At 41.7% G+C, this 72,089-nt stretch overlaps 1 protein-coding gene across 1 annotated transcript; it reads left to right on the top strand.

Annotated features, from left to right (window-relative positions):
- Window positions 1-10,795: 10,795 nt before the first annotated feature.
- CDH17 (cadherin 17) lies at window positions 10,796-33,112 on the top strand. Its single transcript, XM_041464518.1, has 17 exons — window positions 10,796-10,834; window positions 13,572-13,670; window positions 14,357-14,494; window positions 16,083-16,221; window positions 17,437-17,595; window positions 18,285-18,484; window positions 20,860-20,991; window positions 21,552-21,702; window positions 22,386-22,601; window positions 23,846-23,922; window positions 25,191-25,382; window positions 26,604-26,848; window positions 28,587-28,717; window positions 29,638-29,874; window positions 31,779-31,895; window positions 32,002-32,118; window positions 33,006-33,112. Exons 1-17 carry the CDS (start codon window positions 10,796-10,798, stop codon window positions 33,110-33,112), a joined length of 2,496 nt encoding a protein of 831 aa, XP_041320452.1.
- Window positions 33,113-72,089: the final 38,977 nt, after the last annotated feature.

The following is a 72,089-nucleotide window of genomic DNA, read 5'->3' on the forward strand; positions in this document are numbered from 1 at the left end:
GGAATGTAGCTAAACATATTTTGGGCAACAAAGGACAAAAACCTCTCCTGTTTTATTAAAGGAATGTGGACAGGTACCACAAAGAGCAATATCCCGTCCTCATCCCATCTCTCCTCTCTGTGATCTAGTTACAGTAGGTTGCATGAATACCAAAGACATTGGAAATTTATTGCTTCTCTTTCTGCATTAGCTGCTCATTGTCCTGTTTAACTTACCCGCAAGTCATTCATAAAAACTTGCTACCAGAACTACTGTTTCATGAACAGAAACTCAACTCAAAATCTGATAACAAGTTCTTCATGTTTTAGATTAGTTAGAGATAGGAGATAAGATCTCTGAAGTTCCAAATAGCTCAGTAATTCATTTGAAAAGTGCATAGGAAGTTCAGACAAAGTTATATTTTTATTTTCTAATCACACTGTGTTGAAACAGTCTTATTTTTGTCTGATAGATTCTACGAATTTATGAGTATGTGAGAAGGTTTCTGTTGCTCAAAAAACTCCCTCTAGTCTCCATAATTGCAATGAAACATTAAGGGTCACAGAGCCAAAGGTGAATAAAAATATATTAATTTGTTCATTCATTCATTCACATTGTTGTTCTTATTGAGATCTTTTTAAGACCACCTTCGTTCATTCGTTCATTCATTCATTCATTCATTCATTCACATTGTTGTTATTATTGAGATCTTTTTAAGACCACAGTGGTATTTTGGGGCCTGAATTACTGTTTTTGAATTCCTGGAATTGATGGCAGCACCACTTTTGTAGAAAGAAGGTGGTTTTCCTTATAGATCTTGGAGAATTTGATTAATCCAAGTCTACAAAATACTTGGAACTCCTATAATGCATTATATAAATTATTTATTAACCAGTAATTGATGCAACTTAGTCAATATCCCATGAACTGCTGTGTTCACTCAGCACTTAGACAAGATACATTAAGACCAAGAAGTTCAGGCAAAGTATTCTTCATCAGGCTGGTTTTGGTTTAATAGATGTGCTCCGAAGAGTGCTGGTCTCCCTTTGGACTGGGAGGAGAATCCGATCCACAGCACAGAGGCTGCTGGGGGCCAGGACTCTTGTTTGCTCAGCCCTGCCCTGCTGTACCTGTGCTGGTGATACAGCCTGGGCTGCACCTACAGGAAGGAAATGTAAGCCTGAGAGCAGACATGAGGCGCTGCCCTGAGCCGAGCCCAGCCAATCACCTCCTCTTGCTTGGAGTCGTGGGGAAAAGGAAATGGCTTTGTGCTTCTAAGTTAAACCTTTGACCTCGTGTTTGAGCTCCTCAAGAGGAAGTCTGTCCTGCTGTCTTTGAGCATGAAACTAACCCCTGAATACACAGCATTTAGTTTCAGCTTTGCTGGGCTTGGATCATTGAGGTCTAGGATGGATATTGGTGCCAGCAGCCAAGGCCAGCACCACAGCACTTCTTCTCATGGGCACTGTTAAAGGCACTGGTTCATTCTCTGGTTGCACTGACCTTGGGATGAAAAAAGGCAGAGATATTTCTGAACTGATGAATTTACCCTGCTGGCTGTCCTTATAACTTGAAAAGTAATGAGACAGATGCACACTTGAGGCTTTAAGATGGGAGATGGAGGAGGGCATTAAGTTTCCATAAATGTCAAGCAGAGGTGTATGTCCAGGGAGGCATTTCCATATAAGTCACAAGGGAGACAGAAAAAGAGCTAAAATTGTGCACTGTAATCTTTGGAAGTACAGAAGTGAACACGAAGTACATACACTTGATAGCCCAATACCACAGTTATTTAGTCACAGAAATGGAAGTCCCACAGAAAGTCCCTTGAGGTCCTAGCTTGTGTATGGTGTGCCAACAAAAGCTGGTCATCCATAGCTGGCAGAAGTTAAAATTATGCAGTATTTTTGACATTTTCTATTCTGAGCACAGGAATTAGTCCTTTAAATAGTGTTCATTGTAGGTGGTGGCAACACAAAATGTGCACCCTCCTCTCTTGCAGACCATAGGCCTCATCCTCTAATGGCTCACCCATATGACTAGGTCTTGATTACCAAAGTAGGTAATTGAAATAAGTGTGATTATTTATGCTTGGCTTGGCTTCTAATGAATGTAGAATTCCTTCCAATAGCTAAAGGTCAGTCTCAGCATCGATTCAGATTTATCAGGTGAGCTGTGTAATTTGACTCTGAAGTGAAATTGCCAAAACCCTAGAAGGTTGACTCCCATTTTGTCACTTCTTTGGAGGTTTGTAATTCTTTTAGTGGAGGGCACAGATGCAATCAGACCTCATGGTGCTGCTGAGATGAGTGGTAGCACAACTGATGTGTGGTAATTTTTCCAGCAGGAATCACATTTAAGGCCACCTGGAAGCTCCTCTGAAAAGAATGTGTGCTAAAATGAACCCCAAGTTTGATATTTGGACATAATGCACTTTCATTGCATGTTCAAATCAATGTGAATATTCAGTCCCTTTCTCTCTATTCCTACCCTTGTCAAAGGCTTCAAGGAAGCTAATTCAGTGTCAGAAATGCAGACATAATTTAAGGAAACATACTCTGGGAACTCAATTACCTGTAAGACTTCCTGATGAGCTGAAGTTTGCTGCTCTTCTTGCTATTATAGTTGCTGGTACAAGTATTGATAAGAAGACCTGTGCTCAAGGAAACTCTTGGTATCTTATCAGCTTTGATAGTTCCACCCTGTGATGTAAAGCAGTGTCAGTATGAATATTGTCTGCATGGGGAAGAGAAGAGCTGAAACCAAGAGGAAAATGAGACGTCTGACCTGTGCTCTTACCTGTGCTCAGGCTAAGAGTGTCTTTTTTTAACCTATCCCAGGACAACAAGCTGGTTAGCTATAAACTATAAACCTTGACCAGTTTTTCTTCACTGGTCAAGCTCTGCATTTTTCAGGCTTGTACTAGTATGGCAACAATAAATCCCTTTAGAGGAGTCATCGGAGTTGAGATGAGGGTGTTGCCGTGATATTCCTTCATGTTGCTGGTTTTACACAGTCACGGCAAAGGGAGAGTCAGGTAAGCCTGAGCAGCAGAAACTCATGTATTATATATTTTGAGCTGTGCAAATGAGTAAAAAAGACTATAGATGAGGAAAGACTTGCATCTTCTTTTTAGATTTTACACAGTGTTATATATTTTGAGCTGTGCAAATGTAGACATGTCTATATAGGTATTGAGTTATGGATGCAAGAGGTAAAAAAACTGTTTCTTCTGCATTTATGAGGAAAAAAATAATTTTGAAATATGCAGTTTATAAGTCTTAATGCATATGCCACCTTAAGACATCATGTTACAGGACACCAGCATCCTGAAAGAAAGGGAATATCTCCATGCTACAGTATGCAGCTCAAGTTTTAATCTTCTTTGGAGGTCTTGCATGTAGAGTAAACACAAGTAATCTCTAGAATATGCATTGTTTATTCCAGAAGAGCCACTTGGTTCCATTATGTCATTGCTTGCAAGAAGAAAAAAAAGAAAACTAAAATCTATCATCTTGACCTGTGCAAGTTTAATAGCTGAGGAGCCCAACAGCATTAGCTCAGCAGCTATCAGGGGGCCAGGGCCTGGCAGCAGCAAACTGGGGAACTTCTCAGTAGGCTTCTTGTGCCAGTGGTGCAGGAGGCAGGACAGTGAGGTCTGCCTGTGTGCAGCAGGAGAGGTGACACTGCCACGCCTGGGAGTGCCACATGTGTGGGGCACCTTCTGCAGGGGTGGGGCTGACCAAGCCCCTCAGGGAGATCCTCTGAGAGTGAAGGTGGGCATGTGCTGTTCATTAGTCAGATGTGCTGCTGATTCAGCTTCCTCCTGCTTCGAGAGCAGCCACACCTACCAACAAATGAAACCAGCCTGGGAGACATCTGTCAAGCTGAGAGGTGGTGTCACTGTCACTGCAAGCCAAGAAGGAGGTACCATGTGCTAAAGGGCTGCAGCGGGTGCTGGCTTGGCTGAGACACAGCAGGGGCTAGGAGAATACACCAGTAGAATGGATATGGAGTACTCTCAGGACAGCCAAACACAGAAGCTGGAGATACACAGCAGCATCAACAGGGAAGGACTGTGCCCCTCAGTGGGGTTAAAATTGTATGTGAACTTCCCTGAGAAAGAGCAGAGCCCATGTCTTCCAGCAGATGGGCAATCCATAATGACTGCTGCAGGGAAGGAAGCAAGCAGGAAATGTCTCTGCTTCTAAGACAGTGTGGGGGAACCTTTTCAGGTACCTCTCATGAGCTCCTGGTCATCTGTTTTCTGCTACCTCAGGCAGGAGGACTGATCCAACTGAGAATTAAGATTAGCAGGTCACAACTGAAGAGCATATTCTGGGGACAGGGATGATACAGGCAAGGTTTTCATCATCCAAGGCACAGCACACAGAGACCAGTCAAAGAGCCATATCTCCTGGACAGGAGAACAGGGCCACACAAATGGTGTAGCTTCGCTCACTCTGGCCAGCAAGCATTAGTACTGTGAGCTATTGGATACCTCTGCCTTCCCTCTTTTGTGAAGAACTTGCTAAACCGTCAGTGCCGTGCTTTGGTCCTATCCCAACACATGCCTACATGGTTTACCTCTCCCCCTTATGCCCTTTATCATGATGCCTCTTGTTTTGGATGATTGCTCACAAGAACATGTTCATCTGCTTTTCCTGGTTTGTGCTTTTTTGTCTAGGTACCCTCTCCTCAGCACAATTCTCACACCATTGTATAAAGACAATTTATCTCCATGTGAACTGGGGTATGAACAATAGAAAGGGCAACGCTACCAAAAGAAAGTGAGAGATGTCGAAGGAAGGTTTGAAGAATACTTTAAATGGAACAAGTATGTGGTCCATTAACACTTGAATATATTCTCAAGATCATGAGAACTACAGAGATTTGGCTGAATAATTTAAGATTGAATTGTTTGTGTAGAAGGGTGAAGTGTTTCAGAAAAAATTGTCAGGAAAATAGAACTGTCAGGAAAAAAGTGAAATGTTGATGGGGATGCATGTACTTATTTTGAAGTGCAGGGTACAAGAGATAGCAATGATATCAGTGTTGGAAATTATACCATTATGAGAATCCACAGTCCTCACAAAGGAAAAGAGGAGAAAATAGACAAATTACAGTGAACTTGGAAAAAGTAGACTTCTATAAAATAAGATTAGTGATAAGAAGAATTTCATAGGAAATAAACCAAAGAAAAGCATTAGCAGGAATTACTAGGTCTCTCTATAAATGAAGTGAATGACATATGCCCCAAAACAAAAGTAGTATTAGGAAGGTTAGTAAATACAAACTAAATCAGAGCTCATCAGTGTTCTCAGTCTCACAAAGAAGCTCAGACAGTTATGAGTAGGTTACACCACTAAACTGAGTATACAGAGTAGGCAAATACAGACAAAACCATAATTATGTCAGTGCAACTATCAGAGCAATGAAGATAACACGAAAATATGTTATAAGTGCATTGGTAAGAGGTAAATTGTTTGGGAGATACTTTCTGTAGGAACCTTTCCTCAGCAGCGTTGTGAAGTCTTGTCTGGGAGCATATGGGGGCACAGGTCATCAGCAAGGGTGGAGTGACTGAGCAATGTACAGAAGGCATCCTTGTGAATGAGCAGATGCTGAAAGTCCCACAGTGCATTAGCTATGGAAACTAAGACTGGTCATTATTTCCATTTTTTACAGTCAGGGAGGTTGCAGGTATAGGTGATTCTGCCACATGAGAAGGGAAGGAACTAGGTCAATAGAAACTTAAATTTGTTTTCAGCATTATTTTCTATGCTTCTTTTTCCTCCAGTGGTACTATCTCATGTTGACACACATTAATTATATTGTGAAACTATCATACCCCAATAGATCCATAAAAGAAATATTTTCTAAACAAACAGAAAGGGAAAGAAGCTGAGGTCAGGCAGGTCCAGCTAGTTTGGGAAGTGGAAGAGGTACATGGAGAGATATCAGCTAAAACCAAGAGTAAAAGTAAAAAGACAAAAAGAGAAAATGAAAAAGGAGTGAGGGAGAAATTACAAAGTTGATAAATGGGAAGGGTGAAAAGGATGTGACTAATGATATGAGAAGAGTTGTTTCTGGAAAAACTGACTCGTTGAACAATGATTCACACAATAAACACCTGGACGTTTGCCTTTTTTTCGTTGGATTTACTCAGAGAAACAGCTGGCTCAAGGACCCAGTCTCACTGCTGAGTTTCTTGTGATTTTATCTGTGGCACCATGTTATGACTGTTGTAAAGCCTTAAGTGCTTCTGGACTTTGTAATGCATTTGACATGGGAGACATTTTTTTTCTCCTGTGCAGTTTCAACCTGCAAGCAGTTGCTCTGTGCCTGGGAAACTTTTTCAGCCAGAGGAAAATACTGGGTATGACAGGCTCACCTCTGACTTTAAATAGTGGGGACATTCAATTAGGCATACTAGGTACCTTCCATCTGTGTATTTGTGCTTCAGGTAATACACTGCACTTCCTAGTAATTGAACTTCCAAGCAGAGACGCTAGCACTTGAAAGACAAATGCTTGACTTGTTTATAGGGATTGCACTTCTGACATCATGAGTTACTCTGCACTTGAGTTACTCTGCACTTGTCATGTGAAAGAGAACAAAAAATGTCATTGGGAATTTGTGGTTGTGAATTTGGTTCTGCCATGTGAAATCTTGCTATTTTAAAATTAGTACTTCTTGTTGAAAGTACTGCTCATTCATATCCAACTAGTACACAGTTAATCTGCATGTAGGTCACTTAAAATCAACATATTTCTGAGAAAGTTAATTTCCCTCTCCTTATTATATTTATTTAGAAATCAACAGCAACGAGTTTTAATGCTTTATTCAAAACTTGTTTTGAGCTGTGCTCTAAAGATAACTCACTGCTAGCAGACAGCTTTGAGAAAGTCTGAATCATTCTGAGTGCATGAGTGAATAGAGAACACTTGTGTTTTAAAGCATGCTGAAAGCATAGCCTAGAGGTTTTTTCCCTGGAGAAACAAACACTGATTTCGAGGGAAAAGGCCTGAAACACAAATAGAAGATCTAACTTTTCCCAGAACTGTACACCTTAGAGCTGCAATCAATTTTCAACAATTCTTTCTTTAGATACATAATTCAGAAAATAATGTACTGCACAAATAACTTAACAGTGTTCAAGAGCAATCTGACAGACTGAGGAAATTGAAAGCAGGAGTTTGAACCTGGATGAAAAGTAGCATTTCTCAAGACAATAAAATAAGCCTGTCCAAAACTTTTGCAATAAGCACTATATTAAAAAGTGAGATACAAAAAGCATAGCATTTTAAGAACAGCAATTAAAAAAAAAAACCAAAAAACTTAGGTTTTTTAAAAAAATATATTTTATTTATTATTTGTTTTACCATTGTCCTTTACAGCCCAATTGATTTCAGTTCCCTTTACTGCAGGTGTCGTAATGCAGAGACTAGTGGGGACTAGTTCCCTCGAAAGGCTGCAAACACAAAACAGACGTGAAAGATGGCACAAAAGGGAAAGGAATGATTGCATCCATTATGAGACAAGTATCTGGAAAAGGGCAGACAGACTGATTTGCCCAAATTTACTTAAACTTTTAGCAGAGCTCAGACAGAATTTAAACTTTCCAACATGAGGATTGATGAACTATTTTCTTAACTTGGCTAGGTCCTTCCCATGAAAGGATCTGCTGTGAAAACAAGCCACCTTTGTGTCCAAATTCTTGTCTTCTGAATGTGAATTGTTCCTGTGACTTAGCAAGCAGTAAACATGCTCTCCACCCAAGGCCCATGCCCCCTCCTCTCCACCTGCTCTCCTACAGAAAGGCTGTCTTTCCTCTGTGCCTCCAACTCATGCCCTGCATGTTCTTTTCTCCCAACTGAAAAAAAAATTAAATCAGAAAGAAAATCACAAAGTATGTAAAAATATGGAAGACTGTGAATTACCTTGGAGCTACCTTGCTTCCTTACTGGGCTGCTGTTTCATACCACACCTAGTCATTAGAATCAATAATTGTCCTGCAGTTAATGTTTGAGCTGCTGAATCTCTGAGGGCAAGTCTGAGGAACTATAAACTGGATAAGCACAGACAGACATCACCAACCTGTGCAAAGGTGATTCCCACAGCTGAAAGAAAGAAGCATTTTTAGAGCAAAATAAGCTTTTCATGTTACAGGTAAGGGATGATCTAACTGACATTTCACAAAAATATTTTAAAAGCTGAAGTGGGGGTTTTGCTAAAGGATTTTCAGACAGTGTTAGGAAATCAGCTGTCCCTGTAAAATGGATGACTGCTGTGCTAAGGCTTAGTCTGGTTTATATTTGATTTGGATCAATTTCCTCTGTTTTCTGTTTGCTGAATTTGAACATCTGAAATCAATCAACTAAGGAAAATAATATTTTTTTCCATGGAACCAAATACTTGTGATTGTTACTGATCTTTAATCTCTGGGAATATTCTTTGTTCTCTGAATGTTTATTATTGAAAGTCACTGGAATATTTGTATGATGGTTATCCTAGAGATTTCTCTTCAGTCATGGGAAGTGTGAGGGATTATTAGGGATATAGCACTGAGATGAAGCTAAGAAATGAAGGAGAAAATATGGCTCCAGTCCTCAACCCAGATCTCAAGCTGCTTTTAGTTAAGCTGATGCTATTCTCATCCTGAAACTGCCTGTTACTGAAAACTTTTATATGAATCTATATATACTGGAACTCTGTTCTGAGTGACAGAGGAGTATGGATTTTGGGGTTTCAGTCCTTGGCAGTGAGACGGCTCATGGGACTTGGTAACAGTTTCCACCCAAAAATAAATGTTCAAGGACTGATCAAAACTTGCAATAGGCACCATAAATGACACGACATAAGGAAACGATGTTTATGTTCAAAGAGAAGGGAACATCAAAGGCACATGGAAACTGTGAAATGGCTGAATTTCCACTGCTGCATTTGGTAGTCGGATCTGGACAGGAGAACCTGGCCATGACACAGCCACATTTAGCAATTAATTTGACAGCATTTTCTGTCCCCAAAAGTAAGGTGGGATGTTTCCCACGAAACTTTCTCCTCCCCTGGTAGGTTTTGCTCCTTCTTTTTTCCCTGAATCCAGACCATGGTACCCCAGACCATGCCATACAGTTTTTCCTCCCTTTTGATGGCCTCCCCCAGTACTTTTAGCTCCCTGGTGTTCCTCCATTGCTGGCTGGCAAAGGGGCACCTCCAGCCATACCTTCTCCAGAGCGGCATAAAAACCCGGCAGGGAGCCCCTGGGCACAGACTGCAGCCTTACAGAATGGAGAGGGTTGGCACTCTGTCCCACCTTCTGCCACAAATTAATAAGGAATTCGTTTTTTGGAGTTCCCACATGGCTACTAAGTGCAGCAGGAACAGCCAATATACTCAGAAGAGAGCGGCAGAGGGGAGGGGAGAGGTTGTACAGGCAGAGGAACTGAAAGAATTTTCATTGACTGTGTAACCGGAATATCAGCAACAGGTTTGGTTTGAAGTGTCCTTCCAGGAGGTTCAAAGCGTCTTCTCCTTCTCTCTGCCCTGCCTGTGCCACCTCCTCTGGCTCCAGGAGGTCTGTGAAGGACCCACTGAGGAGGCATCACAGCCAAGCATTTACAGGGGGCTCAATTTCAGCCCTTGTCTCCTGACAAATTTAATGATTTTTCTGATCACTTCTGGTTTCAAAAGCGCGTAGTATTATTTTCTTCCTGTACCCACACAGTTATCTCCAGCCCAAGGAAAGAGCCCAGTGTTTCAAAGGGTGTAATTGCACACACAGTATAACACAGATCAGAATGGGATTTGGAAGATAAACTCCTGTGGCATGTCCTAGAATGAGTGCTTGAGAGATCAGCAATGTGGGTAGTAGTTTCTGTATTTACAGGTCCCCTTTTTGTTCAGCCTTTGAGGAAAGAAAAGAAGCGGGGAGAAATGGCGTGATGGGAAGCACAAGCAGGAAGGCACCTGGAGGGAGCTGTGCCTCCACACTGTGCTCTCCCCATTGGGGACCTCCTTGGGACAGATCTGTGGAAGGATTCCTGCAGGTGTGAGCCATATAACATGAAGCACCACTGAAGATGGCAGCACAATATGCCAGCCTCACCTCCTTCTAGAACTGGCCCCATCCTCTTTGTAAACATCTGGAGGCAGTGAGGAAGTAGAATAGCATTTTGCAAAAGCCATCTAGTTTTCAGAAGGATGTAACATAAACTGTGGAAGTGTGTGCTCAACATTTCTTTGAAATTTGAGGCAGAGAACTCTCCTTGGACTTGGAAATTTTGTTTCCAGTAGCCATGTTGTTTTAGAGGGTGTGACGCCCTAGGCGTCCTTTGTCTCTGCAATCTGCAGGAAACAGTTGAAGTTTTGGAACCAGAAGACAGACACCTCAGGATAGTCTCTGCAAGACTTTTTGCCTGTGGTTATAGCATTTCTTGTGAACGGTTCATTGCTTTCAGTAAAGCAGAAATGAAAATGCCTTTGCAGTACGGAATTATTGTAAATGTGGTTGCACAGCTTTTCTGTGCCATGTTCAATCTTTGAGAGCTCTTTGGCAATCTCACATGTGGCATCTCTTGCACCATTAGGAAAAACCTGATGGGCACAGGCTTCCTTGGCAGCCCAGGGGTACCAGTGGTCTCGTCTCTCTTGAGCAGATCTGCAGCTGCTCCTTTGGGACCGACTCCTCAGCTCTCTCCCTGCAGCTTCAGCAAAACTCAGCTCTTGCCTTGATGTGCAAACAGACTGGGCCAGCTCTATGGGGCTAAAGTGACTGTCATCTCTTTGCAGGAGCTGAAGCAAAGCATATTCCAGTATGCTTAAGCTGTGTGGACTTCTGCTTCTCATTCACTCGGTGAGTTCCAGGTTTTCCTTTGTTTATCTGTGAGCAAACGGCAAAGGTTGCCTGCGAGCCTCTGAGCTCCAATCCATGGGGCGTGCCAGCCCGCAGGTCAGGCTGGTGCCAGCGCAGGGGCTGTAACTCTGGGTGTGTCCCCAGCACGTGCGTGACCCCCACTGCAAGTTAAGAAGACATCTCAGTCATTAGGAAAAAGAAACTTCAAAAAGCCTAGAAGGCACCAATTTACTTCTTTTCCCTCTTCTACTTCCTCTTTAGATATCACTGTTTCTAATACATGAATTTCATGCTAGAAAAGATTTAAATATACTGCAACAAATCACCAAAAAGAGTGAAAAATCAGTATAATGAATTCTGCATTATAATCTATACATGTGCTGACATATTAAATGTATTCTAAGACATATAATGGCTCATAGCTTAAACTGTGCATATTAATTATGTAACCTCATTATTTGATTTCTGTGAATCTCTTTTCAGAGGATTTTCTGGAACTGAAACGTATTAATTATGCTTTTATGGACCTTATGTATTAAATGCAATAGATTTACTGATGTTTGTAAAGGCTACAGCAGTGGTGACTTCTACTTCACAATTGAAATTAACAGAAAAGAATGAAAAAAATGCATGAAATTCAAGTTCAGTAAAAAAAAGCCTCAGAATATGGAGACCTTGACGAGTGAGCACCTCCTTTTCCCTTCCCATTCCACAAGCTGCTGTTTGTGGCAGTGCTGGCTCCCCCCCATGAAGCCACTCTGCAAGCATTATAGCCATCTTTAGAAGATATACCGATGGATATGGACCAAGATGTAAAGCCTCTTTCCCTTTCAAGCTCCTGAACAGTGATTCATGTGGTAGAAATATGTTTGGAAATATTTATGGTCCACATAAAGTACTTTTAATCGACAGAAGTGATTACTTGTTTCGCCGGCTTATCACTTACTTGTTTCACAGGCTGCACTTTGAACTTGCTGGTTTTTATAGCACCAGCCTTTGTTCCTCCATGGCAGGCAACATGATAAAGCAAAATCTGTCCATAAAATGGCCCCGGGAAAAGCTTCCAGGAGCCAGGTGTGCCAGCCTGTGTGACATGGGAGTAGCTGTAGCAGGTCAGATTCAGGGTCCTGATATCTGGCAAGGCCAGCAGTCAGCATTTAGCAAAAATATTAAAAGGTAGCTGCAAAGTGCATTTTCCTGGGTGCATAACTATCAGATTGCATTTGTTGATGTTCTTCTGCTGACACTAGTGTTCACTAGCATCCCTCCCTCTCCTTCCCCAGCTCTCTGCTTTTCCTGTTTTCAAAAGGAGTCACAAACCCTTGTAGGCGGGCGGGACAGCATCTCTGGCTATTATTAAGAACAATATGGAATTGTTGAAACACTACTTGTGACACACACAGAGAGCAGTGCTTTGGGGTGAATTGTGCTGAACTTAGCTATGTTTTTGTCATAGGCAGAATTAAGCTTTCCCTTGGTAATATGCAGACTGTGCTTTTCTATGAGAAATTGAATAGCTGTCCCAGCAGCAATAGGATAAAATCCAGAGGAAAAGTCATGCAGCAGAGAACACACACTCAGCCCTGTGGTGTGGACAGGGTGGCAATGGTACTCTAAATCTGTAAAGCATAATAAATTAATTTTTACTGTGGAATAAAAGAAACTTTACCTGTGCAGCCAAATAATGGAGCCCTTATTCTGACAGGCAGGTCCTCAGTATTGTCAAGATAGTGGTGGTGGTGGTGAAGACAGGGAATTTGGGGACTCTTGGTCTTGCCATTGAAGAAACAGGTTGATTATCTGAACCACAGTGTGACTTGTCTTGTGTGCAAGGCCTACCCTGAGAGGCTAATTTTTCTTGTTGTTGTTGTTGTTGTTTTTGTTGTTGGGAAGCAAGAACAGCCCTGAAATGTTAGGGCAGGAGTGTGGAGGTCTTTGTGCACTGGGGACTGTGTGGTTAGAAAATTCATAAAGATTTGGCAGAAAAAAACCATGATGTTAAGACATTGCTAGCCATTAGGAAGAAAACAGAGGCTGAGACAGATTTGTATGACATTTTTTGACATCAGGTAAAAGCCAAAAATTAGAAGGACACGTTTGTTCTCTCTGTGGTTTGCATTCACATACAATTGATATGAAGGCACAGGGCTCAAGTGGCTTGCCCAGATGGCTGTGGCACTGAGGGGGGTGCTGTAGGAACCCAGGGAGGGTCGCCTCATTCCCATACAAAAAAGATTTTATTTACTGGGGAAATTACAAAGGGTGCAGCCACAGCTCCTCCTCATCCCCAGGTGTGATGTTTGATTTCCAGACACACTTGTTTTCAAGGGGCTTTGTGGCTTTTGGATGGGTCATGGATGGTCCTGCTGGGGACACAGAGGAGATCTAGCAATGATTTTATGAATTCCCTTTTGCTCTTAGTCTACATTCATCTGTTTTTTTCTTCTGTTTGCTCTTGAAGGTAGATCCAATCTCATTTAATTATGTAGTGGTCAGAAAAGGGCAGGGCACAAGCTTTTGTTCTCTAATTAATTAATAAATCACACTGCTTTTAAATATTATGTACTCTGAAGAACCTGAAGATGTTCATTGCAAACGTGGAAGAGTCTCTGCCTTTACACCATAGCAAAACAGCTCAAGGAGGTTCAGGGGTGGGGAGCTGCTGTTTGTGTGTGGTGGCAGCAGACATCCCTCAGCTGCTTTCCTCCATCCCTCTCTCTCCCTCTCTCTCTCACAGGCTATGTGGCTTAGTCTGGAGGGCCTGAGTATGACTGGGCCTCTGAAGGACGTGGACTTCTCTGTTCAAGAAGGAGGGGGTCCACGCATCCTTCACCAGGTAATCAAGTGTCTCGTGTTATCCACTCTGGTCAGGAGCCCCATAGCCTGCAAACAGTGATCACATATGAAGTGTTGTCTCTGCACTGGTGGGAAGAACAGTCCCCCAAGAGAATGCAAAATTAATTATTAATTCCTTTCTCTGGGAATTCAAGGGTCTACATGCAAAGAGCAGGAGACAACCCCCTCTCAAACACATTTTTAAGAGGATATCCTAAGACAGGGATTAATAAAATCAACATTCCTGGAGAATTTCTTTCCATGTAACTTGTGTCATCATTTTCCTTTGACTCTGAGGTTTTCCTCCCAAAGCCACAACCACAGAAGGACAGATCCAGCTCCCAGGCAAATGGAGGATGTGTGTCATTTTTTTCCATTCCCATGCTTAGACAAAGCCTGCCCTAAGCAGACGTTTGCTTTGGAAACAAACTGCAGTTGGGATTTCTTGCAGCATTCAGGAAATAATGTGAAAAATCCTCTGCTGAGGATCAGAAAAGAGCAGACTTGTTTGAGCAGACTCTTGGAATATCATTCTCCCAGCCAAACACACTGTTGGGAATAGATTTTAAAAAGTCACAAAAGCATGAAATTATTTTTATTATGGTGAAAATGCTGAAAAAATTATGATTTTCCCCTCTGTTTTTGTTTTGTTTGTGTGTTTGTTTGTTTGTTTTTTTCCCATTGTAGTTCAAACTTGAGCCACCTGCTGTGAGTTTCAGAGCATCTGGTGAAAAAGGTGGAATTATTGACATTGAGCCGAGGACAGGCATCCTGTATATCAATGGGTCTCTGGACTGGGAGACCAAGCAAGTGCACAAGCTGCAGGTAAAAACTCAATGAAAAATAGGAAGGGACAAGTATTCACATTCATCCTCTTTTGGTATACCTTATAGTAGGAGAAATCTGTTGAAATTTTGAATCCTTTATTTTGCCTATGTTTACAGGCAGGTTTTTAATTTTTAATATCAAGATTTGCTGGAAGACATACGGTTTTGTAGCTCTCAAAGACTGAACAGGAAAATGCTCCTTAGCAGAGGAAGACTATATTCAGAAAACAAAAATTGTGATGCCAACACAACCCTTTAACTCTCCTAATATGGGGGGAATACTTGACTGGAAGTAAAATCCAGCCTTATGAATGAGCTTCTCTTGTCATCCCTGAAGGCTGATAGGGTGAATTCTATTTCTGGAGTGGAAAAATGAACTATTGTAATAATTTAGAAAGCTTATAATATACATGGTGACAAACTGAGATTAGCTCAGTTGGTTAGAGCATGGTGCTAATAATGCCAAGGTTTGATCCTTGTATGGACCATTCACGTCAGGGCTGGACTTGATGATCCTTGTGGGTCACTTCCAACTCGGAATATTCTGTGACTCTGTGAAAAAGTGCGAGTGAAAGACATTTAGGCAGAAAGGCACAGATCTAACCTCTGCCAAATAACAGCAGGAAGCTGTTTGGCAGATGTTGGACTCTAAGAGAAAAAAAAGTTTTTTGTGCTTGTCCCACTGTTATACCCTTTTCATGAGGATCTCACTAGTGCAAACACTGTTGAGAATGGAGTAGTGGATGGGCAGTCTCTGGGTCTCAGTATAGCCTTGTCCTCTTAAACCATGTCAAAAATGGTGCTGTCTTTTTCTGAGGCACTAGCAGCTGAGAAGGAGTTGATCATGAGAGGATCACTATCTGAACAGACAAAGTACATGACGGTTTTTCTAGCCAGCCTTAGCAGTCTTTCTAAAGTCTAGCACTTCAGGTTTCATGGTTTCACATTCTTAGCTCTAAAGGACCCTTGGATTGGAATTAGAGAGGACAATTTCCTAGCCCCGGCAGTTAATAACCCTAAGCATGTGAATCATTTATAGACAAGAAGTGATGACAGAATGAAAAAGTCATGCTTGGTTAGGCATAAATAATCATGATTTTATCTATTATGTGCAAACAAAATGAAGTGTGACAGATATATACTTGGTGATTTAAAGTTAAAGAAGGCTGGAAAACAAGTCAAATTGTGTGAAAAAAAGTCATTAGAATTAAGAATTAATTTTTATTTACTAACCCTTATATCAGACTATTTTTCTGATTTATATTTATAATAGCAATTAGTTATAAATGCTATATCATGTTGGATTTTCTGCTGAAACTGGAAGTGGGAAATTGTCCTCTGAAAGATGTCATCAGAAAATGGAGTGGGTTATTTGGTCTTGTTGGCATTATATACTGTGTCAAATTCTTGTCAGGGAGCCACAGTGGCAAATTTGTCCTTGTATGTGGAGCTACCCAATGGTGGCTCTCACCAGATTTGCATGACAGTAAAACTGACCTGGCATCTGACACCCTGATATTAATTTATGCCTTTTAACCTATCTGCATGAAAATATTTACTTGCTGTTCCTTCTTTTTTCAAATCAGGTGGAAAGTCTGGATGAGAGTGGACAGAGAGTTAAAGGTCCATATACTGTTACAATATATGTGGAGGATATCAATGACAACCCACCAGAATTTAACCAGACAAAATACTATGGAGTAGTGAGGCAGAACTCTCGTCCAGGTAATTGCCACCATAATTAAGTATTATCATTAATAGGAAGGTAGGTAAATTAAGCAGGAAGGTAAAGTCGTTGCTATACAAGCTGAAAAAAGATCCGTTTTTCTTCCCACAAGACTGTACAAAATAAGGATGAAAGCTTCTATAATATAATGAAAGGGCAAAGAGGTAGCCACTATGTGGTGTAAAGGGATGAGTGCAATCAGAAATATTTTTTATTGCTTATTCTTTGCAAGTGTCACTTAACAGAAAAATATTGCTGCTCTCTCCATTGCTCTGGAAAAAAAACCAAACAACAAAACCTTATGCTAGAAGGGGTTTAAAATTTAAATGCTACGAAAGACTATACAGAAAGAGAATTTTAAGACTATCTGAGTCTTTACGTATCAGTGAAAGAAAGTACCCCATACATATGGGGTATGTGCTTACCATGAATGATGCTTCTCAGAACATGGGCTAAACCTTAACATTTAGAAGAGAGTCTTAGATTATGAATTTCAGTGATCCAGTCCAATAGTCATGCAAGTATCAAAGAGCAGTAAGTTGAGACTTACATCTTGGAAATAAAACCAAGGACGCATACAGCTGTTATTGCTGTGCTATGGACTCAAGAAGAAATTTTGCTAAATAATATGCATATAAGCCTCCATGGGGTCAGAAAAATATTCTGAAACATATTACTGTATTCTTCAGTGCATCCAAGTAAAAAAGATTTTGAATGCTGCACTGGTGTGCAAAAGGTAGAAGCTGACATACATTACTGGGTATTTCCATATTTTTTTTTCACTGTATGATTTTTTTTTTTTTATTGTATCTGTGTTACAGGTCATGCACCACTTTATCAAGGTGCTTTGGGTTTAATTGATTTGTGTAAGAACTGCAAAGTGGCCTTAAGGAGAGATCCCAGTGAGCTGAATTCTGAATTCACAGGCACTCTTGTGTGATAGGTAGCTCTCTGTTGTTTTAACTCTGCCACCTTCTTCATCAACTGGTCACCACATCTGTTGTGATCCTCCTAAGCAGAGCTGGTGGAGGGTTGACCTGTGGGGTGGCATACAGCAGTGTAACCTCTACACATGGCTTCCCATGAGAGATGCATTATGGAACAATGGTAGCTCCCCATAAGTTGCTTTCCTGGTTTGAGAGCTCTGCTCAAGTGCATTATGTGTTAAGGTTCAGTCTCTTCTCTTACTGCTGTTTCTTCTCCAATCCAAACAGGCAAGCCCTTCATGTATGTCCATGCCACTGACCGTGATGATCCTACAACTCTCCATGCACAGCTGTCTTACAGCATTCTCCATCATTTTCCCAACCCTTACTCAGAAATGCTTTTCCAGATTGATAATGCAACTGGAGCAATCTCACCAAGCAGGAAAGGTATGTAAAAAGATACTTGATTGCAAAGAGCAAGCATGAGTTCTGGGATATGCATAGGAGCAAAAAACCAACATAGGTCTGATGCTACATTGTGAACAAATGTAGTCAATGGGACATACTCCACTAAAGCCCTAGTTTTGGGGAACTTGTGTTTTGTCCCATCAAATTCAAGGCAATGTCCCATCAAATTCAAGGGAAGCTAGCAGAAATGGAGATTGAGACCTTCACTGAGAAGAGAGATAGATCCTCTGGCCTTCAGGACTACACTGTGTCATATCTTGGAATTAATTCTCTGCCATGAAATCTAGAAACTTCAAAGCAGTAACATGAAAAATGCAGAGGAAACTCAGCTGGACATGTGATCCCAACTAAATTGCAATGATTTAGAAACACCCATCTATTCTGCTGGGCTGAACAAGTGCCTAACTGGGGCGAGGGCTGTTCAGTGATGCCTCTGCACAAAATGAGATCACAGCACAGAGGCCTCATATGATTCCATGCACATATTGCTATGCTGCATCATTCAGAGAACCCAGAGGAAGTGGCTTGCTCAGGTTTGTCCCAAAGGACCATCTAAGGAGTAAGTCTGAAGCAGTTAAAGAACCATAGTATATCTGAGAGGCAACGGGCAGATGAACAGCCCCCACAGCCTCTGTGTCATTTCTCTTGACTCTTTGCTCTGTCTCTAGGCTCTTATTACTTGGATCCTCAAAAGCAGGACACCTTCATACTTGTTGTCTCCGTGAAGGACATGGCAGGGACGACACCGAATGCTTTCACCAGCAGTGTTGATGTGATCATCACTGTGAAGGAGAGCCTGTGGAAAGCTCCCCCCATCATCTACATCAAAGAAAACTCAACCCAGGTCCACCCTGTCAACATCAGCAAGGTAGGGTCCTTGACCACACTCCTTGAACTTCTCCTTGTGCCACAATTGTTTCCTCACAACTAACTGTGAAGGTGTCACCACTACCTCCAACACCAGGTTCTTCTTTGACACCTCCCAGTCATTTTTTTAATATGGCATCCTTTGGAAATTATTGTTTGTGGAGGTCTCATTGATTTTTTGTTAGCACAAAAATTAATAGTTTGGAGGTGACTGAGATACAGTCAATACAAACACTAGAGTGATTGAACTTTGCCCTTCAGTTTGGGACCAAAATCCAGTCATGGGTCTTCCAGGCTCTGAGCAAACCAAGAGTTTTTTGGAGCTTATTTTGTGGTTAGCTTCTTCCACTTGCAGAAGAGCAGGGCAGGGCACCAGCTCCACAACAGCCCTGCTGTGGGCAGTCCCTCACACTCAGGGACAGTCACCTGCTGTGACCAGTTTTGTATCATGCAGCACAACTGCTACATCAAAAGTACCTTGAAAGGATTGAAATACCCTCCTTCACATGCTGCATTCCCAATATTCCTCTTTTAACAGTTCAAGCACAAAATATTTTGCTGATAACTGCAGACCAATAGCAGTGTATACATCAGTACATATTAACTAACAGGTCAACAGCCTTTCAGAAATATTTGACTTTGAAAAATGCCTTGGCAATGACACCCCAATGCTGTCATTCTTGAACATGGCAGGATTCCATGGATCCTGTTCACAAGAGTAACTGGCTTGGTGCTATTCTCACTGGCCTCAGTGACAGCCCAAGGGAATCCAGAATGAAAACAGGTAGAATGAAGAATAACATGTAAGGGTGCACCCATTTTGGAGTCACTTGTATATACATTTCATATAGTAGCCAATGTCATGTTGATTCTGCCTAGGGGAAAATGAAATGTAGTTGCTGCTATGTAGAACACAAATGCTAATACCGACTTTATTAACTTACCAGTCTGTGTATTTAATTTCATTTTAAATGTGCAGCACCCCAGAAAAGAGCCTTCCTCATAAGCTTTGATAATGTAAAGAGTGTGCATGCACCTATTTACAGATAGGTACCAGGTATTTGTTTTCACAGAATCACTGAATCATAGAATATGCTCTATTGGAAGAGACCCATCAGGATCATCGAGTCCAACTCCTGGCCCTGCACAGGACCCCCCAAGAGTCACACCATGTGCCTGAGAGCATTGTCCAAATGCTTCTTGAACTAATGAAGGCTTGGTGATGTGACCACTTCCCTGGGGATCCTGTTTCAGTGCCTAGCAACCCTCTGGGTGAAAAACCTTTTCATGATATCTAACACAGACCTCCCGCAACTGAGCTTCATCAAGTCCTGCCCCTGGTCAAGGAAGTGAAGAGATCAGTCTCACCCCTCTGCCTCCCCTCATGAGGATGTTGAGGTCTCCCCTCAGTCTCCTCCAGGCTGAACAAATCAAGTGTCCTCAACTGCTCCTACTAAGGCTTCCCCTGCAAATCCTTCACCATCCTCATGGCCCTCCTTTGGACACTCTCTAATAGCTTAATGTCTTTTTTATAATGTTGTGCCCAAAACTGCCCCCAGCACTCGAGGTGAGGCTGCCCCAGTGCAGAGCAGAGCAGGACAATCCCCTCCCTTGCCCGGTTGGTGATGCTGTGCCTGATGCCCCCAGGACAGGGTGGCCCTCCTGGCTGCCAGCACACTGCTGACTCACATTCAACTTTCAATGACCAGGATCCCCAGGTCCTTTCTGTGGAGCTGCTCTCCAGTCTCTCGTTCCCCATCCTATACATACAACCAGGGCTGCTCCATCCCAGGTGCAGAATCTGTCACTTTGTTAAACTTCATTGCCCATCTCTATAATTTATCAAGGTGTTTCTGCAGGGCCTCTCTGTCCTGGAGGGAGTTGGCAGCTCCTTCTAATTTAGTGCTGTTATGTTGTTCCACTTCTCTGGATTAAATAAAACAAAACAAGGCAGGAATAGAGAGTGTTAGGAGGGGAAATCATTAGTATCAAGATATTCAAATGAAAATAATTATTTTTTCTCATAATCACTATTTATCTCCATATCACCAAATCCTTTTATGAAAAGGTATGTGTTGTATCCCATCTGCACAGATGGAGAAACTGTGGTAAAGTGGCTTCAGCACACAATTCAGAGAGCCGAGGTGGATTATCAGTCTGATTTTCTGCAGTTCATCCCAAGAGCCTGCCAAACTGTTAATTTTCTGGTTTATGAAGCTAACAGGAATGTAATTGTTTCTGTTTGTGGTCCAGAAATAATCTCTGTTAAATCTCACTCTACACTTCTGACTTCCTATCCTGACTTATTTTTTGGTTTTTTTTTTTTTTTTTTTTTTTTTTTTTTTTTTTTTTTTTTTTTTTTTTTTTTTTTTTTAGGTGCAGTCAAATGAACCAGGTGTAATTTATGGCATTTTTGAAAAAGAAAAGCTGCCAAGGCTCCCATTTTCCATCAGTGAGAATGGGGATATTTATGTGACCCAACCACTGGACAGAGAAGAAAAGGATACTGTAAGTAAACACATAAAACTTCACTGATGGCAGAGAGCACAGCAGGAAGCTGATTATTGGTGTGGGAGTAAATATGAGAAAGCTCAACAGAAAGGAAGGGGGACAGAAAAGTGGAGAATAGATAAAAGTTTTGTTTCTTGTCACTTCAGTTTGGAAATGATGTGATATATGTGGAAGTTCATCCACCTATTATACTGTAAACAGCTTCAGGTTCTTACCCTAGAGTGGGTCTGGCAGTAGCAATCACTGCCCACAGCATATGTACAATGTACAGCATGGGCCAGCTATGATGGGGCTGAGTGAGAGGTAGGAGGTGGGCTGGGTGGAGTGAAGGAGATCTGGAGGTTTCAGATCTATTTCAATCCTTGGGGACCACAGATTTTAAAATCCTTTGAGAACTCAGGCCTCAGAAACTAAGGGGTGATGGAAGAGTTCTTATTTAAACAGAGGGAAAATACTGAGCAAACTCATGAGAGGATATGTCATATTCCCATAGTTACATACTAAAATGCCAAATATTGTCACAATCAAACCATCTAATTGTTATATTCTTGTTGCAGTATACATTCTTTGTGGTGTCAAAAGATAACACGGGAGAACTGGTGGACAAGCCTTTGCAAATTCACATTATTGTGGAAGATATCAATGATAATCCCCCTGTGTGCCAGCAGTTCCTCACCATAATTGAAGTTCAAGAAAATGAAAAGGGAGGTAAGAAAAGAACTTCTGTTAATTTATGCACCTCATTGTATTCCTGTTGTTTCCAGCTGTGTGTGAATGAAGCTAGAGATTCTGATCCCAAGGATTAAAACATGGTTGTCCCAGGGAAATATTTTCCTGTGCAAATAGCCCTCCTGTTTTCCCTTCAATAATTCCTGTGGAAAGGATTTCAAGAACTTGAGAAAGACAGACCCAAAACACCTACTTTTAGAATGCTTTTTTATTTAAAATATAAAACTGCATTTTCCCACAACCACAGATTTGGATAACTGTTTAGACTGCATAAAGAAAAACACCTCTTTTATTACCAATACAAGAAATACTGTTCTTAAAGTGGTATGAGCCCATTTTCCCTCATCCAGCTGCAACTCCAGCATAATGCCTCTGACTTCAATGGACCATTACCAAAATCTTCCAATGTCTTGACATCAGCAATTTGGTTTCAAGACTGAAGAGTCTGCTGTCTTTTGGACTGCCCAAACCAGTATGTTGGGATGCTAAAGCAAAAACTCCCAGAAGTGAAAAGATTGCATGTCCATTGAAGCGTTTTCCATAGAGCTTTATTTTTATTGACCCTCTACCCTTTGCACTGGTATCACTGTTGTCACTGTGTACTACTGTGGAGAAACGGGACCACTGCACTCTGTCTGACTCCCATCTCTGCTCTGCTACAGGGAGTAATATTGGCACCGTGCTTGCTACGGACATGGATGAGAAGGACAGCCTTAACTCTCGTCTGCATTTCCAAATCCAAAGTCAGGAACCTGAATTTCCCTCAAATAATCTCTTCTATATTCAGCAAGACACCGGGACTTTGCAATTAACTGGCCGTTCCTTAAGCAAACGTGATTCACCCAAGTATTTCTTGAAGGTCCTGGTGACAGATTCAAGTAAGTAACGCCTGCTGTTACACATTGGAATAACTCTGTCCACACTGGCATGACTTGTGTTCAGTGTCTAAGGGATGTGGGGAGACAAGGAGGATTTGCTGAATAGGCAGTAGCACTGAGAGCTGTCATGCTGTCTGGCATGGTACTTGTCCTGTTCTTGAGATGCAGGGAGATTAATCATGATTCATAATGCAAACATGGAAGGGAACCAGCTCTAGGACAGTGTGGCTAAATTGGGACGCTTGTTAACAAGTACTTCAGAAAGAGATTTCCTTCCACAGGGGGAAAAAAGGAAGAGATCATGAATGTGGTTTTCCCCCAGATCTTTCAAAGAGACTTAACTGAAAAAAAAAAAAAATCTAGAAATTAAACACAGCTGCTCAGACAGTCGAGATAATATTTTAAAACACTGAGAGAATATAAAGCTGAAATTAAACTTCAAAAATTATCTTGTCTCTTATATAAATTGTCATGAGTCCTTTGTGATTCACTGAATGGAAAGGAAATCAAACTTCATACCAAAGCTTAAAGCTTTGCACTGGAATCCCTACAGTCAGACAAAACGTGTGCATGAAGGAACTGGCATGGAAAGATGTCTGTAAATGAAATTGCATCATTTTGGCAGATGATGGAAAACCTTCCAGAGGGAGGAAGCTGGTGATTTGTCTTGGATGCTTATTTGAATTCCATCCAAATAATGTTGTTTAGAATTTTCCTTAACTTTCAGCTCATGAGGCATGTTTGTAAAACACTAAGAACCATTTATATATGGATATATTATGATTCTAAAGTCACAACCTGCCATTGCTATGGGTGCCACTGCTCAGGTAGTGGTTAGATTTACGTGAATCTGAAGTCTGCCTGTAACAAAACTGGGGGCGATGCCTGATGACCAAGAGGACAAGGGAGCATTAACAACCCAGGGCTTACTTTTTGACATGGAAAAGTGATACTGAGACAGCTAACACAATTCATATCACCATCCTGGTAAACAGATGTGGTTTTAAAAAGTGAAGGAAATTAAACAGGATGGGACAGTGCTGGAGAAATTGGGAAGACCAATGGTAAGATAGAGAGTGAGGTTGTCATTGACGAAGAGATATCTGAGATAAATGCTTCTCTCAACTTAGTGCTCAGATTGGGCAATCTGGCAATGCTCACTTTTGCTCACAGTGAACCCTTCTGGAGGAGAGTTATTTTTGGCAGAAAGGCTGGTGTGACATTGTTTGTCTGTTTCCATGCAGAATTTGAAACAATCTGTAATGTGGAAGTACATGTCATCGACATCAATGATCAAATTCCCATCTTTAAAAATTCAGATGTGAGTATTTTCAACACCATTTTGAATGTTCCAATAACTTTTGACAAGTGTTTGAGCGTACCTTCAATGTCTATAGGATGTCAGCAGGAAAGTAGCCATTTACAGAACAAGTAACAGAGTAACTGCTAGTAAAAATAAAGGTAAAATATTGCTGCAAGTCTGCATATAAGCTCTATCTAGACAGTGAACAATGGGACAGACTAACAGCTAATTATGAAATTTAAGGTAATTTGCTCATTGGAAAACTGTGTTCAGAAAGAAATTTTTCTATTAAAGCAGTTTATTCCAGAAATGCAAGTTCTGAAGGGAAAGGGGGAAGAAAAGGCTCTAAAATTAATCAGACAGCTAAATAGAAAAAAAGCTGGCATCTCCCAAGTCCCTTTCCAAACACAGCACTAGTGTACCCAAAACAGCCAGAAGGTGAATGGGAATCAAAAGCCCTATGTGGTTTGGTCAGAAACAGTGGTCCAGTGATCCATGCCCAAACCTGATTCCAGGATGGGTGTCAGGCTCTTGCCTTTCCTCTCGTGGAGATGCTGGCATCTGGCAGAGACGTGCAGACATTTCATGACTTCTGCCTGATGGCACAAGCCTCCTGGCAGACACTAGAGTGGCTGAAGTACTTACACAGAGGTGTCCCAGCTCCCTCCACTCCTGCAGGCCGTGTAGGTGGTGGGCTCAGGAGAGCTGTGTGGCCTGTCAGGCATAGTTGTGCTTTCAGGGAAGCTGTGCTGGTTCTTGGGCCTTGCAGGCTGCATTGCCCAGCTCTCTGTTGATGGCAATGACAGCACAGTCTCATGCAGACAAGGTGCCTGCAGAGCAGGTTTTACACCATCTCACCTCGAGGTCTCGGTCCAGGACCTGATCTCAAGGTGAGGCTTCTGGGCAAGGGCACGCATTAAAGAGTCAGAAGAGCTGAGAGTCAGAGCTGCCAGTATGGCAACAACCTATGGTGCATGAAGCAATCAAATATTTAACAATGAGTGGCCATGGCACTCACAGGGTACAGAGAAGCTGTGCTATCCCTACTGCATGTTCATGGGCTGGTTTTCACAGAGGAGCTGAAGATTTGGGACTGGTGCTGTACAAGCGGCACTGACATAGATCCCATCACCTCCGATAAACATGTGGCTAAAAAGCTTCCCTCCTTTGTGTGGCTGCTGTGGGTTAAAATATATCCATACCTGTGGGTCATAAGCTTGTTGTTGTGCTGAAGTTCTTATCCACAAATGGTATGTCATGTTTCAATGACACCTCTCTCTCTTCAGTATGGCAGTGTGACTGTGGCAGAAGATATCCCAATAGGAAGTGTGATATTAGAAATTGAAGCAACTGATGGAGATGAGCCTACCACAGGGAGCTCCATCATCATTTACCAAGTGAAGGAAGGTGATCCAAACAACACGCTCATCATAGAAACAAACTTTGCAACAAATCAAGGGCTCATCAGGATTAACAAGGTGAATAGATGGATTTTATTCTTCTTCTTTAGTGTTACTTATTTGTCATACACAGTTACTGCCCTGGTAAAGATTTATGGGGAGGGTGTTGACTGGTAGTGGGGTGGGGGCACCCTAAGCATGGCACAGACTGCAGGAGGCTCCAGTTTTGGACTCAGGCTCTGTGCCTGTGCAGTGCTCACACACACCTATGCTCCTGCCTTTGCTGTGCCCTCACCACCAGCAGCAGCTCCCTCCACTGGCTCTGCTGCTGGCTGCTCCTCCAGAAGTGCAGGTTCTGGCCAATTAAGTAGGTCTTTATGCACCATAATAACAAAAAAATGACATTGTTTGAGTGATTTTGCAGCAGCATTTCTGGACAAAAGAAAGCCAGCTAATGCTTCCATGGGCTGTGGTGGTAGTGGTGGGCTGTGACGGGGCAGATTCTCCTCCCTGCAGTTGCTCTGGCCATTAGTGGCCTTTGCAAATCAAGGTGCAAGTGTAGCCAGCATGTCCCAATGTCAGCATGGAGTCGCAGTTTGTTCCTGATGAGGAGAACATTGACTGTGACCAAGGACAGCGTGTGCTGCAGTAGGTGATACAGCCCACATGCTGAATGCTGGGGACAGGAATATAAAGAACACTTTTTGCTGCATCCATGAATTTCAATAGCAAAATTGCTCTCCCTTTGAAATTAGCCTTCTCAAAGGTGTTTGGACTATGAGTCCAGAAAACTATCACTCATTTTCCAAGGGGTGCCCTACTGTGTGCCTCCAGCTCGTGTGCTGCCACCAGGCCAAGTGCAGGCAGACGCAGCGTTTGGTGACCTGTCTTCAGCACCAGCCTCAGCCTCAGCCTCATTTTTTCCCAAGGAGGCAGTTGTGAGAAACTCTGTAGTGTAACAACCCTTGTATGACTTTTGGCACCCTGGGGTCATTTGAGGCCTTCTCATACAGAGCTATAAATACTATTTCTGTAAACAGGATATTGTCATTAAACTTAGTCGGGCAGGTGGCAACATTATTAGAAAATGCAGTTGCTGAGGAGGCCTCTAAACAGGCATATGGTTTCATTTAAATGGAACATTCCCAGTGTAATTTTCTCCTGACAGCTTTTATTTTGCCTTTATTTGGGATGCAATCTCCTCCTTGAGAAGAGAGGGACTCTTTAGTTTCTCACTGGAGCTCCCCACAGCAGCAGTGCCATTGCTTCAAGAACCTTTTTTTTTTCTAATTCATCAAGGCTCTTGATTTTGAAACAATGCCTGTGTACGACCTGGTGATCAATGCCACAAACCCCGAACCGCTGGTGGAAGGTGTGCAGTACAACTCAAGCTCTCTTACCAAGTTAAAAGTTTGGGTGACAAATGTGGATGAGCCACCTGTTTTCCGGAAGGCAGTTTATGAAACAGAAGTGTCTGAAGACATTCCTGTCAATACCTTGGTGATGACGGTGGAAGCCTATGATCCTGAAGGGGATTCTGTACGGTAAAAAAGAGTGACTGAGATTAATTAATTGAATTTAGGGTTTCAAATGTTGTTCTAAAGGACATGCAAGGAAAATACGCCCAATACTTGGCACGTGGAAAAATACTGTTTTGACAGAAGTCTTATCTCCCAGTAGAAGGTGGGCGTGTGGTGGGGGCCAGTGACCCACCTGCAGCAGACTGCTGGGTAGAACTTTTCTGACCAGATTTCTCTCTGTGCTGTGACAAACATCAGCCTTGAAACAGGAAACCACAAAGGAAGCAGGCTAATTTATATCTCCGGGAAAAGGGTAGAGTAGAGCTGGACTGAGAATAACAAGGTTCCATTCCATAATGCCTTTATCAAAAAAATGAAGCATATACCGTGTACCCCTGAACCAGCAGGAGATTAGCTGCTTTTCATGTCACACAGGAAACAACCAAAATTCACAACCTCAACTTTTTCTCCACCAAAACACACATCCTCAAGTCTACAACTGAAAAATAAATAATTTTCTTTCCTAGCTGTCAGAGATGACACATCTCTTTCTATTGTGGATGCAAAGCTCTGTTCAAGACAACTCCTGTGCTGTGTTGCATGGTGTAAATGTACCTTACACAGTAGAGTCAGATAGAGGAGTTATTTGTGACTTTTGCCTTACAATTCCCAGCTGGAATGCTGAACAGATCAACTCAAAATAAACAGTCCTTGAAATTTAACTAAAATTCAGCAAAACACCAACTGGTTAATGGAGTTGCACAATGTGACTCTTAGGCCTCCTGTGGTTTCTTATTCTCAGAGACTTCTCATCTGGCTTTCTACTTGTCCCTAACTTTTGGGAACTTATCATGTTTGGCCTTCTGTCAAGCTAGTTTGAAAGTGAGCCACATGGTCCAGAAGCTCTGGAGGATGATGACAGAGACATATGACAGGAATTTAGATATACATAAACCACATTTCTGCTAAAAATAGGTTAAAGGGCATAAAATAAAAAGTATAAAAAGTAGAAGATGTACAAGCATGCTGTTTCTAGTGTAAAGGGTACTAAAAGAACAAAAACATTGAATGAGAAGGTCTGGTCACTTCTACTCAAACAAGTGCCTGTGCTTTAACTGGGTCATATGTTCATAGTTAAATTTGTATAAGTAAATACCCAGGGACCTTGATTTTTTAAACAATGATATAAACACAATTATGTGGTGATGCTTAAAGCACACTCTGTTCCTAGGCTGCCCCAATGGTAGTTACAGGGTGCTCCAGACTGGCAGAAGATAATCACCATAGTTCACCTCGGGGGCCTGGTCCCTTCTCGATCCACAGTAGGGTTCCTGCACTGGCCCCTCTGTCCCCCAGCCCTTGGCTTGTGCCCCCATCAAAACCAAGATGTGGGAGATGTGATGGGGTGAGATGGACATGGGGTTTGGACAAATCACACTTCAGAACTAAAAGTTCACTGCCATGCCAGGTTCCCCATTTAGAAGGAAAGTGGAATTGCAAGCACACAGGCTACAGCAGAGATGGCATTTCTGTAGGCTCTCACTCTTATTCTGGATGATTTTGGCCTCTCCTTCTCTGTCTGTGTCTCCTGGTTGGCTGTAGTATTGTAGTACTGCAACTCTTCCAAGAACCCTCTCTTTGAGTACAACTGTAATCAAGCTTCTTATGTAAAGTCAACAAAGAAGTATTTGCTTTGTTGGATTTTTTTCCCAATTTGGAACTGTATATATGACTTTTTTTCCCCTCCTATTTCTTTCCAAAGATACTCCTTGGAAGGTGATGTGAGAAAATGGCTGAGAATTGATTCAGCCACTGGGCAGGTATATACTGCTTCCCCTTTGGATCGAGAAACAGAAGAAGTATACTCAATAGAGGTTGTTGTATCAGAGCTAAGTAAGTGATGGAACAACTAAATATACACACAAAGGAATCCCCTGTTACTTTTATGTAACTCTTACTCTTTTATGAGGAATTATCATACTAAATAAACCCTGACTAAACCCATGAAAAGTACTGGAACATTTAATCTTGGATATTTATCCTGTGGTGTATCCTTAGAAGTATATATTTCTTAAGAATTTAAATTTCTTGAAGAAATCTTGATGCTGTTGATAATGAGGATTAAAATAGCTTTCATGAAGTTGGATTATGGTCTTATATTTGCTTGAACCACATGACATATAGAGAAGATTAAAATTTTTTCACTGTTTTCAGTATCAATATTTTCTGTCACTTTTTTCTCTATAGCTATGAAGATTTTAGTCTTTGTCCTGGGTGTGGTTAGGTTTCCTGAAAACATACCCAGAGAGTAGTTTGAAACCTTCTACAGAATTTAATTTTATTATAATTAAAACTAATACTCTGTGAAGTCTGAAATATATTAGGACTTCTAGTTCCAGCCATTAAAATCTTTCAATTTTGGCTTGCATTTCCTGTATATAGAAGAGGGATGGGAAACTCAAGGCATTTCATGCTTAAGAGTGCTCCAAAGAGCACTGGTCACTTTGGATATGACTGCTTGCCAAATATGATGGATATGACAGGTTACTAGATATGATCTGCCTCCTTTCCCTTGCTAGTGTTCTGTAGCTAGCAAGAGCTGGTGGTAAATAAACAATGCTCGTTAAAAAGTAGTGGCAGCTACCACAAATCCCCCAAATGATCTCCTGAGACCTTGTTTCTGCCACCTTTAGACAGAACACCACCTTTCACTGCCTATCTGATGGTGTACCTCTGTGACAGCTGCAAATGCAACAGCCCAGAGTGTAAATCCAAGATGTGCATGTAACTTTGCATTCTGTTAAACTCAACAGATAATGCAGCTCAGAAATCCAAAGTGTTCTTGGTTCTACACTTACGTGATGTGAATGACAACTACCCACAAATAGCTACGGATTATCCTGCTTTCTTCTGCTACCCGGTCAGTGGAGGAGAGAGAACTCTCATTCAAGCTACTGATGCTGATGAACAGTTTTTTTATTCAAAATTTACTTTTTCCCTTGCGGATGAGCTGAATGCAAGAAATAATTGGGAAATCTCAAAATTCAATGGTAAGCTAATTCAGCCATTCTTACAATGATATGGGACTCACTTGGTACTCTGGTGAATATGAAGAATTATAGAATTCCTTTTCACGCTCATTATTGCATAACCAGTGTTCTGTGTAGAAAAAAAATTGGGTTGTTGAGAACACTAAAGTCATTAATTATTTTTGGCAAGAGGTAAACCCCAGTATGTTGCAAGCTGTAATTTCATGACTATTTTTGAGAGAAGAAGCATGTAAATATGAAATAGATGTATGTTTAACGAACACAAATCACTGCTGAAAAAGAAATAGAGCAGTTTGCAAACTGTACATTTCTGACATTTCATGTGCAAAAGGAAGTCCTGCCTCACAAAGTGAATGGAGCTTTTTGAAGGGGACAGTAAGGACATGAATAAATGCTTGGCTGATAGAGCCTGTCTGAATTAATAAAACATATTTGATGAATTGTCCCACTAGAGAAAGCTTGGTTGCCACAAATTTAAAGTTATGAAAGAATAAATGATAATTTAAAATTCAGGACTTGGAGTAAACAGTCAGCTCTCGCAGTGAAGGGAGTTCATGTGTGGTTTTCCAAAGGTTTTTTTGCTGGGATCTGCATAACTCAATACATATGGATGTGCAATGAGGAGGCAAAGTTTACTCATTATGCAAAGTTATTTGAGTAGGAACCAAGCGTGAAGTATTTCAGAACATACTTCCAAGACTGAGTTTGTTGAACAATAAAATTCACAGGTGCTAGTGAGCCCTGGACTCCCAAATTGACTTTTGAAATCATGGGTGCTGAGCTGGCTGTTATGAATCAGGAAGGAGAACTGTAAGCAGTTCCGTGGAAAAGTGAGATAAGCAGTATTCAGAAAAACAGGTCAAATATTGAGGATTACCAGGAAACAACCAGAAAAGAAACCTGAGGACATCGTTATGCCTCTGTATAAATCCATAATTCCTTCAAGCTTTGAACTCCAGTCTCTCTATCTCTGTCATAAAAATGCAGTATAACTGGAAACAGGCTTAGATAGGGTGACAAAGATAATCAGTTATAGAATGACCTGATATAAGGAAGTGTATACGAGCAGCAAAGTAAGCTACTGCTTTTAATCTTGGAAGACAGTAGGGAAAGAATGCAATAGAGAGATAAAAAATTATGAATGCTAAGGTCAGGGTGGCCAAGGATTCATCCTTTGCTCTCTCTTCCAGTGCACAAACTTGGGATCCCAAGTGAAGCTTATGGAGTTATTTACAGGGCAGATAGAATGAGGAGGTAGCTGACTTGGAAACTTGCTGTCTCAGGGTGTTGTCTATGCAGAAATTTTCTACAAGTTCAAAGCAAGAAATTACATCTTGCTCAAGAAGTCCCTGAGCTGAAAATGTTGAAAGGGTGAGAGGGAGGAGGAAATGAAATACCTGCTTGCTTTTTCATAGTAATCTCCATTTATTCTGGAGATAGGATACTTACATCAACAGACTTTGATCTCATCCCAATGGCTGTTATTACCTTTTCCAGTTTTCAGAGTCTTAGATGTGACAGTGTAAGTTCACTAGAAGGATGGCCAGTCCTACATTTCCTTGGGAACAATTTAAGCTGGTTGTGGTCTCTGTGAGTTTTGGGGACTATTTCTGGTCTAGATGGGATGCTATCAGTGTAGCACTACCAAGATCAGATTTGGCCTGGTGCAGAAATTAGGAGGGAAATTTTATAGTCACATTATGCTGAAGGCCAGACTAGGCTTCTAGATATTCCCTTTTTACTTAATGTCTGCAAACCAATGAGATCCTGGAAGACATTGAGGAAAACAGGAATTGCTATCATGTGCAAAGCAGTCTTAAAAAAAACCCCAAACACTTGCAGCTGGTATGAATGTTGAACTATCTTTCTTGTGCTGACATGAATGTCCCATTTCCTACTTACAGCTACTCATGCTTACCTGTCCCTGAAACATGCAAACTTTGAAGAGAAGGTGTATGATGTTCCAATAATACTTAATGACAATGGAAAACCGCCTTTGGAAAACAAAGTGAATCTTAAAGGTATTCTATGCACGGAACCATTACCTTCAAGACAGCAGTTACATTTACAAATAACCAAATGTGACTACTAAACTTCTCATTAACCTCATGGCATTTCCTTTTGCAGTAAGCATGTGCAAGTGTTCCAGTGAAAATTCATGTTTTATCGAAATAGACCGTCAGCACTCCTGGCCAACCGTTGGGCAGGCAATTGGGATTCTACTCGCGGTGCTAATCGTCATTGGTAAGTCACTTCTTCCTGGCTGATTTGAAGCCAGACCTCTGAGATGTGATGGTGCTGCTGCATTTCTGACACAAATTCACATCTTGGGTGAAGATTTGTCAAGCATGTTGCAGAATGAGTGAAAGAGGGAAGATCTCATCATTGTGTATCATGATGGCTGCAAACTTCTAGGATTTTGGTTGTAAGAAAAACATCCAATGGCACAACAACCAGCTAGGACAGAACAAACTGCTGATCTTGTAGCATAGTGTCATTTCATTGCTACTTACTGCCCTTTGCCTATCAGGGAGGGGATTTGAGTTTTGTCTTGGGCATCCAGATTGTAATGAAAATAGTGAAGCTTCCCACTTATGGTATCTGTACCATAAGTGGGAAGTAGTAGTTTATAGTCATCATTTTATTCTCCTATTTCAGCTTTGCAGGTTTACATATTTCATATTCATTCTAACACTGATAAAGAGGAAATAAATTTATATACAGTATAATGAGCTCATAATAATTGTAAAAGATCAAGTGATTATATATATATATATATATATGTATATATATATATATATGAGGGACTGCATTTCAAGACAAACATGATCATGACAAATCTCTGCTCAGCGGGAGGTGGGGCTAAAATAGACACTTTGCCATCTGGTCAGACCCTAGAGGAAAAGTTTTCCTTTGGGGGAAGGCCTCTGAGCCCCAAGGCATCTGATCCTGCCCAGCACTGCCTTGGGTCAATGCTCTTGGTTCCATGCTGCACAGTCCTTCCTCAAAGCTGCTTCTGTTCAAGAGGTAAAGCACTGTGGATATTACAGGGCAGTGTCATGGCCCTTGCTGGAACATCTTTTCAGAAAGTTTACTCTTCCCTTTATAGACAAACACTCTCTGTTTTTCAGGTGCCATTTTAGCGGGTGTGTTTTGCCACATGAGATACAAAGAGAAAAATGAAAAGAGCCATCCCAAAGATGCAAAAGATAATGCTGAACTCAACAGACTGACTTAATGACTGTTTCATCAAGAGACAGAACCACCCTTTGGGTGAATGAGAGAACTCTGAAGCTTCCAAAGCCCAGAGAGATACTACCACAAACATGATGAAAACATGTAAAAGTTGACTCCCAGAGGTTTGGCCTCACTTTTGTACATAATACTATTTAGTCACAAAATATAAAAGGTATGTAACCTTCACCAGCAGTTGTTTATAAGCTTATCAGCTTTGACTAAAGTGTTAACTCATGACAACACCAAATGCTGAGCTCCTTCAGAGATCTATACATGGGATCAGTCTCCTTCATCTGACAGCTGAAGTAAATATGGATTTTACAGAGGAGTACATTTTGTTGACCTGCACACACTTGTCTCTTTTCAATTCAGTAAGTCACTGAACAGCAGACTGGGGAATAGTCCTGTGCTACATTTGAAGATACCCCATGAAGTTGTAGGAATTTCTCTGACTCTCAGAAAAGGAGATCCCAAACTTATTGCAATCTGTAATCTGCCCTGGGTCGTGCCGGCTTACATGATACTGAATTTGTGCTATCAATGTGTTCTTCTATCAATTACAATTTTTCTTTTTTGATATCCCATGGAGTAAAACCAGTTTGTGAAGCACCATGGCCTTTCATTACAGTTTCCAAGTTAAAAAAACCCTTATGCCGAGTCATGTAGGTAATATGCTGTTTCATCATACTGCTGCAAATACTCCTCTTGCCCCCTACACATAAGATAAGAATAAAAATGTTCCTATAAGATTTTAGTCCCTGCTTATTTTATGAAATAAATAAAAAATGAGACAGTGCATGAGAGCAAACCATTGCTGCTTGGTTCTCTATTGTATTTAACCCTTACTTTCACTTAACACAGGTTAAAAATGGTTCTTAGGCCAGAGTGATATGTGTCCAGCTGATTCCAGATGCAATGATTTCTGGAGCCATGTCTATCCTTGTTACAGTAAAATGTATTTGAACGCAGGGTTATACTCAGAGAAAAAAGCCTTTCTCCTGACAGCATGCCTATAGAAGGGCATTTTTGGTGACAGTTTGAGGAAGGCTTTTCTTTTAAGCTATAAATAAAAGCTGACAAATATTGTGTTAAACTGAAAAGACAATATACTTTTGAAAACATTCAAGAAAAGGTCTTATGGAAAAGAGCATATTTGTTTACCCAGATTTTTTTTTTAATGGCTTTTGCATGTAACACAGAACTAGAAAGAAAAGAGCACTCTTTTGGTAGCATTGCATTTATAATAGGTTTTCCTAGAATGCTGCCAGCAAAAACTTTGCTTTTGGGCTTCAGCAACACAACCCAATTGTTGTACCTTTTGCCCCAGCTTCCCCAGCTGTTGGAGCTCTGTTATTTGCTAGGGGGCTCACTGCTGGAATGTATTTATTTTATGATGGGAATGTAATCCATTATATTTGGAAAGTATGACATTCAGTTACGTCAGTGTGTCCAGGGATTAAGATTAGTATATTGTTTTATAAATAAAGGAGCCAAAGATCAGCAGTCGTTGTACTTGTGTATACCAACATGGCTTTATCTGAACATGGGGAAAATGTGCAGAAGTTCCCCTTTGCTCTGTCTCCCTGACCTCTCTTTGTGTTTGCTAAGTTTATTCTAGTGCATCTCCTATTTTGAACAATTTCTTTTCTGGAGAGGAGTCAAAAAACTGCTTTACTCATTTACCCACATTCAGGACCTGCTGGTTTGACCTTTGTTTCTTGTGTCTCATGGGGTAATTCGCTGCACCCTCTCCCACCTGCCTGCAGACTGGTGGAAAGCCAAGCTCCTCAGACCAGCAAAAAAGCTCCCCCTCCTCAGGGTCTTAAACACATTTTCAGTCTTGAAGACTTTCAGTCTCTGTGCATTGGGGATCAGCCCTCCTGCAACTATTTACTAAATGTTGTTCACGTGTGGTAGGAGAGTCTGAAGGAAAGCCCCTTGGGGTGTTCCTTCTCTGGCATCTGCCCTGGGGTGTGGGGCTGAGCACACTTGCTGCTGCAATGGCCCCTTGACAGCGCACGCCTCTGCTGCAGCAGGGCACAGGCAGGGCCTGCAGCACCCTGACTGCCTCACCCCACCTCTGCCCCCTTCCCCAGCCCACTTGCCAAAAGCCTCTGTGCTCAAGGGATTTGGGATGTTCATGCTTGCAGGGGCATACCCAAGCAGTTCAGCTGCTGGCTGACCTGTGCCTGGGTAACCACTGCTTCTAAGTGTTTCTCATACTGTTCAAACTTAAATGAAATGAAATTAAAAAAAAATAAAAAAAAAAACCCAAACAAAAATCCCTATCATTTCCAACCCTGACACAAATATTCTCATTTTTTTCACCCTCTTTCTGCCTGCCTGCCAGAACTTCTCCTCCAACCCTCCAGGGTTTATTTAACCCAGTCCTGCTCTGGCTCCTTCTTTGGTTCAGTCTTTTTTGGGAGCCAGACAAAAGTTCTCACCCAGCCTTAACTCTCCCCCTGCGGCAGACTGCTGCCCCTGGCCTCCTTTCCAGAGGACAAATTCAGTTTTCTTTGGGTCTCTGGAGAGGAAGAGAAGCAATAGTTATTATTATTCCTTCCCACCATGCTTCCCAGCAACTCCAGCTGGTTCCCAGGTCCCTGCAGGAGTGGCAGACATTAGGACATTTTGCCCTTGTACGTTACACTTTTGCTCCGAGTTCAAGGATGAGCACTTCTTTTTGAGCTCCTCAAAATCTGGACACTGTCTGTTAGTCACTGCACCCTCCAAAGTTGTTTCATTGACACTTGTAATAACTGACAACATGAACTGCACTTTACATATAAAAGTGCAAAGCTGTGGACAGCATTGAAACAAGAATTTTCTACAGATTTAAAAAAAAAATTGTTCTCTGAAAGTTGGCTACATTATTGCTTTTTAAACGCCTTGAAATGTTGCCTTCTATTAATTCTAAATTTTTTTCCTGCTTGAATAATAGATATTGTATACTGGCATGACTTTCACACCGCAGGAATAACTAGGAAGTAATTAGTAAAACCTGAAGTGGTGCTTTAAATATATGATACTTACAAGAAAAGGATAGACATGCGAAAGCTCCATTGATTTACATCCACAAATTCTTAGAATAGCTTTATACATTGATAGGAGGACAAATTTTAAAAACAACATTGATGACTTTGGACTCCAGTTTTGCCAAGAATAATATCACACAAGAAGTCCAGTGATGAAATCTGCTGAGAGTATGTCCTCTGGCACTGCTCCTTTCCATGGCTCCTCCTCCAAGCATGCAGCATCTCATTAAAAGGTTTACAGATAGCAAAAGATGTTTCAGTGCTTTCTAATTCTTTTTTACAAGACTAGAGACTTATCAGGCTTTTGATTATCTCAAGGATTAATGGCATATATTAATTAAGCTGTCATTATGCCTCTTTTTCCACCCTTTGTAAATATAAACTTGAAAAGTAAGAACAAGATTTTTATCTGTGTTTGTAGAACAAATGCCACAGAACAGCAGCTTTGGGGGGGTGGGGAATGTGTCCTGATTCCATGTTTTGAAGGAGAGTTCATCAGCCCTCACATGATCAAACCTACAAGGCTGTACCACCACATGCAGCTACTGCTGTGCCTGTTAATGGGGATGAAGGTGAGGCAGCTGCTGGTGGCATAGGCATGGGTGGGCAGGGCTGTGTGCCAGGAGCACGGCTGGAGAGGCTGTGCCATGCAGCTGGCTGGAGCCACCGGCATGTCCCCCCATGCCTGGGGGACAGACTCCCCCCTAGATCTGGGGAATGCAGAGAGGAATGTGTTTTCACCCAAAAAATGGCTCTGCAGTGAGCTGTGCTGTTGGGGTAGGCAAGCGCCATGTGGAGGAGCAGAGAGGGAATTGAGGTGGGATTAGGAAACTGGCTGATAAAGAGCAACTGGTTTTGGCTGAAAGCAGATGGGTCCTCTCCCAATCCTTCTGTGTAGCAGCTAATCCTAAATGTACCTCTCTAGGAGTTTGAGAAGTCTTTCTTTTAAAATAAATAAACACATTTATTCGTAGTGTTATTTTCCACAGATTTGCCAGAACTGGGAGCTGAAATTAGCTAACTGCTTATACAAACTAGGGCAAGGAGCAGATGTAATCCACAGAGTTACCACTGCTTCTAGACACCAGAGATATTGCACTCAGTCTTTAAATGGGATTCCAATGCCATTCACCCACTCAGAGAAATTCTCCTTCCCTCTTGATTGACTTTAGGTCTTGAACAGAGGACTCAGAAATCTGCCACGCCAATTGCCAGACAAAGTCCCAGAGCTACAAGTCTGTGCCACAGCATGGGACCATCCTTTCAGTTTAAAATACTCTGTGATTCTGTGATCCTCTATGGACAGAGCTCAGAAAAATGAAGCCCCACATGCTGTGACCAAAGGGTTACAATGAGGTACATGAGCATCCATTAGTGCAGTAAAATACCCCAGAAACATTCAGCAAGATGGACAGCATGATCATGTTAAAGACCCTAAGCCAGGAAAAATGCTTCCAGTTTTTTGATTGCATATTCCAAAAGAAAAACAGAAGATTAGAGGCAAACCAGCTCTTTGAACTCATTGCTGGACAGCATGTTCCTCCACTGATAGTGAAAGACTGTACAGAACAGGGAGACAAACTGCTTGAGCCTGTTCTGTTTACAGCTTCGGGGCCAGAGATGGGTGATGGGTACAGCTGCAAAAAGATATTCTGCCACAGATGAGCTCAAGGGGAAGAAGTATCTTGTGTTTGCAGCTAAGAAGATGACAACTTTTATTGCCCACTTACGTCTGGTTATGACATCAGTTTCGAAAGTAGGGGTTAGGCAAGCACCATTTCACCATTCCTGAATGATTCCATAATGCTAATATGGTCAAGAAATGTGTTTCTACAGCCTTGTTTTCCAGTTCACTATTCCTCAGGACTAACATTAACATGAAAATCCTCTAAAGGAGGTGTAGATCTAGCACATGATTCCTGGCTCTCAGAACTGACCAAAAAGAAGGTGGAATATGGAGACCAGGGGAGATCCCTCTGATGCATTAATCCCATCATCAAGTGAAAAGATCTGCAGTCCAGTGCTGGCAGCCAGCATAGGAACACACCTCCTGTTGTTTCTCCACCTGCCAGAAACAGCCTCTTTGAAGATTTCACACCCTGAGGCTGTCATTGCAGAACTACATGCCTACATTTGAATTATTTCCATTGTTTGGCAAAGCTGAAGCGATGCAACAGCTGAATCCACAAGACATTTCCTCATGTGAGGTTCACGGAGGGTCTATCCCATCCCTCTGTGCAGTGCAGTTGAGCTCACCTGTGCTGCTTGTCCCTTCCCAGCAAAGTGACATGTCTGTGCTCCCTCAGCACAGAAAGGCCATTGTGGAAAAGTAGTGGAGGACTAGTAGTACCAGAATGATGCCAGTAATGATTTACTGACTTGATTTACCTTAGTTATAACTCAAGAAGACTTTTGAAATAACTTGTTCCACCCAGCTGAGCAGACTAACAGGAGGTGGGGACTGGCATGGCTGCTGCTGTGCTGCATTCACACATTCAGCCTGGACAGGGAAGGGCTGCCAGTAGACGTAATGGTGGGAGCATCTGCGGGCAGAAGGAACAGAAAGGCAGCACCAAGCAAGACACACCAAAAAATGACAGCAGAAGAGTATAAACAGAGCCTCACTTGAAGACCTGAGTGAGTGGACAGGCCTGAAGGCTGTGCATCCCCTCAGAACCATCCTGTCTTTCCTGACTGGAAGGATGTGAGTGAACTTCAGGCTGCACATGCATCCTTCTGGATCCAGTGGCCACAGAAGGATTAGAGGCAGCAAGGTGCCAGGGACTTCAGGAGCTGAGTGATTTCCAGCTGCCACCCCTCTTGAGCTCCTTTTGCTGGTGGCTGCTGCTGCCAGACCTGACTGAGAAGGCGCCTGTTTTTCTTTCATTTTTGGCCAACATCTGAAAGGCTACAGATTTTTTTTCTTGCCCTTTGGATAACTCTGTTGATGTTAAGATCTACTCTTATGAAACTTTTTCCATTTCCCCAGGAAATATTTTGTGTTAATATAGCCTTATCCTTTCCTTATTGATTTTATCTGCATTAGACTTTTGCCAAGTCTAATTTTTAGAGCCTTACGTTTATTGTCTTAGGTCCCAGTTGTTAAGTGTTTTGCTGGGCTCCATTTTTTTTTCCATGATGCACAGTGCACTTCTTTTAAGTGAGGCACAGCTAAGAGGGGTTTATTATTTCTGTGTAAGTCAAACTGTCAGTGTGGGCTAGCAGACTGGATGAATGTGTAAGACACAGGGCATATTCCTATGTGCTTACATCAGGGGCATGAGGCCAAAAGAAAGCTAAATTCATTATTTTAAATAATTAGTTAAAATAAGAAGGAAAAGAGAAGGCGACACACGTGAAACCTTAGGCAGTGACTGTTTTTACTCATTCTTCTGGCTATGTGAGTTTGAGCATCAATAAACCATTTTGTACAAACAAGTAATTTAGTCACAAATACCTTGTATTTTAGGAACAGCCTGGATGCTAGGCTTGTAGGTTTGTCACTTGCTAATGCCTCTTGCCTTTCCAGCCTCTGTGATGGTGCAGGAGAGGATGGCCCCAGGGACATCAGGTGAATATCCCAAGCTAGGCCATGCTATTATGTCCCCTCCTTGTATTTATTTTGGGTCATTTCTTTGCTTTGCAGTCATCATCCCATATGTGAGTGCCATTTCTTAAGTACTAGCTCCTGGAAGCTGGAAGCAGGTGCCTTCTCTGTCAGGTGCACACCTCATTTGCAAAAGCCAAACCTGATAAGAAATGCTTTCCAAGTCGACTCATGGAATTCCATCACCTGCGTGGGGCTGTGGACATGCCCTGGAGAGCTCCCACTGGGCGCTTGGCTCAGGCAGAGCCTGCCAGCAGCTCATGCACCACCCAGCTCCTTCCAGGCTGTTTGTGTGGATGATGTCCCCAGCTCTGATGACAAAGACAGCTCTGTACAGACTGAGCAGATCCCTGGCATTAGCAGCAATGAGCAGCAGTGGCAGCGCAGTGGTGGCCCAAGGTGCCCCAGCAGAGCACCCTGGAGTGACGAGAGCCCTGCCTGGGAAAGCGTTAATGCCAGGGAGTGAGGGAGGGAGGGAGAGACTGAGCTTGGCCAGAGACACTGAAATGCCAAGTGACTCAGTGGGTGCCACGCTAAGGAAATTCAGATTCCAGGGAAGAGGAAAGAGCTGTTTTCCCAGAAGCTCAGGGAGGCGTTATCACAGCAGAGCTGTGATGATAGCCATTTTCCCAGAATATTAGGAGTGAAAGACATCCTGGATATTAAGTATTATTGATACTAGCAATTTCCAGAGCCTGTTTGATTTGCAAGGGCCTATCACCCAGCCTTGGTCTGCCTTTGATGTGCACTCCTGCACATGCACAAAGCACATTCATTTCCTTTTCCAGTGTTTCATTTGCTGGTAGGAGATCTCTCGGCCCCTCAGACAGGTCTGTGGCTATTAAACCAGTGTTTTAAACCAGTTTTCATATTACTGAGAGCCTTAAACAAATTCTGCTAGCTTTCTGCTGCACTGCATACTGGTGTTTTATCATGGTGCAGAGAGTTAAAAATTCCCACAGTAAGATCTATGGCTTATTTTCAGAAATTAGCCACCATTGTCACTGCAACTACACAAAATATTAATCTGAAAATTGACTTCTTGCCAACACCCACTGTGAAGCCCCATTTTCTAACACTGCAGTATTAAACAGGGCTTCCCTCTCCCTCAGAGGTGTCAGAGGGTGCCACCAAAGCACACAACAGGAGGAATAGAAAGAGGTACAACTCAAATATAGTCTGAAGGTGCTCTTAAAATGTGCAGATTTGTGTGTGGAAATGTTAGCTGGAGGTAGTCTTAACAAAGAAATGTTTCCATAAAACACTTCCACAAGAAACATCCCTGTAAAAACTAACATTTAAGGGAAACTAAGCAGCTCTCTGTCATCATGCTGTTTCCTCTGCCACTTCTTGTGCCATTTTTGTTATCACATAATGCTTACAGCAGAATGACTATAGCCAGCCTGCCAGGGGCATGACTGTTTCTCAGGTGCACCACTATGCTTTCAGAGGTTGGTGGCATGAAAAGACAGGCAAACAGTTGTAATTTATATCTGCTACCAAGAATGTAGAGTGGACCAGGTGAAACAGAGGAAAGCAGAAGTAGAAGTAGACAGGGCTTGTAACAGAACAAGCTGGGATCAAAGCCAGGGTGGACAAAGCAGGTCCACGTTTGAGGGTCAGGTCATGATTCAAAACTTCAGTGGGCCTTGAGCATGGTACATCCAATGGGAAAACAGGAGTGCAGTCTGGAGTAAAGAAAAGGTCAGGAAACCTTAAAAGCAGGAGGGAAGGAAGCATTTGGAGCATTTGGTAAACAGGCTGGTCAGGCAGTCACTGATGCCTGTGAGCCCTAGGCCTCGTGCTGAGCCTGCCCTGAGCAGCTCTCGGGTCCTGCTGGCCAAGCGCTGGGCCACGGCAGGGCAGGGCTCCAGCAGCTCCTGGGCCAGGCCTGCAAAGCCCGGGAAGACCCTTCCGAGCCTGGGCATGTGGAGCTGGTGGCACCACCCTCTGGGCTTCGAGATGCGCGTAACTATAAAGCCATCATGACCACGGGAGGTGTCATATAAAGAGAGTCATGACCATGAGTAATGGGAGAGGAAAACGAGGAGATGAGAGCAAGCAGAAAAGGGTTCAGCAGTGTAATGGGACAGTCTCTCCTGGAGCCTTGTATTGCCAGGCAAGAAAACACAGCATGCATCACTGCTTTAGCTGAAAACACGTTCAGATAACAGTGATAAGTTGTTCTGTGTTTTGAGGATTTCCAACACTCAGATGTCAGCTGAAAAATTAAGAGCTTTAAAAGAGAAGCAATGCAAATATTCTTGACAAACTTTCTTGGCACGGTGGTGGATCAGCTGTGCTTTGTTGGGGATTCAGATGCAGCCAGTAAGTTCAGAGTGGAAGAAGGGAAAATCCCAAGAGGACAAAGAAGCACCTTGGAAAATGAAGACATGGAAGCATTGTCCTGAGCAAGCCTGGCCAAGGGTTAGGTACAGCACATCACGCTGATGAAGTTTCACAAGACAATGGTGTCACCTAACACTGATTTCCAGCACAGGGACTAGCTGACAGAACAATGTAGAGAGATTTGCAGATGACATTTAGAAGAATAAGGGTTTACCACCAGCTTGAAGAAATCAGCCTGAAATTATTCTGACCAACACTACAGGGAACCAGATACCCTAAAGGGCAGTGGGGAATCCTTGCATGCAGCCATCCATTTCCAAGGATGGTGTCATCAGGTATGGTCTTGTGAGGAAGGCAGCTCAAAGATGATTTCTGAAAGCAGGGAGACTGATGTCTGGATGGAATGGAGTGCTGCAGGACTTTGTGGGTTGGTCTGATCGCAGGTATTACATGAGTCAATAGATATTCAGACCTCTGGTTTGTATGTCTGGCTACCAGAAATTGTTCATGTTCCAGAATTTCTAATACAATTTCTACATCCAGGATTAAAGCTCACTTTATTATAACACTACAGCCTTCAAGTCTTAATTTAAATCCCAGGTAGATGTTTTAGTCTGCCAAGATGGGGCAGATCTCTACTAGGAGTTTTACTGGAGCTCTCTTACTAGGATAATTCCAGCAGAATGACCTCTATAAATTGCACATTTTTTCACTGTTGGAACTGGGAGGTCTCAGAATAGTGTAACTTGAATTTTCCCTTTACTCAGCATCTGTCTTGATGTTTTGATTACTTGCCTGATAAGTTAAAGAAATCTAAACACTGAGGAGAGCAAGGACCATCCTGCCTGTTGCTTTGATATCCCAGATTTTACTGCAGGGTTAGATGAGTCTGTTCCCACAAGAAGAGTACTGATGGTTTCAATGTGTACATGTAAGGGTGAAATGATCATCTGCTTTGGCTGCTCCATGTCAAAATGGACTTCCCCAAACATTAAATCTCCATTTGGGAGACTACAACTAGAGGGGCTACTCACTTAAAAAGCCTTTGATGAACTGGTAACACACATCAAAAAGGCAGACTGTATTTTTTTTTGATTGGAGGAGCATCCAAGCTCCCAGTGTCAAAACAATGATCCAGAAGAAGAATGTCTATGGTCTCTTGGAAGGCACCATGCAGAAATACCACTTATACCACTATTCTGCCACTTATTTTGGATGAGATAGACAGATTACATTGAAAAAGATGTCCCAGGGCAAAGATTACTGTAGTTTTTCAAGAAAATAGGTGATTATTTTATTATGCCACTACACAGCAATTTAATGTTAAAACACTGTGGAAAATATTTGAAACATTACTGAAGCATTCCAAGACACTTGGGTATTTAATGATACCAAAATTTGTGTATGAGGTTTAGAATATGGTCTTCCATTCATTGCTCTGATAAATGCAGGCGTGTTCCCTGAAAGCCAACTTAAATTGTACTACTACCTGCTATCTTTGAAATACTTAATTTCCGAAGACTGCAGAATCTCATTGTCTACATAAATGACAGAAGCCTGGACTTGCCCTTAGTATGAGCTTCACCTTTCACTAGCAAACTCCAGAACATCCCTGGGTGCACCAGAAAGGAATGGTATTTTCTTGCTCATAAAGTAGGAAAAATATACCTTTAATGTTGTTAACTCAACATGAATATAGAACCACATGATATTATGTATGGTAATGTATCAGCTGCTCCAAGATTTGGCAGAATAACTGCAGTGTCTCCCCATCCCCCAAAATAATGTTTTGATTAGTGTTTCTAGCTTTCTAAACCCAGGCCCAGGAGCATTCTAGCCTGGGCATGGTGTCAAGTGTCTTGGCTGTGGTAATGTGGTATGGCATTAAACAACAACAGCTGCATCGGAATCAGGACAGGCTGCAAGGAGGAAACTTCTCACATGCCAGGATCTGTCACTACCTGTGGGACATGTGAGGACACTGAGAGGAGCTCTAAGATCATGCCACTTCACTGCAGTAGACAGGGAGTGGAAAGGATTTTCTTTGGCTGACTAGACTGGGCCAAACAAGAGGAAAAAAATGAATAAAGGCTACAAAATAGGTATTTACAGTTCCCTGCAACAACCGTGAAAAATAATGTAAGGGATGAAGAAATTCAATGATGGCAATTTAAATTATTTTTTTAGGGCAGGAGTAGAGATATTGCCAGGAATGGATGTGATGACAAAGATGACATAAGTTGCAAGTTACCGACAGCAACTATTTATGCATGAAGCCCCACCTGACGTGGCTGACAGAACAGAGCACCTGAGGGCAGGCAGTAGCACTGAATATGAACAGGAACACGTCGTCGTGTGAGAAAGGGAGCAGGAGAAGTGTGGTGTCAAGAGAAGAAAACAAACAGTGAGGAAGGAAGAGTAAAAGAAAAGGTTTATACAGGAGTATAAAGAAGAAATAAAGCACTGAAGAGGATATGGTTACACTGAAAAACAGAAGAGCAATTACATTGACCAAAAATAGAGTAAGACAGAAAAAATATGATCTCCAGAAACCGATCTGAGAACAGGTAGCATACCATCAGTGTCCATCTTAATCATCAAACTGAATCAGACTTTAGGATGTAGTGACTCAAAGTGGTGTAATCATGAACTGCTCAAGTTCAGCTTGAAGAAATGGATCTTAGCTGCTCCTTGATGTACTAGCCAGGAGATACTTTCAAAAGTCTGCTGAACAAACAAAAGCGATACTATTTTAGACTTGACTTCAGTAAGTAGGCAGAAACTATAAAAGGCCTGATTATAAAATATAACTTTAGCTATAATATTAAACATTCATATTTTCTGGAAAGATTGCCAAATACAGGTCAATAAACAAAAAATACAAGTCCTAAATAATGAGCTTTGGTTAAAAAAGGAAAAATGGTGAAGCTGACTGAACTAAAAACAGAGACCTGAATGAGGACTAAACTTGGTACTTCTTTAAGTCAAAAACTACTTGTAGGGAGAGACAAACTTAGAGATACAGAGAAGCACTCCAGACTTAATTGACGGAATAGCCTCTCAAACAAGGCAGTAGGAATAGTCCTTTCAGAATACAAACAAATACTTATGAGCATATAAAGCTGTGGTACTTAAAGAGCACAAACAAATACTGAGGAGCAAATAAAACCAAGCTTTTTACATCAGGTTGTGGAGATATAAAGTAAGAATAAGTCAAAAGCCATAATAGCTTTAGATGTTGCAGTGAAAATGAAAAATAAAACATTTTTTTCAGTAGTATAATAAAGAAAAATAGCAAGGAAATATGAAGTGGAGCCAAGAAAGAGCAAGGACTAAATAGCCTAAAAATTCTATTCATACACTGACTCAGTTTGCAATCAGGAAAATGAAATAAAGTAGGGAAGCAAGCAAGGAAACTAAAGAAAATTATAGCCTTTGAGGTGTAAACAAAACTTCAGGTATGCTAATAATGGACTTCTGTCTCCTAAATTCTAGAAGGATTGGTTACAGTAAATCACAGTTTGGTAGCCACAGTTTTGGTATCAAGTTAAAAATGTTGCAATTATGAGTAGAGAATAGCAAATATGATTTTTCATGAAGGAAAAAGTAGTGTGCTGGGGCAAAAAACCAAAAGACCAACAACAACCAAAACCAACTAAAAAACCAGAACGCAACTGATCTAATTCCACTGAGTGTCAGTTGGTATTTTGATACACTGTCAAATGGGAAATATAACTCAGCTTAATATAACTCAGGAAGGTAGAGGATAGAAATGGGATAAAAAATTATAGCAGGCTTTCACAGTGAGAAGGTAAAGCAGATCATATTGAAAAGGAAATTACTGGGCTGAAGTACCTTGTTAAGGTTTATAAAGAAATCAGACTTTGTTTCATCTAATTAAATATTTTCCTCTGAGATTTCAGCAAATATTGTATTTTTCCAATGGCCTTTTCTAGAGACACAGATAGTCTGTGATTGTCAGCACAATGCAGAATAGAGTATCACTAAGGAATAAAAGGTGACCTTGAGAAATAGGTAGTAAAAATATGTTGAACATTAATACTGTGAAGGGCACTATCACTTGGGGATCAAAAATTATTTTTGCTGATTCTAAAACAACAGAAGGAAATGGCTGAAGGGGAAGCCTACTATAGTGGCATGATGTTAGATGAGTGTGAACCACTGCTGCCACACAGCCACGAGAAAGGCAAATATGCAAACCCAGCAAATTATGAATACTGATGTCCCACACTGTGAGGTCCAATCTGAAACGCTGTGGACATTCCTGGGCATCCCTGTCAAGAAGGATTAATTGAAACAGGAGCAAATGAGACAATGGTGAGACTAATGGGGACTATCCTACAGGAGGGACTGGCGCCTGCTTAGCAGGGAAGAGAAAAGGAACACAAAAGGTTTCTAAAAATACATCAAGAAAGAGTAAACACCAGGGGAAGAAAACATCTATATAAGGGAAAGGGGCATAAGATGGAAATCTAAACTAGTTACAAACAACATTAATGTAGATGATAGGATTTGGCTTTTATGACTCAGAAGATCAAGACTGGCACATCATGCCAGCAGTAGCACTGGAACAAGAAATTTGCCTGGTATACGTGAAGCAGGATCCCCGCAAAGAAGGGATCCCTGCAGCCAGCAGGGTTGCCTGAGAAGCAGGAGGCTGTGCTTCATGGTCCTGTGTGCTCCCAGAGGAGCTGGTGGCACAAACACAAGAATCCCTACACACAAGCAGTGAGCCTGGTTTAACCAGAGCCCTGCCACTCTCCCTAGACCTTGAATTAAATGTTGTATGCGTGGAAATCCAAAAGTGCTCACCTTCTGCAGCCAGCAGTGCCCTTCTGTCCTGTTCTGCTTTAGCAGTACAATTCATTCCTCCCATTTGACTGAGAAGCTCTCCGTGTCAACCTGGCTGTTAAGCTTTGTGCATTGTTATTATATGTTTTGTGTGATTATATCACTGCAGGACATGCACCATGGACACCATTCTACACTGGGGGAATACATACTGTGCTCCCTTTTTTGGGCTGCCAGGTCTCTTGACTGCCAGAAACATGTATTTCCTTAAAGACTATGCAGTAGCACCTTCTTGTAGTGGAAGGTTATCTGTTACAGAAAAAGTTACAGAAAAATCATAGTTGCCCAGGCCATGCATTATATAATAAAGCTATAAGCTGTGCACAATTTTACAATGTATTTTCCTTGTAACAGTAAATGTCTTCATTAGTACAGTGAGTGAGTTATACCAAAACCAGTCTAAAGTTAGTGTCTACAGTGGATTAGGTGCTACCATCATTTTATCATAGGCATGTGATTAGGAGAACTGCTTTGTTTAAAAGTTACAAAGTCTTTTTGAAGTCTAAGCTTGGATGAAGCTAATCTGCACAGGAAGCAAATATTTTTCTTTCTTTATATGTCACTGCTGTTCTTCCATTTCAGCTCCCTAAGAGTTTGTGCCTTTTAAAGCAAATAAATATACTTCAGGGCTGATGGGAACCAGGCAGCTGTGTATCCCCCATCTTGCACAGCAATGGATGTGCCCAAGAGCCTTGGATTTGCCCTAGCGCCCACTCCAGGGCACAGGACCTTAAAGGTCAGATACTCATATACTCATGTTTCACATTAACTGCAAGTGTGTGAATAACTAGAGATTCACTGGACCCAGGATTTAGGAAAACAAGAAGAGAAACCAATACTTGTGGCAGAGAATATGGGACATGATGAGAAGCAGGGGAATCTTGCTAGAAATCTTGGATAGCAACTAAAGGAAAAAGAAAAGAAGAGAAAAGTAATGAGAAAGCTGAGTGAGAAAGACAAGAAGTACTCACCCAGCCAGAACCCATCCAGGAGCTGGATGAGAGGAGAAAGAGAAGGCACAAAATTACAGAAGATTTCAAGAGTTTGCTGACCATACAAAGCAGGTGCTAAACTTAAAAACACCTGGGTACATTCAGGAGCATGGAATCATAGAATAATGGTATCATATAGGTTGGAAAAGATCCTTGAAATCATTGAGTCCAACCGCTAACCTTGCACTGCCAAGTCCACCACTAAATCACGTTCCTAAATGCCACATCCACGTCTTTCAATAACCTCCAGGGATGGTGGCACCACCGCTTCCCTGGGTAGCCTGTTCTGATGCTTGATAACCCTTTCTGTGAAAAATGTTTCATAATATCCAATCTGAACTTTCCCTGTCACACCTTGAGGCCATTTCCTCTTGTCCTGTCACTTGTTACCTGGGGAAAGAGGCCGACCCCAGCTGGCTACAATCTCCTCTCAGGTTGTTGTGGAGAGCAATAAGAGCCTCCCGTGCTCCAGGCTAAACACCCCCAGCTCCCTCAGCCTCTCCTCACAGGACCTGTGCTCCAGACCCTTCCCCAGCTCTGTTGTCCTTCTCTGGAAATGCTCCAGCACCTCAATGTCCTTCCTGAATTGAGGGAGCCAGAACTGGACACAGCACTTGAGATGTGGCCTCACCAGTGCCCAGTACAGGGGGACAATCCCTGCCCTGCTCCTGCTGGACACACTACTGCTGATCAAGCCAGGATGGCATTGGCCTTCTTGGGCACCTGGACACAGTGCTGGAACACAGGTTAAAATTAAACACAAATCAAATTTCTTTTTTGATCCCATCCTGAAGCAAGAGTCAGATTACGAACATATTCAGAATATTTGTTTTGAGGAATTTCTTTACCTAATTGAAACAGAGCACCATTAAATTCTCACAAAGTGAATTAAAATCCTGAAAACCCACCATCTTCTGTCCATAAGACTATTTCACATTGACTTTTTCATTTTTATTAAGAAAAACTTCAAATATTTTGAAAAATATTATTCTGATGTAACAGAAAAACACTGCATTTTTAAAATTGACTGTTGAAATTTAAAAAACCCAAAAAAAAAAAAAAAAAAAACAAACCAAACAAAAAACCCCCAAAACAAAAAAAACCCCAACAAACAAACAAAAAACCCCAACTGAAATATTTCATCTTCCTGAGAAGCTTCTGGAGGTTTTCCTTTCCCAAAATAAAATGGCTCCAACATACTCATGTTTCCACAGAGACTTTCAGTTTTAACATGAATGACATTGTTTAGCTGAAAAAACCTTCCACTGGCAAAAAAAAATTGGTAGTTCTTATGAGGCCATTCACATCCTTTCCTTTATTCCCAATAGCTTTTTCCAGTCTTGATCAGTTACCCTCCTGCCAAAAACGCTCTGTCCACCAGAAAAAGGAGCAGCAAGAACATACCTTCTGCTGCTCTGTGCATTTGCTGTGCGTTGCTGTGGGCACCTTTGCTTTTTCACATTAACCCTTTCTCCACCAAGACCTGCAGCATGCAGGTTTTCAGGGCAGCTGCCGCCTCCCTCTCCGCAGGATTGGTGCACTGGGGCAGGACCAAAGCAGAGACCCCATCCTCACATCCTCGCTGTGGCCAGTGGGAGCAGCCCAGCTGGAGCAGGCAGGCTCTGGTCCTCAATAAACACAGCAGGTTTTGTTGTGCTTCATGTTGACTGTCCTGTGCCCTCCCCTAGCTGCCTCAGAGTTGGGTAATACTGAACAAGTGCTGGTTACTGACAAAGGAATACTGTGTACAAACAACACTAGCAGTGCAGGCCTGAGGTGGTTGAGCAATTTTTTTAATTGCTTCTGCACTGAGGAGGATTTCTGAGGAAGAGCAGCCAAGGTGGTCAGTTGGAAGCTGTGTACACCAGCAGGTCAGGAAAAGAGGTATTGCACATAGTAAGTCTAAGTTTCTACTGCTCTAAGTGAATCATTAATTTCACATCATCCCAAAACAGGTTCTTCAGAAGAAGACGGGTTCTTCCCAAGACAGAGCTTCACAGCTCTGGCAGCACTGGTGCTGGGCTCTAGAAAGATTTATTAACAGAGCACTTGGGCAGTCGTGGAGGACAGGGTCATTCCAGTAAGTGCAGTGGAAAAATCATCCATAGTGCAGAACTGTGTTCAGCCCAAGGAGCTGAGGGGCTGGGGGGAGGGACTATGCCCCTGAGTGTCCCCATGTGACTCTTGAATGATCTTTAACTCTGCATTGAAAGCAGAAACTTGCTTTAAAAATGTCTATTATGGAGAAGTTAAACACAGCTAAACACCACTTGGAGCTCGGCTACTATTTGGCTTCAGATTATGATGGCATTAAGAGGGGGGGTCAGGGTTGGGGTGGGATATCTCACCAGCTCAGACCCAGCTCAGCACAGTGAGCCATCCCATGAGCTGCCCCAGCTCCAGCACAGGATGGATGGTGGGTGACTGTCCTGACAAGAGGGCCCCTCTGCAGTGGCTACTCTGCAAATCTCACTGAGTGGAAAGAACAATGCTGTACACAGCTCCTTGCCTGAGCTTGGCTGGACAGCACAAACACTGCCCTTGCAAACCTTTGTGGAGCTGCTGCTGGTATGGTTGGACAGCAGTGGGAACTGCTGTGGAGATGACAAGCCCTGGCAGAAATATTTATGGCTCTATAGCTGCTTAAAACCAAAAGAGATGTTCAGTAATCAACTCGTGGTTCTATTTAACAATGTGAGCAAAAGGGTCTCTTGTCCCTCTAACAGTTTAAAATTAGCAGATGCTTTCTCTGCCAAAAGAAATCTTTAAAGCTTTTCAATATTTATCCCTTATAATTGGCATGTTTATTGTAGCATTTGTCCTTGAGTCCACGTTTTGAAGAGAAACCCAAGAAACCCATCTAAAGAAAGCAAAGCTTCATAAAACACCATATCATGACAAGCAGTGTCACCACTCAAGGATCAGTGTCACACTGCAGGCACTCCTTTGTGTCAGTGCTGTCTCTTCTCCAAGCACCAGAGATTCCATTCCTACCAGAGCTTTAGATTTTGTCAGAGCTCCCAGGGTCACATGCCCTGGAAGTGTCCCTGGTGTGTGTCTTGGGGATGCTACAACCCAGTTAGAACGAGTGATGTTTTGTCATCATCATCTTTTTTTGTCACTGATGGTCACCTCCAAGAAGAGCTGGGCACCTGCACAATGAGAAGGGGTCAGTAGTTTTCTTTAACCATCCCCAAAGTAGGGAAGGAGGAGAAGTTGTTAGGACTTAGAGGGGGCTGTTTCAGAGGTGGCATTCCTCTACCTCCAGGACATAAATATCACCCATGCAAGGAACAACATCAACACCAGGGAGGCAGAGGAGGCAGAGCTTGAGGTTTTACAGACTGACAGGGAGCTCTCAGCAGACAAAACCAGGCTTTAGTATCTGCACCTGATTTCAAGTCTGAGCTGTGTGTGAGTTGCCATCTCTTGTAATGACACAGCAGCAGAACAGCAGAGAATAAAGCCCAAAAGGGATTTTTGCACCCAGAATTGCTGGCAGGAGTACTCAGTAGAGGAAAGCAGAGAGTCTGTTCTGCAAATCCTTCTCTTTATGTGTTTCTTTACTTTGTGTCAATGGACATGCTCGTCAGTTTATCCTAGCACTGGCCAGCAACAGCAGCAAAGCCAAAGGTCTCTTTTGTTTGTAATTTCTGCTGAACAGATGAATCATTGCTGAGCACCATCAGATCATTTCTGTTTATAACATCCTAACATCCTGCTCATGTCATTACAAAAATCCAGCCTTGAGTGGAGTAAATTAATTAGTATTTTGTTTTGTCCTCTTGTTTCTTTTCATATTTAGAATGTGATTCCCACAGAAAAGCAGTAATACTGATCTGTGCTTGGGGACAGCACCAGGTGTCCAGCGTGGCTGTGTCCAGCATAGCACTTTCTGGACACCAGCCAGCATTTCATATATGAGCTCCACTGAAACAGGCCTTTTCAGTTGTCCAGTTCACATCCTGTCATCAATGACTTGCTTTTCACGCTTCTGAAATAGTAAGATAGCTCTGAAAATTTATCATGCCCATTTCTTTTTGTCTAATGTCAAGTTTAAAGTTTCCTGGCCTTTTTTTCGTTGATTTCTCCTAGGTGCTCTGTACCCAAGCTGCACCGGAATGTGCATCAGCTCAGCAGCTGCCCTCAAATCAGGAGCTGGCTGTCTCCCAGTGGCGCTGTGCTTTAAGCATTCACCACACAAAAATCTCCAGGGGACACACTAAAATGAAAAGCACGTGCAGGTATCCATGCATTGTCCAACAATACCAATCCCAAAAGGAGCAAGGAACCTGAGGGTCACCAAGATCATCAAGGACATTGAAGTCCCAGAAGTGGCAATGAGGCTGAAATTGCATTTGTCCACCATGTGTGCAGTGTGTACAGTGGAAAATGCTCTCCACAGGAGCTCCAAAGGGAAATTGCTACTGGGATTAACCCAACAAACTCATTCCCTGGTGTGAGTCTTTTATGATACCATATTACAATTTCTACTGTCTTTCTAGTTTGCTTTTTTATTCATGGAACTTCTTGTATCAGCTGTGAATTTCTTTGGCTCAGTGTAATAGTAAGGAGTAATTTTCAACATGCAGCTGGTGGAAAAATAACAGTGGGAACAATGGCCTGGCCAGAGCTGTCATATTGTAAAGCTAAATAGAAAATAGCTAGTGGGACAGCAAACTTCACTGATGCCCAAATACAGACACTTGTATTGGCACTAAGGGTACCTTGTGACAATGCTCTGAGGTCCCAGGGACTAACACAGATGGTTGCATGTGTTGGTGCAGTACATCTCCCTCCCATCTGTGCCTCCCTCTGGCCCATGGGGTCTCTCAGAAGAATTAAAGGGCAGCAAGGTCCCTTGTGAGCTGTGCTGTATAAGCCATCCTAAGTTACCCCAGCCATCAGGGATAATATACATAGCTGCACACGTTGAGTACTGGTTTCTGTGAGTGTGACATACTTGTGGAAAAATGTATTTCCCAGTTCCTTCTCCACTGACTGCAACATCCTATGTCATCTACCAGGTCTGGGCTTCTTGGGACTGATGCAGAGACATTTCTCCTTGCAAAATCTTCTGCATAGCAGTTCCACCTTCTGGCCAGCACCATGGCCTCTGTTCACAGGGCAAGGCAGTTTGGAGAGATTTGCTTGCTGATCTTCACTCAGGGTTGTGACTTTACAATTTTCCATTAAAGAGAAAATAAATATTTTGAGTGTGACTGATTTTTAACTGAAATAAAATATATATCAAAAAAAAAATAGATATGTAAAGACTTTTGTAAACAAAATGTATTTTGGAATTTAGTTGAGACTTTGCATGCACATACTAGCGTCCAGCTTAATTTGTTGTGATTTGCTGCTTGAAAAAACATGTGAAGCATCTTCCTGCATGTTAGTCATTATTTAAAAGGGGGCACTCTATTAGTAGAGCACTGAACCTTAGATCACTACAGACCAGGGAAAATAAATCCCTTCCTCTGTGTCCCTCTGCTTTTCTTCCTACCTCTTCAGGTCTGCTTAAAATAGGAGCTTGTGTGTCAGGCAATGCCGAAGTTCATGTTTGTACTGTTGCAATGCTGCCTGAGATGTGCCTGGGAATGCTGCTGTACCTAAGTGTTTCATCCTAACATGATTGATAATTCTATATGTTTCAGAAGGAGCAATCAAGGTTGTTGGGAAAATTTTATGGTTCAGCCACTGCTTTACCAATTATTGATAAAACAATTATTGGTGAAAGTCATGCCTATCCCTGCCCCAGACTGTGGTGGAATAGGAACAAGGGAGTTTGCTCCCCTGGCTCTCTGGTACCATGATAGGTGTGTAAAAAGCAGAGAGCTCCTCCTTTCCTGTGTCTCAGACAGCAGAAGATATTAATTTTGGGAATTGGTGTATCCTTCTGAATCCCATAACCAGATACCAGACCTTCATTCTGTTTGAGGTGAAGTCCTGAGCAATCTCAAGGCAAGCTAGAAAAGTCAAAGAGTACAATGACCTTTTTCACTCTTTAGGACTTTTTATCACTGTGTGCCTCCAAAGAAAGACCAGTAGGGCAGTCAGCTTAGTGAAGGACTTTATCTTCCATCTCAGAATCAAATACCATGGCTCTGAAATATGAACTAGTTTATGGAGTCTTGTAAAGCCCAAAACTATAGGAAAGAAATTTCTAAATGCATTCAGCCCTGTGGCCAATTTGCTGCTGTAGGATTCTTTCCTGGGGTTGCTCCATTCCCATGTGTCACTGGGACCTCTTGGCACAAGTCATGCCTCATCCCACTGCAAATCATACACAACTCCCTTGTGCCTCTGAGTGTCTGCGACTTCTCCCACCACTTCCCTTTACTCTGCCCAGCTCAGGTCAAGCTGAGCTCCCATCCTGGAGAGGAGTCAGTGGAAAGGACTTAAGATTCTGCCTGCGGCAAAAACACTCTTGCAATGACTCTTTGCTTGCTTCTCCCCATTGTAGTGTCTTCATTTACCAACTCCTTTCTCAGGGTCTGGTAGGGGATCCCAGGCCGGCATCCTTCTCTGAGCAGCTGCCCTCCCATGTGCCTCCCCAGTGCCTCATGCTCCCTTCCTCCTGGGGACGTGCTGTGGCTGAGGTGAAAAGTGGCTGAGGTGAAAAGTGCAAGCAAAATCCTTGTAAACATTTTGGGAATATATTACTGTAAGTGTTTGTACGTAAACTCCTGGAGCTTCACCAAGTTAACTCTGTGTCATGATGCAACCACGTGTGGGACTGTTGCTTCATTTCATAGATAAGATTGCTCTTTGCTAGGGAGCCTTCTTCTGATTTGGTGGGGTTTTCTGCTACACGTACTTATCCTGGATCTGTTTGTAATGTTGCTTTATTTTTCCTTGTGATGACGTAAACACAGCTACAGACTCCAGATCTGGGTTTCCTCGCCTGCAGCTCAGGGACACTGCTGTAAATGACCCTGCGCAGCTGAGACAGCTCAGAATCCAAAGCTCTGGATTTTGACATTGCTCAGCCATGCAGATTTGGCCATGTGTTTAGCAAAGAGACCCTTTCTCTTAAGTCACTAAAGACCATCAAAAACATGTTGAGCTGTTGCATTGAAAAAAAAAAACAAAAAAACCACAAAACCTGTGCCCGTGACTTTGGTGAACAGCAGCAAAAGAAATCACTACCTCCCATGAAGAAAAGAACCTCACAGGAAGAGAAGTCATCTCCATACTACTTAATGTGTGGAAAAAAACAACAGCCAGAAGTTTATTGAAAAAGCAGGCACAGGTAAGCACATTCCATCTGATGTTGTGCTTTTGCCAATGAAACTAGTGTGTTCTTCTCATCTTTTCACAAAGGACAATAGGGAAACAACGGCTTCTTCAAAGGAGAAATTTTTTGTCATTCAGATTTTGGTCATAAAGGAAACATTTACCAACATGTAATGGAATACTGGTTGAATGTTATTAACTAGCTTTTGTGGTGTCCAACATAAATCCATAATGCCTCACTTTATCAATCAGCCAATCTCATTTAACAAGTTTGGTCACAGTAGAGAGACATGACGAGCAGGAGCAGGTATATCTCTGTAATCATCATGCTTCCAGGCTGTAAGAGCTAAGGACTCTGGAGGGCTGTGGGGAGGAGGTAGGAGCAGCCATGGGATGCTGAGCTCTCCCTACTAAACAAGGAAGTGGAGAAAGCTGTGCAGGATTACGAATAGGATGAAGAATGGTATGTTTCTCTCTCACCCTCTTCACTATATTTCTCTGTTGTACGTATCCAAGCAATTTATGGCTAAGTTTCAAATTCTTTTTGGAAAGTGATGCTTAGCTGAATGTTGGTGACAATAACAGCACATCTGCCATAGCATTGCTTCTCCTGCAGCTGAGACTGGTGTTGAACAGAAGGTGTTGACCTCAGATCACTGTGCAGAAGAATCAGTGAACTCAGCTGTGGCATCTTGAATCTACATGTTTATAATACAGATGTCTACAGCTGAAAATCACCGCCCCCTTCAAAACCAGCATACCTGTTGGAAGACACCCCAAAGAATAAATAAGAGTGGGAAACCAGTTATTCTCCAACCCTTAGAAATTAATCTTGTTTCAAATAATTTAGAGTACAGTCAAAGTTGGAGGTACAACAGTACCCAGATGGGCCAAAAAAGAATGATTACTGGATCTTGTTGCCATCAACCTCATCCTTGTCTGTGCAATCTTCCTAAAATCAGAATCTCCTCAACACCACACCAGTTATAAGAAGTAGCTTAGTGATCATAATTTTTATTATTTTTATAATGAAAATATTATTTAACTAATGGTGATTGAACATCTAGTGTGGAGAGGAACACAGCATGTGGTGGCACATTACCTGCTCACTGTTAACACCAGGCAACATTACTCAAACAGGGAATACTCATGTCTCTAAACAATGGTAATGTTACCATGGAAACATAGGTGGGAAACCTATGGAAAATCAATCTTCTACTTCACCCTTTTCAAACAGGTGATATTTTTCTGAGGTTTCTATATTTGGAACAGTAATTATTTTTGCCTACATGCAACATTAAAATGAGTGGTAATGTTCTTGAGTCATCAGCTGCATCAAAGCTTGCAATTTGCAATTTTGGAATTAGCATTTATCTTACTCATCCCATTAATCTTATTTTGGAGCTCTCTAGCAAGACTTAGACTTAACTCCTAAACTTGTTCCTACATTAGGTATTAAAATTAACATATTATAAGCTGTGATGTAGTTGTTTAATGACATAATCTGTTGTTTCAATAGCAAATTTACAACAAAACTGTTAAAAGTATACACAGAATTCTCATTGCAAAACATTAGAACTAACAACAAATACCTCAGCAGCTGGATGCAGAAAATATTGTGAAAGGGCAGGGTAATCCAAAATAGCTTTTTTCTAAACAAAAAAAGTGTCATGTCAAATCTGAGAAGATCATTATGTCTAGTCTTGTTCAGCGTTTTTCTGTATTAATCAACTTTCTTAATGTGTTAAACAAAACTTAATTCTTTGAGGATATTCAGTTTTAATTGTTATGGGCTGTTGTGCACTAGAGATTCAGAGCTGGACTCAATATCTGGTTGCAGTGGCAACTTTCATAAAGGTCTTTTAGATCAATACCAATAACTTTCCAAAACACATAATGCAAACAAAACAAGCAAGCCCTACAGAGGTGGCTTGGCTTTTACATAGTCCTAGTAGGCAGAATTCCCTCTAGTTTCATGAAATTTCTACTGCAGAACTGAAGACAATGAGAATTTTCACTGAAATGAGACTATATGATGTGGACCATCGTAGTTAGAGGAATATTTCTTGACCTTTTGATCCTGTCCTTCATCTGTCTGCATTTTTCTTAAATAATGAAAAACACTAAGCAGTATGCAACCTCACATAAGCAGGATGTCTGAAATGTAAATACTTCTTCCAAGTAATCAGGATAGATTTTTAAATTCTACCTTCTTAGTTATAATTTGATCTGCAAAGTATATCAAAATAATCACAGATTAAAGATGTAACATTGAATTCTGTCAATATATTTCAATGATGGCTTTGCAATTTTTTCTTACATTTGTTACTGACATTTTGCTAATTAAAATGGTGCCTGCAAGGATAATATCATAAATGTCAACATATATCCATTTCTATATGTACACTTGGACATATTGTCACCAGAGTTACTGAAGTAGATGACTTTGACATCCTCTTCAGTTTTGGTACCTTTGAGTTTTCAGCATATTACATTTGAAATCTCTCCCAGATGTGCCTGAAGTTAAGTGTTTTTTGAGATTTACAGGTGCTATGATCTGATATAAAGGAGTTTAGATTACCTTGCAAAAATAGAGTGATCTAAAAACCAGAAATATTTGCAAAATACTAAATTTTGTGAGAGAAAGATCGTGGATGGATATCACCCTTTTACAAGTTATTTTTAGCACAAGCATTTTCTAACTGCTAGGCTTTATAGGAAATTTCTACTAAAAAAAATTTCCAAGAGCAGACATTTGATCCATCCTTGTGTTTGTAAATACAGAGATTACCATAAAACGTTCATAAAATGTTTATCAAACAATCACAACTTCCTGAGAGCTGTTTGACTTTCTTTTAATTCTGCTATGGCTCAGTGTTCACTATCTGGGAAGCGTTTACCTCCATCTCTTCTGTTTTACAGAACTCAAGGAGCCAAGCCATGTCAGGTGCTGACAGGAATCTTCTCCAGACCTCCTCAAGTAAATGACATCCCTCCTGCTCCCTCACTTCCTACTTTTGATTTTCCACGTGTATAGGTTTTACAGGGAATGTGAAAATGAGAGAACAACACAAAATCCCCAACCCAAACTTCTCCTGTGAAGAGGAATTTTTCCAACCTTCCAGCCACATCTAGTGCAGATCTGCCTGGCCCTGCTGCACCTGCATCCCAGTATCATCCAGCACCAGTCAGTCAATTTTTGTAAACGCCTTATTCCATTTTGGTGTCCCTGACCTGTGCTCCTATGAGATGCACACTATGGCTGTGACCCACATGGAGCTCCCCAGTGCCTTTGGAAAAGCCCCCCCACACTCCTTCCATCACACTGTGTTCAAGTGAATCCCATTGTATAAAACCTACATCTTCTTCTTTCCTATTTCTGTACATCTGGAGGACAGAATGTGCTGTCTATATTTAGTGAAAAAATAAAACTGTCCACGTTGTGCTCCATTTAAATCCATGGAGAGCTTTGTTCCTGATTTTAACATGGAGAGGACGGTGTCACTTTTTTCTTCCTGGGCTGGAGCTGCAATTGCTGAGCTGCTGCCCTTGAAGCCCCAGCACCAAGTCAAAGCCTATAAATCAGAGAGCTTAGTGCACTAGCAAACACATGCCAATGGGCACTACAGGAAATGCTTCTGAGAAGTCACAAAGAAAATAAAGATAATATAAATTATTGCCAATTGTATCAAATCATTATCAAGAAATAAAAGGGAGTGCGTTGTTATGCTGCTGGCCTGTTTTTTGGTGTTGGTTTATATTTAACCTACTTAAATAAACTGCAATGGCTGTTCTGTGAACACAAAAATGGATTGAAAGTTTCCATTTGATTAAATAAGGAGAAGAAATTACCCTGTGGCTAGTCTGTACATTCACTGATCAACAATGAAATCTCAATGGAAACTAGTGACCTGCCACTGTCAACACACAACCAGTTTGAACGGAGCTTGAAGGGGGCAGTCATGCAAGCACCACTTTGAACATTTATTTAACACCATTTTAAAGCACAGCTCTCTGTCCAGCTCATGCTATTTTCTGTGTGTTGTTGGCTGAGATGTGGGCTCTGGCCAGACATGTAGATTGGCCAGGACCAGGTTTGCTGAGCTGTTGTACATCTGGGTGGATGCCCTGCACCCTGGAATCCCCACCAGGGACACCAGGCACATTGGGAGATGGTGTGCTTAGGGTCTGCTCCCAGGGTCAGGCAAACTGGGAGAGAAAAGGAGTTGGTAGCATAGAGGGAAAACACTCTGGGTGAGCACAGGAAAGCAGTCTGAGAATGTGTCCTTTGCGTTTTCCTACTTGGTATTTTTCTTTTGCAACAGTGCTTGCAATTGCAATGACTAAAACATCATTCTTAGCTTGTTGATGTGCAGTAAGAAGTGCTAATTTCTTCTGATTTTCATCCAGCATTAAAAGCAGTTCCAAAGAAATGTGACACACAGCAATATTCCTGGAGATGATGTACCCAATACCTGCAGCCACTCAGCCAGGCAGGGCCCAGCTCCCCAGTGCCCCTCAGCCCCAGCTCTTTATCAACCATGCCAGAACAGGATCAGCTCCTCCCAGAGCCACCCCTGTCTGGCTGCTCTCACCCCTCAAAACTGATCACCTCTTTTTTTTTCTCCACTTCAAGCACCCTAGGAAACTGCACTTCACACACCTTGGGAAGACCCAGGGGATTTCCATGCTTACCAGTGAGACTCTCAGCCTAAAATTATAAGATTCAGCCTAAGCCCTTTCAAGCTAGAAGAATTCCTGACATGTTGTCTTGCATGTTGGGATAAAAAAGACAGCTAAAAAAATTATGTAACCATTGATATAACATGTTGCTAAATTTTGCCTCCCTTTTGCAATTTCTTCCCTTAAACAGCTAATGCTGAAAATACAGTTCTAGAAGAATTTGCAAAAGAATATTCTGCTCTCAGCTTCCCTCCAGGCAGAAACTGAGAAAGATATATGTAACCCATACAAAGAATTTTAAAATAAACAACCAACCATCCTCCCACTGGTTTCTCAGAAAAGTAGTCTCTGAATTATTCTTTATTTCAAGATTCATTATCTAACACGTGAAAAACACTCAACACTGCTTGCTTAGTTTAGGAAAAAAGTTGCTGTGATGTTCTTGTTAATTCTATGTTTTCTGGAAATGTAAGAGCACTTGCTTTGACCTTCAAATATTTATTGGCTTCTGGAATTCCATTACTAAGTTTGAAGGAAGACATGAAAGCAAGGCTGCTCCAAGGTAACTTTCCTTGCCTTTTTGCAGGACCTGCATATTTTCCATGCTCTTAAATCCATGCTGATTTGCCCCATAGAAACAGAAAATCTTTCTCTTTTGGGGGAGATAAATCATCTCTGAGTCTCTCTCAGGCAGTTGTCTGCCTAATTAGGAACCTCTTTGATTTCAGATTTCCCCACAGATCCTACTTTTTAATTTTCAGTAATTTGGTCACCTTTATTGGCCATTGCTTTTATCATCGTTGTAAAGTTTTTGGTTGCTGTGCAGCTGCCTTTCCCTAGCAGCAGAGAAAGGAATGGTGATGACCAGTGAGGAAGATTTCTTTTCCCTTCTTCATTAAATCATTTCAGATTATTCAGTTCACAAACACAATTTTAGGGGAAAGCAGGTTGGGGAGCCCCAGATGTGTCTGTCTTTGTGACTAATACTAAAAATGTCATTTGAGGTACATCATCTCCAGGAATATTAATGTGTGTCACATTTCTCTGGAACTGCTTTTAATGCTGGATGAAAATCAGAAGAAATTAGCACTTCTTACTGCACATCAACAAGCTAAGAATGATGTTTTAGTCATTGCAATTGCAAGTACTGCAAAAGAAAAACATCAAACAAGGAAATGCATTTACAGACCCTGGTTATCAGCAAGGCTCCTCCTTAGCTGATCTGGGGCTTTATCTACCTTGCAGAGACAAGGATTAAATCTCTCCTATCTCCTAAGATTTCCAGGGCCATTTAGAGCCCACAGCTTTTTTTATGCCTGTTAAATGTGGAATTGTTCTGCCAATTTATTTTTTTCAGCCTTCAAATACTTTCTCGCTTTTAGTTTCTTCCCATCACTGACAGCTGGGAAGAGGAGGATTGCTCCCCTCACCTTGGGGCCTTCTCTGATTCTGCAATTCCTTTGGACTTCTTAATTAGCATGTTTCTGACAGCTTGAGAAAGTCCCAAAACCTTCAAAATCATCCTGATATTTTAGAACTCGTTAGACACTGACAATACTGACATATTTTAAACTCATGCCTCCCAGTTTGCTGTTAGCTTTACAGTGCCCACATATGACAAGCCAGTAATAAGGACTGTCGATAATAACTCAGTTGCAACCAAGCTGGCTTTAAGAACATTTTTTCTAAATTATCTTCTTCACCGTGGGAAAGACATTAAGCTACTTTGGGGGACTGGGTAATAACTCACAAATTGGCTTGAACGCTGTCAGGAGAAACTTTCAAGACAAAGTCAAGGCATACAAGATAGGAACAGCCTGTCTACTTCGAAACAAGCCAGGGCTCTGTTTGCTAGCAGGTGAAGTGGGAACAGCTTCATGCCATGGAAAATGAGGCCCTGACGCTGCGGTGTTACTGGAGTAAACTGTGCTGTTGATACACTAATAAAGAAAGGGAACGTTGGCTGTGAGTACAAGGAGTGTGCTGACCTCATGAAGTGCAACTCAGCTTGGCTGGGAGAGCTTGAAGGAATGATTAACTACAACAGGAATGTTTTATTAGACCTTTTCTAACATCATCTGAAAAGACTGGGTGGGGAGGCATGGGGATTTATATTTCTGGAAGGCACCCGTCCTCAGCAAGCATGGGCTCAGTCTCAGTGCTTGGTAGGTTTTGTGCTTTTTTCTCTCATGCCCCACATTTTCTATGAAGTTTTGGTTACTGGCATAATTTATTTGCTAAGCACAACACTTTTTTCTCTAATGAAAGGACAAAAATTATCAGTTATTAATTATTTTAGTGCTCAGAGCTATAGACCATGTATATCTGACTATGGTATTCAAAACACAGGGCAAAACTAAAGAGGCACCAAAAGTAAAAGTTCAGGATAATAAGAATGACACGGGCACTAATGAAAAAGTAGTAACTAATGGATTAAAGATACTTTCCTGACTTGTTTTCTTGGGGTTCAGCTCCCAAAATATCACCATTCTATTTGGAACTATAGAATCATTTGTAAAATGGTCTCAGGGCATTTGCACCGTGAAAAAAAAATAATTGCCAGTGGACTGAGGTTTTGGGAAGAGCTGGACACAGAGACCCTTCCAGATGCAGGGGTTTGAATTACCCCATCGTTCTCTTATTGGTTTTTAGTCACCAACATGTGGTAATGCAATTATCATATTACAGACAGCCTCAGGCAGCTGAACTTTGCTTTCTGGTGGCTGAGCTGCAATCCCTGTCCCATTGGCAATGTCAGGCTGTCAGGCTGGCTTGTGTCATGCCAATTACAGATAAACCAAGTTACAATAATGCTTCAGCCCTGAAAGTAATAACCAAGATCACCAAAGCAAATGTCTTACAAGAGTGACATGCAGAAAGATCACTTAAGGCTGATTATCAAAGCTTCAATTTTAAAAGCAAGGGCTGAGGGTTGCAAGCATTAGCATTTCCCTGGAGTATTAGCATTTCCCATATGTCTCACTTCAGGTCTGCATAGGCTGGGGGCTGACAAGGCTCACACCTCACACTCAAAATCCTGAAAAGAATACAGAAGAGGAGATGTAAATATGATACTAATTTATGTTAAATTTAGAGATTTCTAAATCAGCCCAAACATTTTTTTGAGGACATGTTGTTTCCCATGAATAGGAGACTGGAATATAAGAGATGCAAAATCAGTGCCAGCTGCTCAGAAGTAGCCACTGTAAAGGACTCCCACTGAAAATTGTTTAAACTCAGAGGAGGAGAAAGAATGAAGTCAAAACTGTAACAAGTGGGAGTACAACAACATTTGAGAATACGGTGTAAAACCCAGCTTGGTATCTGTCTTTTCTTTCATATATCTTCAGTTATAACAAGCAGGGGAGGGTTTTAGTGAACCTCTGCCTGTGTGCCATGTCCCCATCTACTTCACTTTTCCACTTTATCTCCTGCAAGAAAATAGTTAGACAGAGAAGTAAAAGGAAGTGGAAATTAAGAGTGAGACATGTATCTCAACAACACAGCTCTATAAAAGGGAATTACTCAGCAGCATTGGAAATAAATCAGAAAAAAACAAATCCAGGATTTACTGCCCTTGTCAGCTATTTTGGATGAATCAGATCCAAAACCAAATCCGATCTCTTGTGTCTGGAAGAAAAACTGGTAGTTAGTCACGTAGTTAGGCACAGTAATGCTTCAGACTGGGGTGGTAGTGTGCCTCAACTACCTCCTCTTTTTGTGATCAGCCCCCATGCTGGGTCTGCATGTACTGGAGAAACACATTATCCTCAGCTACTTGTTTTTCAGGGACAGTTCTGCAGGATTGTTGACCCTGCAATGGAGAGGCAGCCACGTGGCTCTGCAGGCACTGTCGTCCCTGAACACGAGGCCCTTATGAATGCCTTACAGTTCAGGGACCATTTTCTGTGACCTTGATAGTCATGAGTGAACCACATCTTTGGGAATTACTGCTGGGGGTATCTGCATTTTGATACTCACTGACACATCATTCAGGTGTGTCACCTGGACTGAGCAGTCACAGGCACAGGGTCATATTCAGCCTTTGTGCCATGCTGCAGGATAGTGATATTTCCATTTAAATGCCAGTCAGGAGAGCAGTGTACTGAGCAGAGTACAGGACACAAGTCAATCTAGTTCAGTTCAATATTCTTATTTGAGAGTTACTGTGGGCTAGGCAGAGAGCAAAATAGCCTGCAGCTTTCAGTGCTGTTCTCTTCCTAAATGATCCTGAATGATTTTATTGATGTAAGCCATTCCCTCCATTTAGTGTGAGGTCTGAATTGCTTAGGAACCCAGATGAGGTGTCATGGTATGAATTCAACAACATCATGACATTTTGCAACTGTGTATGATTTGTGAAGGCAAACTACTTGAACTAACCAACGTGAGCCCCTGCAGCTGCAAGCTGAGGTCTCGCTGGTGCTTCCTCTGCCCTTACCCGCACATCAAAGCCCCATTTCTAATTTAATGTATTGCACATTAAATTAAACAGTGCATTCATGAATCCATTTTAGGGAGCAAGAAGGCTTTCAAGATGAGTCAGCAAGGTAAGTCCATGAGCGAGAGCCTGCCAGGTAAAGAGGGAAGACTTGCAGCCCAGGGAAACCCAAGTGACCGACAGGGATGTTGTACATTGGGTTTCCCACACAAAGATGGGCATCCCACATTACTCTCTGCAGATTTCATCTTTATCTTTTGACTGGTCATCAAGGACTTTTGTTCCCCCTTAAAACACTCCTCAGAGACTTAGTTGGAAACTGAAACACAGGCAGTTTGATTACCCCTGAAAAGAACAGCAGGATCAACAGAACAGCAGAAAGATCCATTAACGTGCTGTGCCTGCTGCCAGGTCAACAGGGGAAAATGGGACTTTTCAAGGTCAGAGACAGTTCATAGGTATTTTCTGGCTCTTCTGGTTCAGCTGAAGGGAAAACAGGATCAGGAAAGGTTCCAGGCAAAAGGGCAAAGGAATTGTGTGTGGGTGGAAAAACTTGCCTCTGGTTTATAGCTTCTGATCCTGAATTCGGTGGCTTGTCATATGTGAAAGCACCATTTTCCAAATGTGCTTTGTCATGAAAAGGCTGTTACAGGAAGCTGTGAGAAAAAAGCCTTGCAGTGAGCAGGATGCTGACTCCAGCCCAAAGATGGTCATACAGTCCCTCAGGTGCACGTGCACGAACGACCTTGCTCTGAACAGGGAGAGACAGTGGATGTGCAGCTGCCTGCTGCCTGCCTCCAGCTCTGCACATCCCAGCCTCCTGTTAACCACTGTTTTGGAACAGTTGCTTAGATACCACAAGAGCCTGGCTTCAACTTCAGGCAAGTTAATTTGACATTAAAACTTGACAATACCAAACGTATTCCAGGGTTGGGACACACTTACAGACGGAAACCACAACATTGGTAGACATCAGTACTAAATCTAACTGGAATGAACAAACCTCCTGTCAGAGGTCTGGTTGAGTCACCCCCTTGCTTCTCCTCAGGCTCTCAGGGATCGTAGCAGGAAGACCCACCTGCAACATTTCATGTGCCCTTGGCTTGCTGGAGCTGAGAGTCAGCTCACTCCATCCTGGGCCTCAATTCCTTGAAGGGGCCCAGGGCCAACTTTACATTTTCCTTGTAGTGATGAGTCCCTACAATTCAAAGACCGTGGCTGCAGACCTAATGCCACCCCTGGAGCTTGCATATTCTTTCAGGAGCCACCTGATGTGAAAACTTTCTGGCTCATCATCTATTTCTGCAGGGACTTCTGTTAATGAAGACACCGCTTTAGACAAACACCACTTTAAGGCGTTATGAGTTAATTACCTAAAGGAAAAAACCCCAACACACAAAAATACGATTGCATGAGTAGCCCTCCCTACCACACTCTCTTCCATCCCATTCGGAGAATGCTTCTCTCCAAGCTGTCAAGGTCACTTGAATCTGCAGGTAGTAACTCTCTTGGCCTCAAGCAGTAAACATGGCTGAAAGACAAAGAGTTAAACATTTCTTATACTTTTGTAGCTTTTAGGGTTTGGTTGATTGCGATTTTTGGGTTTTTTGTTCGGTGGGTTGTTTGCTTTTTTTGGTTTCTTTTGCTGAGAAATTATCAGCAATAACACAGACAATCACAGACCCCAATTATCCTGGATGAAAAGCCATTTATTTCCATACTTCTTTCTTGCATCCAGAAACACATATTCTTGTTTAGGAGCTAATGGGACCTGGTTACTGCACTGTTATGAAGTGCTTTTTTGACTGATATATCAAAAATTCTTCTGTGATTTTTCTCTCGTTACTAATACCTCGATGGTTGTGTATGACTTGCTGCAGCAGCATTTCCTGTTGTACCTGGTGACTTAGTGACTGTCTGGGGCAAACACATCTGAGCTTTGTAGATTCCTCTCAGAGCAGCCACATAGTACTGGGCTATACCTGCCATTAACTGGTTCCATCCATGATTTGGTACAGTCAGAAACACAGATTTGAGTAGATTTCATCTTCTGCTAGAACATTCATTAAATAGAAGTTCACTTCTATCAAGTCTTTCAGTCTTTAATCAAATACTATTCCCAAGAACAACAGAAAGGAGCCTTAAATTAGTGAGAATCAGAGCACTCTTCCACTGTTTTCTTGTTAATATATCTCCCTTCATTTGGAATGTCTCTCAACTCATTGCAACAGCTGAATAACGTGGCCCTTATTTCCCTTGGGAATAATTTTAAATGGTGTAACATGCCACTTAGAACAAATAACCTAAGAAAAGTGCTGTAGATAAACATTTTAATAAGCTTTATCAGATGATGAAAAACATGTTTTCCTCTGCAGCCATGGGAGAAACCATGAATCTTGATCTTGACAGTGGTTCTTCAAGAGAACGAAGCAAAAACTGAGAAAGGATAAGGGCTTTCAGTGTCAATTTTCACCGTCAAAAACCAGAACTGCTCTCCCTTTTGGTCTGTGCAAAAATTTTTTATCTACAGATATCTCTCATACACTTCCTTGTAATATCTAATTCCATGAGAAATTGTTTTGAGCCATACTGACAGATTGAAACAACAATTGCATACAACAAGGGTGTTTATTTTTGCTACCATAAGCTCCAGAAGAAAATCGCTTTTAATGAAATCTTGGCCTAAAAGATCTCCTAAAAAAATTGCAGACATAAAAAAAAATATCCCTTAGCTATTTAAACAGAGAGGGACTTTCTCAGGCATACTCAGTTTTCTTAATCAAAAGTATAAAGGATTGAAAGGGAGATCTTAAAATGTAATTGAGAGTATTTATCACTTTTCATATCTAGGCAAAAGGAAAATCATTAAACAAGCTGGAATAAGGGTGGGTTGGATCTCAGGAGGCTGCCTTATGGTTCTTTGCAATTTTGGAGTTTCAGTGGATCCAAGGAGGTGTTTTGTCCCTGTTGCAAAGCCTTTCCCTTTGTGTTTATATTTGCCCAGTTTTACTGCCAACTAATTTTTCAAGCTACCTCCTGTGCCATTGTGAAGTATTGCAGTTTATGAATTCTGGGAAAACCTTTACAAGAGAAATCAGGTAAAGCAAATGCATAGTTGTTATGGCTAAGTAACATTACATAAAGCAAAAGAAGGAAATGTCCTTTTAGACGAAAACCATATGGAAATGAAAATGAGATTTAGTGCTATTTTATCATAAAATGGTTTCAGCTGGAAGGGACCTTAAAGATCATCCAATTCCAACTTCCCTGCCACGTACAGAGACACCTTCCTCTAGACCAGGTTGCTCAGAATCTCATCTCTGGTGTTGAATTCTTCCAGGGATGGGACATCCACAAATGCTCTGGCCAACCCGTTCCAGTGTGTCACTGCCCACTGAGTTAAGAATTCCTTCCTCACATCTGATCTAAACCTGCACTCATTCAGTTTAAAACCATCACCCCTTGTCCTGCTACTATTGGCCCATATAAATAGTCCATCTCCCTCCCGCTTTAGGTACTGGAAGGTGCTGTAAGCTCTCCCTCCCCTTCTCTAGACTGAACAACTCCAACTCTGTCAGGTGTGAGATGTCCACCTCACACAAGATGTGTCTGTAACCTGTTTTTGTAAGAAAAAGCACAGAGTAGTCACTGTAAAAAGAAGATGAATCACTTCAAATGGACAGCAGATTTCTTTGCCGCTAATTTCCAAGTGGAATAAAGCCAGGCGATGTTGACAGTCCTGTGGTGTTGAGGGGAAGGGAAGGGAAGGGAAGGGAAGGGAAGGGAATGTCTACTGATTCAACCAATTTTTTTTCTGTAGGTGAATGTTAGGTGCCCTTAGTAAGATATTAAAAATCGATATGCTTCAAGGGAAAATAAACAGAAGTTATAATTTCTTATCTAACAACAGAACAGTGAACCTCAGAGGTGAAATAAACAGGCCATGTAAAAGTTTCTGTAAGACTTAGAAAGACAAACTAATTTTCTATTAACTAGTAACAGTAAACTCTGCATCTATCTGGACACCTGCTGACAGATTTATTTTTGAATTTAACTGGAGAATATATTTTTAGGAAAGGGCAATATATTTTTCTTGTAATTTGAAAGTTCAGCAGGAAGAAATAACTCAGTCTTGCAAAAAATTCCTACTGCCGTGCTTAGTTTTATGAGCACAAGATTTTACCAAGATTAGTGCTCAGCAAATGTTAAAAGAAAGAGGTTTGCTTTTTAAAGAAAGGAATTGCTTAATAAAATTGTGATTCTATTAAAGTCCCTGCAATCAGACTAGCAAAACAAAAGGTCCAGAGGCATAATGGGAAAGGGGGTTCCAAAAATGGAAAAGTTTTTTAGTATCGTTCAGACATTTACATTCTTCTGTGATGTTAAGATCACTTGTCAAAAACATGCTTCAGTTTTATGTGATGCTTAGAAACTACAGAAGAGTCCAGACTCAAACTTTTAATCTAAAATGCTTTTATACAGTGAGGAAATAATAATTTGGCCCATGAGTGCACACAGGGGCTGACTGGCTGATATCTCCACAGAAAAGGCTGACTATCTTAGCAGTAGCCCATGGTCTAGTCCACCACAGTATTTGTGCTGAGGGGATGTGGCTGGGAAAACCTGGTGGGAATACGACAGCCTTCAGTCAAGCAGGGAATTAAATTCAAAATTTGAAGGCCAAATATTTTATCCTTACCTCAAAGATTTTTATTCTTCAATTTAACAAAGAGGACTAATGCAATCCATAGTAAATAAATACAATGGTTTGCAATTGGTCTCTCATTTTCAAAAAAAATACTGAGAAACTTAGGGTTTTGAGTAAACAAATTTCATCACAAAGAAATAGGTGGCCACCATGGAAAATGTTCATGCCATTGGACAAGGAACAAAAACACATTTTGACCATAAATATCTTCTATTTTGAAATATCATTACAATATTCCATTAGTTGCAGAAGCTGAAATTCAGCTGTTTTCCATCCAAGCTCCTCTGTGGTCTGGACTTCATCAGAGAACATCACATTAAATGCACTGTGGAGCTCAGTAAGGACAGAGGTACCACATCATGCAAGACGGGATGTGGTGAGAGACTGCCCAGAGGAATGGGATGGGGATGCAAGGATCCTGCTCTGCCACTGGGCTATAAGTAGAGGCAATCAAGAATTTATGTCTGGCTGGAGAGATTATGATTGACTAGTTAAGTTTTTGATACACTCCCAAGATCTTCTCTTTAACAGAGTTGTCAGATGCAGCCTCAAAACAGAACAGCTTTGCTGGCCTAGGAGGCGGCTGAGGCTATGCATCCTTTGGGACTTTGGGGCAGGATAGGGCAGTGCATCTGGAAAAGCACCATGAATGACCTTCACCTCCACCTTCTCTAGTGATCTGTGTCTTGAAACAGAGCTGAGAGTGAGGTCCAGCAGACAGGAAAGCCGGGACAGCTGTGATATCAGGGCCTTGTGCTGCTGTTCTCAACAAGGGTTACATGTGCTGTAAGATGCATTGAAAGCTAGAAAGGATCAGGCAAAAGTGCTATTTCCTTACATTGTGGGATTCTTACTTTGTATTTCAGGCAGAGAACAGATGGAGGCAGCTGGAGTTAGGAGTGGCATTACAATATTCTTTGTGTTTATGTTATGATTCAATTTTTCAGCTACATAACGAGAGGAATCATGCTTTAATCCTAAAAGCAAAGAACAAATGTTTGCTGTGAAGGTTTTTATATTTTCACATACAGTAACAAACTTTTTTTTTTTTTATATTAAGATATTAAACTGTGAGGAACAAAAGGCCTAAGTTTAGATCTAGATATAGCTAAGTATTGCATAATCTTTCTCCACTTAGGCACTGTAATTTTTAGTAAATTAAGAGTAAACTCTTACCTATCTGGAACATAAACCCTATGAACTTAAAGCTATCCTGAAACAAACTTACTTTTCAGGATAATTTCAGGCATATTTATTACATGTTTTATAGATATAGATTAGATATAGATATAGATATAGAAGTAGATATAGATATAGATATAGACATAGATATAGATATAGATACAGATATAGATATCTACATGTTGACTGGTGTTAATTACTACCCAGTGGTAAAATCTGCATTAGGAAGAAGTTCTTCACAGAAAGAGTGATTGGATATTGGAATGAGCTGCCCAGGGAGGTGGTGGAGTCACTGTCTCTGGAGGTGTTTAAGGAAAGACTGGACATGGCACTCAGTGCCACGGTCTAGCTGACATGGTGGTGTTAGGCCACGGATTGCACTTGATGATCTCAAAGTCTTTTCCAGCCTAACTGATTCTGTGGTTCAGTGTGAAATAACATCTTTATCTTTAAAAAAACTGCACTCTCTAGCAAAAAAACTCAATGTACCTGGGATGTGGTACATGTGACATGGGACATCCAGCTTCACAAAGATAACTGATGTTGCAGAGAAGCTTACTTGTTCCTGTTCTTTCTCTCCATCTCCTCATTACTGATCTTCTCCTATGTCAGGTTTTGATCTTCAAGCAGTGAAGGAAGTGTCCAAGGCCAGACTGGATGGAGCTGAAAGGTGTGAAAGGTGTCCCTGCCCACAGCAGGGGGATTGGAATGAGATGATCTTTAAGGTCCTTTCCAACCCAAACTGTTCTATGATTCTATGAATCTGTATTTCAGTTCTTTGAGAGCAAATTTCTTCTTGTGCAGAGCCCATAGGTACCCGAGATTTCTGCTCAGTCTCTGAAGTTCAAAAGGCCATATATGCTTGAGAAAGGCCATTTCAAACATAATATTTGGCTCCGTTTGATTCAGGAGCTGCAAATTTACTAAAAATTATTGCTCTTCCTAAAACTATTGTTTTGTTTCTTTCTTTGGGAACATACTCACTAAATGCCCTACTTTATACTGGCTGTCTGTGTGTGTTCAATGTGCTTACACCATACTTGTCCTGATTATGAAAATGTTCATGTTTATCACAACCAAGCTATCTCTGTCACCTTTAAACAGAACTGGAAGGAAAACAGAGGGTCATTTGCTGAAGGCACTGCTGGTTATATTTAGTCCTTTGAAAGACAGAAAAATAAAAGGAGAAAGAGAGAGTGGAGCTGAAGCAGAATAAAATGAAGGAAAATAAATAAAAAGAAGGAAAGATTCCCAGTGCAGCAGCTCTATAATCTGGCCGAAGTGTCAGCCTTTGGAGCAGCATTTGAGGATTATTCGTCCCTACTGAGAGCAGGGAGGATGATAAAACAATAGGAAAATAACAGGCAGACACTCATCAGAGAAATGTTTTCCATTTGTAGTGAGGTTAGAAACAAATAATGAAAACAAGATCCAGTGCAACTTTTGCTTTTTCCACAAAGTTTTCCCTGCCAACAGACGTAATGTCACATGGATCTGGCTCTGCCGGCCTGGAGCCTCCACCAGACTGCCGTGGTGCCTCCCACCAGAGACCTGTGCTGCAGCAGGAGGTCCTCTCCTTGGCTTTCTGCTGCTCCCCACATCTGCTGCAAAGCCACTTTCCCTGTTTATTGTGAGACCATGCTGTCACCACCTGCCACTGCTGTCATTGTCCCCAGACCTTGGACCTAGGCTCTATTCATTCTTGCAGGGACCCATTCAGAGTCAGCCCATGCAGAGCAATTCCCTAAGACCTTCTCTAAGGCACTGTACAAACCCTTAGGCTAGCACAAGACAAGTACAGATCTAGAGCCCCCCTGGAGCACAGCAGATGCCCCATCTACCTGCCACAATCTCCACGTCCTCCTGA

The sequence above is a fragment of the Pyrgilauda ruficollis genome, unplaced genomic scaffold, assembly GCF_017590135.1.
Source record: "Pyrgilauda ruficollis isolate IOZ18807 unplaced genomic scaffold, ASM1759013v1 scaffold18, whole genome shotgun sequence".
Taxonomy (NCBI): Eukaryota; Metazoa; Chordata; class Aves; order Passeriformes; family Passeridae; genus Pyrgilauda; species Pyrgilauda ruficollis.

Bases quoted from the DNA above. Each gene is read 5' to 3' on its own strand.
- CDH17 (XM_041464518.1), top strand. From the start codon at position 10,796: ATGCTTAAGCTGTGTGGACTTCTGCTTCTCATTCACTCG. The intron at 25,383-26,603 runs GTGAATAGATGG...TAATTCATCAAG, and splicing joins GGCTCATCAGGATTAACAAG to GCTCTTGATTTTGAAACAAT. The intron at 29,875-31,778 runs GTAAGCTAATTC...TCCTACTTACAG, and splicing joins GGAAATCTCAAAATTCAATG to CTACTCATGCTTACCTGTCC.